Source organism: Galendromus occidentalis, unplaced genomic scaffold (assembly GCF_000255335.2).
Source record: "Galendromus occidentalis unplaced genomic scaffold, Mocc_1.1 scf7180000077233, whole genome shotgun sequence".
In the NCBI taxonomy this organism is placed as follows: Eukaryota; Metazoa; Arthropoda; class Arachnida; order Mesostigmata; family Phytoseiidae; genus Galendromus; species Galendromus occidentalis.
This window is the reverse complement of record NW_003805221.1, coordinates 254,347-324,633: the sequence shown is the minus strand read 5'-3', so window position 1 is coordinate 324,633 and position 70,287 is coordinate 254,347. Positions and strand designations below refer to the sequence as shown.

At 52.1% G+C, this 70,287-nt stretch overlaps 3 protein-coding genes and 1 long non-coding RNA gene across 4 annotated transcripts; 2 read left to right on the top strand and 2 right to left on the bottom strand.

Moving 5' to 3' along the window:
• Positions 1–270: 270 nt before the first annotated feature.
• LOC100900774 (GTP-binding protein Rhes) lies at positions 271–8,896 on the bottom strand. The gene is made up of 7 exons (XM_029111087.1): positions 8,724–8,896; positions 3,324–3,515; positions 2,919–3,086; positions 2,643–2,647; positions 2,078–2,364; positions 842–999; positions 271–393 (listed from the first exon to the last, which is right to left on the bottom strand). The coding sequence occupies exons 2-7, from the start codon at positions 3,504–3,506 to the stop codon at positions 271–273; spliced, it is 924 nt and encodes a 307-aa protein (XP_028966920.1). The 5' UTR covers positions 3,507–3,515; positions 8,724–8,896.
• Positions 8,897–34,916: 26,020 nt separating this feature from the next.
• Positions 34,917–40,604, top strand: LOC100899178 (uncharacterized). The gene is made up of 4 exons (XR_001951168.1): positions 34,917–35,011; positions 39,341–39,464; positions 39,943–40,132; positions 40,312–40,604. It is a non-coding gene; the product is annotated as an uncharacterized LOC100899178 (long non-coding RNA).
• A 4,078-nt stretch (positions 40,605–44,682) lies between these two features.
• On the bottom strand, positions 44,683–47,349 carry LOC100900632 (UBX domain-containing protein 4). The gene is made up of 9 exons (XM_003741976.1): positions 47,073–47,349; positions 46,822–46,905; positions 46,434–46,675; positions 46,127–46,350; positions 45,824–46,009; positions 45,496–45,715; positions 45,200–45,346; positions 44,896–45,098; positions 44,683–44,818 (listed from the first exon to the last, which is right to left on the bottom strand). Exons 2-9 carry the CDS (start codon positions 46,901–46,903, stop codon positions 44,683–44,685), a joined length of 1,440 nt encoding a protein of 479 aa, XP_003742024.1. The 5' UTR covers positions 46,904–46,905; positions 47,073–47,349.
• A 5,519-nt stretch (positions 47,350–52,868) lies between these two features.
• Positions 52,869–54,957, top strand: Polr3F (RNA polymerase III subunit F). Its single transcript, XM_003741965.1, has 7 exons — positions 52,869–53,096; positions 53,397–53,503; positions 53,613–53,773; positions 53,863–54,032; positions 54,167–54,275; positions 54,399–54,585; positions 54,705–54,957. The coding sequence occupies exons 1-7, from the start codon at positions 52,923–52,925 to the stop codon at positions 54,862–54,864; spliced, it is 1,068 nt and encodes a 355-aa protein (XP_003742013.1). The 5' UTR covers positions 52,869–52,922; the 3' UTR covers positions 54,865–54,957.
• Positions 54,958–70,287: the final 15,330 nt, after the last annotated feature.

Genomic DNA, 70,287 nt, shown 5'->3' with positions numbered 1-70,287 from the left:
ATATTCCGAATAGATGCGCAGCTTCAAATGGCTCCGCAGAGCTCGTGAACTTTGAGACGGAGTGCGGGGACGGTGCTTTCGTTTCATTCTCCTCCGAGTTCTTTTTGAGTTCAACTTTTTCTCGGTGTTTGCGCCTCCTTCCTCCAACCCTAGTTTGAGAAGCTCCACGAAAATCCCCGTTGTGTTTTCTGTCGTCTGTTTTTCACCTTTCCGCCTGGTTTTGGCGTAATAACAAGGAGAACTTCACCCGCCATCCTGCGGGAGAGCGGCCTAGGAAACGGTACAATCGTCATTAGTCTTCACTTTGTTCTTTTTACTCGTCCGACGAATCAGCGACCTTGATCTGGGCTTGGACTTAAGCGCCGAACAATTCTGCAGGGCGGACGGTGGTTCCTGCAACGAATAACAAGCTCCGATTCAGTTCGAGAAAGTCTCGGACATGGTCGTTTCAACGAATGCCTTCACCACCGCCGCCGGCGAAACTCGCACTTCGAGGCCGTCCGTAGAGGATTTGAGCCTATGCGCTATATCGGTGGACGGGACAAGCAGCGAATTCTTGCGAGCTCTAAAGATTATTCTGTTCGGGAAGTGTGCATGCAAGCCGCGCTGGAAAAGTCGGGAAGTCGCGGAGCTGTTGGAGTTGTTCCCGTTCGAATGGAGCTCGTTCGCCGGGGAAATGTGGACAGGAGGACTGACGCACCCGCTCGACGACAGCTTTGCATAAGTGAACCCCCAAACTCCGCAGCGAAGTGGCATATCACCGTCGGAAGAGAATGACACGGAATGTTGCTCCTCTGTCAACGTGGCAGCGAGCAGCCCAGCTTCGGGCAAGTTAACTCACCGTGGGAAGCTGCTCTTTGGGGCTGCTGAATCTTTTCGGTAGATGTACCGAGGATCTCCTTCGGAGCTGCGGGGTCGTAGGGACGCTCTCTACCAAGGTCTTGAGCTGAATCCCAGACAGAGGGATAAACGAGCGGAACACCTCCTGCACGTTGTTCCCTGGAATAAGCACACGCGACCTCAGTTGACAGTACATTCAGCTCAATTTCCAATCCTCGATTGCTTACCACGGTCGGAGAACGTTCGGGGGGATCTTCATGATCCGATCCCGAGAGGAGGAAAGGGAGAGAGAGAGCATTAGACTGCTCTCCTCCACTACGCTTGGATACTTCAGGCTCTCGACTCTGCCGGCCGCGCACAACGTGTTCCTTTGCTTGCAAATCGCGGTGATTTTCTCCCCGTCGGAGACAACGGCTCGCGGATTCTTCGGGATCATCGAAGGGTGACACGCCCCGTCGCAGGATAGGGCAGGAAAGGACTTTTGCGGGGACACTGTTATGTTGCTTGTGGCTCTTTCGCCAAGCATCGTCTGATTATTCACTTAGTCAAGGTCGCAAGAATTCCGCAGCAAGAGGACCCGACGGGGGCCGTGCAAACTTCCGCCGGAATCCGGAATTGAACATGTACTTTGTAGCTTCTTGGGAACAACTATTAGCCGTCTAGACGCAAGGTGAATGAATTCGGAGGAGCAACGCGGATAAGGACGACTCCGCAGAAGGCATGGAGCTCCTCCTGTAGGGAGCTCACTTCGTATGACATTTCACGAGGCGTAGTGTCCGACCGCCGACCTTGACCGGCGGCCGGCCTGCGTCGCGGAATCCAAAAACTCTAGACCTCCGCCGCATAGTTCAGAAGGAGGAGAATGCACCAGAACAATTGCGGGTCGAGACCCTCATCCAGAAAGTTCCCCTCGTTACATTTGGGGTCATTTTTAGAGACGTGCGGCGTCCGATTCGCGACGCGGGCCTTCGTAGAATCCCGGGATACTGTCTGGATTCCCGCATACATTTCCTGACTGGAGAATGATCTTCTCTCCCCAGCCGCCGTTCATCGCACTGTTGAGTTCGGACTTCGGCTGGTAGCCAGTCGCCCGAAAATCGCTGACTTATAGCGTCGAGGGGAGAGGAACGTCCGTCGCTAGTCACGTCCGTCTTCCGTGTGTCCGCAACACGGCCTCGTTAAGAGCCTCGATTGGCCGTGAGAGAGGAAAGCGGCGGAAAAACGAGAAACAACTCACCGTCCTTGGCAGAGCACTCCACGAGCTTCGTCTTCAATCGAGGGAGTTCGCAGTACAGCCACTCGCTGACGTCCTGTTTGCTGACTTCGCGACGCAGCTCTGGGGTATCGTTCTTGTTACCACAAACCACAATCGGAAGATCCTGATGGTAGAAGTGAGACGTTTTATTACGCACAATTCGAGCTTTATCCAGTATGTGATTATTATAAGTCTCGGGATTCTCCCGCTTAGCTCCCCGGAGGAAAGATCCGAAAGGGATCCGCGAGCATCGACGTCCGCTCACAGGCCTGCCGGTGGCTTGCGGGCCCCTCCTTCGGCATTCAGATACGCTCTGTTTTCGCACAAAGCCTGTGACTTTATCCTCGGTAACGACTCCCTCCGGGTAAATCCAGAGAGTTCGAGAGGAATTTTGCGAATGAAGCATTTCCATCTCGAGTTGGAGTTTCGCCTCTCCGAATATTTCTCCTCTGGAGGCATGCACCGTACCCATCAATAAGCAACTCGCAGCTTTTTCGCAAGGAGCGTAGCGACGCGCCCTCGCACCTTCCCACAGCTTGCAATGGACGCATTCTAGGCACTCAACGAATTCCGAGAAACGATTCATGAAAAATTAGTGTCCTCGCAACGCGATTCTGCGCCTCTTACTCCTACTTCTTGCCGGACAGGTAATCTTCGCCCTCCGAGGCTTCGGAGTGCGCTGTTCGAAACGCTCTTCGACTAGCGATCGATCAGAGCGAAGTCCATGTCTGTCACGTCATCGCATTATGCATGCCGTAGAGACCAGCCCCGAGACGCGAACTATACGAGACCTGGCAACTTCCCGAGGCTCACGATCCCGTACCTGGTATTCGGGTTTGCCCTCCCGGATTTCTTCGAACGATTGCTTGAGCATATCAAAAGAGTTGGGATCATCGATGGCGTACACCAGCAGGAACGCCTGACCGTTCGCGATCGACAGCCGGCGCATCGCTGGAAACTGATTGTCTCCAGCAGTGTCGAGGAAGTCAACCTGGAACAGGACAGATAGGTATGTAGACGAATCGCTGCATGCCTTGCCCAAAGCTCGGTATCGATCGGATCTATTCTCCATGCTGAATGTTCTCTGATTCGACTCGTGTCGAGACGCATCCCATCACGACGATGCTCGGTACGGGTATCATGCGGGGGAGGGGACGTTTGCCCGCGATTGAACAAACCGAATGTTGGGGGAGGGGGGGAATTATCTTCGCATTTCACGCTTTCTTACCTTCAAAGTGACGCTTTCGAGGTTGAATTCTTTAAAAAACATATCTTCGACCGTCGGTCGATACTTGTCCAGAAATGTGTTGAAGAGGAATTTCCGCAAGAGGCAACTCTTGCCTACCTTCGGCCCACCCAGAATGACCAGCCTCACGCGCTGCTCGTTCTCGTCCAAAGGCATTGCGGGCATCGCCAGGGACTAGAAAAAGACAAATATTTTAAGAGCTTTCCCAGGAGGCGCGGCTCTCACGCTCCCGATCTTGGGGGCTCGGGAAAATGGTTCGAGGATGATCGTTCCTGCTGCTAGAGGGTGTCTCTACCGTGTCTTCGGCCTCATACAGTTTCTGATCAGGCCCTGCAGCCGAAACCACCGAGAAGGAATAGCTCAGGAAGAGGTCGAGTATCCTCCAATCGACATAAGAATGTCAAATATGTGAATTAAGAGAGCGGTGATCCGCATGGGGATCGGGTCTGTGGTCGGAGAATTGGGAGTCTCCGGGACTTCGAGGCGGGAGATTGCTTGGAACTGAAAGATGTGCCAGAATCTGGACTTTTCAGAATGGCGTCAGATGCCATTGCTTCGAGATCGCTGAGGTGCGCCGAAATTGCCGAGCTCGTCAAAAGTCCCTGTCAGTGTCAGGAGTAGAACGCTCATCGGTTTCCGTCGAGGGCTATTCAAGATGAACTACCTTCCATGAAGGTGGTGCATTCGCGAGTCGAGCTCGATAACTAGTTTCAGAGACCATTCTCTGTACCTGAGCCGTAGAAGCACGGGTCGGGTCATCTCTCGGCGTGTTTTCCGCGAACCTCGGTAGCCTTCCCGCAGACTATCATATAGTTAGTATATCGAGCCGATCAGAACGTTCTCAACAAGAATGCGAGATTCCGCTTCTTATATGGTCCCTCTACGCCTACAAGAGCAATAATTGTCTCCGCGATCAACAGCATGGTATTGTTTTCCGACGTTCGTTCTCGCATGAGCGATGAACATCCCTCGATCTCAATCGATGCAGCCGTTGCGACGAATTGAGATAACAGCTCCACATCTTTCGGGGGAGAGAAGGCCGCGTTTCTCTGGGCACCCTGTAAATAATACATGACCGCTCGATTTTCTCATTGATCATCAGCGGATAAAGTTGCTGTCAGATCGGTTAGACCCCGCCGGCTGGAACCGACGAGGGCTATCGGCCCACCCGGAACGCAAGCCTCTCGCCGCGTCCATCTGGGCCGGAGCTCTTCTCGTGAGCAGAGAAATCTCCGCGGATATTGCGATGTCGGCTTCGATACGCTTAACTTTCATTGCTTCCGCGTATAAAACGGGGCGTCCACATTAATGTGGTTGGCGGCTTCGTTCGCCGGATTCCGAAATTCTCGATGCCCTCGTCAAAGTTCGTCTGTGCAGCGACGCATGTCGAGATGAATGCCGACCGTAATGGAGGATCGTTCTGCTTGCTTCCCTCTCGAGTAGCGAAGCTAGGGAAGCGCTCGATGCTTCCCACCTCGGCGAGTCGCTTACGGAATCAAGTCTCGCTTGTTGAATAGCGAGTCTGAGAGATCACCCGGAACCGATCGAGGCCGAAGAGCAACGTAGCGCCGAGTTTTCGGGCTCTCGGAGCTTTCGCTTTCCCTACGCCCATCGTGCAACGTTCCCAGACAGAAATGGTGGCGAGCGGAAGTTTCGAGCGGGCTCGTCAGGCATAGCGATGCCTATTGTAGTTTCGCTTGACGAGGGATTATGCCTCAAGGACCCGCTTCTAATGCGGAAATCGGAATGGGGAGAGCTGAAGAATTCACCTAATGAGGGCGGCGCGAGCTCGTCTGAGCGATCGGGCTTCCAGCCAAGGTTTCGGTCGAACTCCGCCGTAGACGCCATGAGGAGGCATTGGACCCTTCCGAGCCTGCGATGCCCGCGCGCCTGCAACCTAGGTCCACTCCTCGTCAATGTTGCCCGGCGTGGGCCGGAACCAGGCCGGCTTTCCCATGGACATGCACACGGATCAGCTGCTCCAAACCAGATTCGAATATTTGAATATCGAGGTAATCCTCGAACGGGGCTCCAAGAAATATCCCTCAACGGAGGTCCGGAGATTCCATTTTTCTTCCTCCCGCAGTAGGTGTTTGCAGAGGAGAGGAGCATCTCATGGTCCAGACAGGACATAAAGATATCAGACTGCATCAACCATATACGCAGCCGTAAAACGAGGAGAACGTCGAGCTAGCGCGCGTACTCCCCGGTGAGAAAATGCACATCTCCGCAACGTAGCCGTTCAAACGGGAGTTGGCCAGGCGTGGATCGCGATGGCCGACAGACTATGCAGGTACCGAACTCGATTCACCGAGTCTGGAGACCGGGTCCATGCGCGAGAAGCCCCCGCGTCGACATCCGGGACATTGAAGTTTAGCTTTGTGGTTCAGCCCGGAGAGAGTAATATGGAATGGATCCGTATCAGTACGGTTCCGTCCGTGGCAACGCGGAGAGCTTTTGAGGTCGCGGGTCAGACCCCACTAACTTCAGCCACGGAGCCCGCCGCGTGTGAGCAATTGCCGAGGGGGTCCCTTGACCCCATATCCGAAATGCAGAGCCATCGTGAAACTGAGGCAACCGCTACCTCGTGGAACCGAAATCGTACACCTACGAGCAGAGGTCTCTCTCGAGCGAATTCACCACGATCGCGATCCCAGCTGCCAGATGTGCATCGCGCTGCCTCCTTTTTTCTTTGAGAAGATTACCGTTGCGGAAACGCGGTTTGAGCGGAAGCCTCGCAACGACCCTGCGGTACTGCGATCGACTTCCCTGAGGAAAATGATCCGGCGAGACCAAGTCTTCGTTGCGGCGAGATTTGACCCTTCTCCCCCACCCGAGTTTAAATAGCGACTTCGGGAAGCTGGAGGGAAACTCGAGCGGTTCAACAGCAGTCTCCGCGAACTCCTCTCTGACACAATAAGGAATTTTCCACGGCCTCAGCTTCGTATCAGAGTAGCCCAAATTAAAAAGAATTACGCGATCCCCGGCGAAGGAGGCCGGAAGAACTTCGTAGCTACAGGATCCCGCCTTGTCAGTCGACTCCTGTCAGCTCAGTTATACAAAAGGGACACTTTACACTCTCGATTGGATGGATCCGGGGTCCGAAGCTAATCCCGATGATTGATCCTCGGAAGCATCGCAAAAGCGCCTCGAAGACTGTCACAGGTCACAGGGAGCTCAGTCGGAAATCTTCATGGGTTCGTCGTATGATGAGATTTCAGCTCGCACGACGACGATCGCCCCTACGAAAGAGCTCTTACTTAGTCGCAAACCGGTGAGTACCCGAAACTTTTGCCGAAATTACAGAGTTGCTCAGAGAATCTTTGCAGCTTGTTCACAAAGTCCGCACTGCGATTCAAGAAGTCACGCGGCGCCCAGGCTATACATAGTTCTAGCAGTGAGTACGTGCCCCTGTACTTGGTCGCGGAAAGAATCAAATGTCCCACAAAGGGAATTGCTGAGAAACAGCGACATTTCTACCGTGGACTAAGGATGTTCGCGCACTTCAAGACGCAAGTTTTCCACTACGCGATTTCGTTCGCGCTCGAAGTCGGCTGAACAATTTGAAAGTACGACTGACGATACAACACCCCGAGAAACTTCACAATCGACAGCAAGGAACGAAGCCTCCCACAATCACGCCGATTCAATATCCCTTGTGTGCGGTTGACAGATTCTGTTTATGATGCTTTTAGACTGCCGAGGCGGGATGTTTGTTCTAGCTTATAAGTTTTCCTGACCGATTGTCTTCCTCTTCGCCATTAAGATTTTTTTTTCAGATCATGAGGGGCGGGAAACTTCGACTGGCCAGAAGTTATCACCCGCCCTCTCTCAGGGAGACCGTCCCCTTACGTGGGTTGGAACTCGACAAGAGTCTCCCCCGTGGGGAGCCTTTGCCGAGATATCCGCTCAGGATGTTCCATGGCTTTCTGTCAGTTGGGCAAGACTCTCACCGTCCGACCTAGCTGAGCAAAGAGTGATCCGGCTTGCTTTATCGCCGGAAAACCGCGTGAACCGATCCTGTCATCACATAGGTCGGTTGTATGGAGTGCTCGTCGTTCGATGAAAGACCGGCCGCCGCGAATGTGGGATGACACCGGATCTCTCGTTCAAGGACAATCCTCGGTAGTCGCTGAGCGAGCCCGGTATCGGAGGCCCCTGTTGTTTTGTGATCGCGCACCACCTGCGACCGTACTCGCCCGCATCGATCGAGTCGCGTTTGGCGAGGTTTTCGGAAAGTTTCCGTGATTGGACAGACACGCAAGTTTTTCGGAAAATAGAAGACGCATCGCCGACAGCGAGACCCGCAGAGATATCGACGAATAGCCTCGGCTGATCTCGACTTCCTCGATGGAATCATCCGGAGCACATTTCCGGTTCGTAGAAACGAGCCTCATGAGTTGGGCACTACTCGTTTCGATCCGATGCTCGTCCCGAATGAAATAATGGCACAACAGCAGCTCATCGCGGATAACTCTAAGCTTCTTGATTCTATTTCCTCCTGGCATTCGAAGCGGGAAGTAACGGTTCGAGAGCTGCGGGAGGAGCCACCAAACGACCGCGGGGAGTCACGGTCTCTGACTTTGGAAAGCCACTTCCTGATGCTCGGTAATCCCATCCAAGGTCTGACAAACTTCTTGATCCACCGAGTAGCAGCAGAGTATCCTCTCTGGTATTCCGACCGCGCGACAGAAAGAGCAATATTTGTACGCTAATACACATAGGCGAAGAAGCTGCGACGCTCTCTCCGCCATCGGCTTCCGACTCAAAGAAGATGGAAGCTGTGAAGGCATTGTTCCGTCGGAGATTTTTTTCGCCTAAATCAAGCCGCGCGAGAAGCCCCGCTGAATGCATTATTTGTCCCGTTCGCTGGTCCGTTCGCGGGCGGACCGCAGTCCGGCGCTCGTTTGGCTCGCCTTCGATATCATCGAAGGCGTTCCCTCACAGAAATACACGAGATGTCCCCTGCGTATCTGGACTCTAGCGTGACAGGACGGGAAGAATAGCGGCGATCACGATTTCGGGATCTCACCACCGCACCAGGTTTCTTCCGTTAAACCAGAGGGGCATTTGATCTGCCGTGTCCGCTAGACGGAAGAGACGGAACTGCACGTAATTTTTATCCATCATCATATCTCGGTAAATAAAGGAAAAACTAAATTTTCCTCGACGCAGCACCGCGTGCACCACCTAGCCGCAAAGGACAGATCTCACCCCGTTGTCCTGGTAACTGGGCGAAAGTCGCACTGCAGTCGATCTCGATTCTCCCACGACACCCTTCTGCGGGGACCGTATTCCCTTCAAACCCGCCATCCGCGAACCCACCTAATCTCTGAGCGGGAGCTGTCACCGGTCACGCCAGCCGAAAGTGTCTCATCGTACCTTGCACGTTGAAAGAGGATGAGTCGAAACAGTCAGGAAAGGTCGCTTTATATCCTTTGGTTCCAGAAATTCACATTTTGGATGAAGGTAAATTGAGGTGAACGAGGAGTTGGATTAGAGTCCGGAGAGTGACCGGGCACCGACACCATTCGATTACTCGACCGACGGGCTCTGGGTTATTTTTTGGTTTGTGCGAGCTCCTTGAAGCCATCGGCCTCTCCTTCGCCCTCGCCCTCGCCGAAAAGGAGAGTGCACTCCTTCCCCAGTCGTTCCCGCATGAGCCTTTGGAGCCCCGCAGTCTGACGAGCCCGGACACATCCTGAATACCGCAAAGAGCGTTCTGACGAACAATGATTGGATTCTAGTGAAAGTCTTTCCGATTCTGGTGATCCAACGCTTAGCCCCAATCGCACCGTCGGATATCCGGGCCCCCATTGTCGGAAATGATGGCAGGGAGCTAATATCCAGCGGAACTCCGCCGCTGCAAGTCGAAGACTTGTCCAAAATGCTCCTGCACCAGCTCGAGGCAGGGTGCTTCCCTGTCAATTATCCTCCGGGAAAATCGTTCCACCCAAATCGTCCAATGATCCGGCTGAGCAGAATCCCCCGCTCGACTCCATGTATTCTCTCACATACATCCCGCTTTTATTACTCCTTCGAGACTCGCTAACTTTCGTCGAGCACCTTCTTCCTTCGCAGAAAACACTCTCGAGCGGGCTTGGCGGGCTCGTGGATTAAGTCTCCGGCAGTTAAGCGAAACATATTTTCTTGAATCCAGCAAGGAACAATCCCCTAGACCTTGAATTGCGGTGTCTCTAATTCATTAGTCTTCACTCACTTACTTCCACTCGAGAATTCGAGCTCGGAAATCTCAGTTCGAGAAGGAACTCTTTCTTGGTGCAAGTCGAAATAATTCTCCGGCAGGAATATGCCGCGAACCCAGAATTTGCTTCATTGTTCTACCACATTATAAAAGAAACTAATGAAGCGTTCGACATGGAGCGTTTCCAAGGTCGTTCTCGTTCAACAATCGTGCCAGCGAGACGGACATCTTTTTGCTAGAGAGCTCGTTCCGTTCCGCGCTGACGCGTTCGTTTTTCCTTCACTTGCTCCACATCGCTCCGAGCGAAAGACAATCCGGAAACGAGAATCATCAGCGACGCATTCGCTGAGCTCCGGCCGTGAGTGAATTTTTTTTTTCGCACGACGTGATGACACCCTCGTTTGCAACGAAGACCACCCAGAGGAACATCGCCGACAATGCACAACGTTATTCAGGAACGAGGCTAGAGAGGAGTTCACTCTGTTGAGCTAATTCTTGATTGCGTCGCCGGCCACGGGAGCTCTACAAGTTCCACTTGCGCCGGACCCGGAACGAAGGCTCACTCAGAGTGACACTTGGAAATGAATCGATTTTGTGCGAGTGGGCCACAGCAGACTGTTCTCGACAGTTGTTTCTTGCAACGACGACGATCGAATGCTGCTCGCAGCTCTTCGCGAAACGAGGATCTCGCAATCCGAGGGCTCATTCCTTGATTACTGTAGTTCAGCGCGACTAGGCGCCTAGTGGTGTGGGCCTGCTTGGTGATGTTGCTCTCGACACACGGAGTTGTCGGCACAAACGCCATCATCGACGACTATCTATCCATCGATACATTGGACTTTTATGGAGAACGAGCCTGACCGTTCTGCATCGACGAGCCAGTTCCGCACCATTGGAAGTAAAAAACGCAGATTGAGTACGGCGGAGGAAGAAGAACATTCAAAGAATTTCCTTCATCCGAGGAGATACCGTGCCCGCACGGGGCGGATAAGCGCTGTATACTTCGCTGGGTGCTCGAGAGACGATCGTCCACACAGAGCCACTGGCAGCAAGTTTATATCCGTATGCTGTGCGTGTACCGTGAGTCTCAGTCAATCAGAGCTGTCGATTCACTGCATCAGGAGAATTACTGGTCGTGTCCCTTTGGAAATCGGCGGTGTCGCCCCGACTTTCACCGAGTCGCTGAACGTCTCCACTGGGTTGGGTATATACATATGTACGTCGTCGTCGTCGTTGGCCTCGTCGTGCTCGTCTGTTCGTTAGCCCTGGAGCCCCAACTTGTCGACCGACGTTTGCTTCAGCACTTCTGGATTTATTTCCTGCGAGATTGTTGTCGGAGGATGTTGCCGGGCACTCTGGATCCGTGTTGACCCTGGCGTATTCTCATCGCGTAGCTCAAAGCTGCTCGAACGTGGCGCGAACTTGTAATTTCCATGTTGTCCTATTCGCGAGAGTCGCAGTAAACAGCTCGCAGCCGAGGGGGAATCTTCGTTCGAGACGTCAACATTCTCGTCCTCGTCAACATTCGTGTTCAATATCGAATCATATCTCGGTTTCGAATCGAAATTGTGAAGTCTGCGGAGGAATGCCGTAGTGGAAAAGCCGACCCGGCGGTTGCGCGTTTGCCGCAAATCCCAGATCCGGCGCATGCCATTGTTCGATTGAATCGTGATCCGGCAAGATATTCAGGGCGATGAATCGCTGTCATCCGGACACGCTGCTGGGTCAATGGTTCGCTCACTGTTCATAAGCACAGGACTCTATGTACGATCGTCACGTCTCGCGTGCTTCGCAGTTATCACTGTCGTAACGGTTGCGTAGAAGAAGAACTCGGGACGTACATACATAATGCGTGTTCCCGAGCGGGCCCAGAGGGGGATGACTAATCTCCGAACACATCGCTGAGACTTCCCTCGATTTCGTGATTGTGAAGGAATTTTCTCCTTAAACCAGCGCGGTTCGATGTGTTTGTTGTTGCTTCTTTCGACGAAGACCTTTCGCCATTTCTTTTCCGAATAGCACAATGCGAACCAAGAGCTGATGGAAAACAAAATCCTTGTGGGAAGGGATAATGGGACGAAATTGTGCACGAATGGCGAACATGAAGCCACAGCGATGAGAACATCGAGCGCTGCTCAGGCGGGAGTTGAAATCAGGCATTCACTTCCTCCCCCGGACGTCTTGCGCGTCGACCTGAAGATTGTTATGGAAGGAGGAGTCGTCGGCTTCTGAGCTGCAGGCCGGCACGTGTCGCGCTAAACCCCCATCCGATTTCCGAGGTTCGGCTGCAGTCTCTCCGAGCACAGTCGATGTTGACGGGAATCCACTCGCTTCAAGGGTAAGCTCATGACCTTTCCGGAAATTCCATCATTTCCCAGTTTCCCACGGTGAGTTTTCATCTCTTGCCAGGAGACGAGGAGGCAGCCACGGTTGCTGCTGCTGCTGCAGCCGTTAGTCAGCCACCGCTCCATGAAGCAACCAATGCAGCAGACTGCATTACGAAAACCGAGCTAACGACGGCTCCGAGAAATGCCTGTGGTGCGTGGCGGCTTGACGGCGTTTCGAGCAGACCATAAGAGCTTGGCTCTTTGGTTCCTCTGTCGAGTCTCGCTTTTCAAGAATCGGAATATGTGAGTCACAAGCGCGCGCGTTCTCGTTAGCTTCAATTTTGCATCATTTATCACTCAGTCACTCCCTCCGTTTTTATGTATTGGGTCTCCGACTCTCCGCATGGGAACGAAAGGGAAACTGAGAGGAAAACTTTCGATTACATCGGGGATATTGGTTCTTATGGCGGCGAAAACCTCCCGGCGAGGACCTTCGGGCGAACCATTCGAGAGCCTCCATTCTCGCAAGGGAATCCCGCACGAATTTTCCGCGTTCGTCCAGCTTTGAACTCCTGTAGTCGTTTTTACCTTCACTTCGGAGTCTCCCAGCTCATTTCGGAACGAACCACCCACGCTTTAGACATGTACGTAGATAATTTCTCGAACTAGACAGGAGGTCGTTCCACAAACAGGGATCACTGAAGTTCGCTCCCACGAACGCTGTAAGCTGCCGATCGCGTCCCGCCGCTCGAGCTGTTCGGGAAGAGACGTGACCCGGCAAGCTGCGCGACGCGGGATTCCGGCCTTCTGCATCCTGCTGCAACGTTCCGGCAGAACGCGCTCTTGCAGGAACCACTCTCCGACCCAATCGCGAACACGTCATAGAATCTACGCGTGCCATCAACACTCGTTGAACGTCGGGAGCCGCATGCAGAGTAGGTCGCTAGCTGCAAGGACCGACCGGAGGACTGTCTCTGACAAGCGACGAGAGCGCCGGCATCTTTGTCAAGACGAGGATTATTTTTTTCATGGAGAGAAAAAAAAGCAAAACAGAATCAAATTCTCAATCACGAGACAGGAGAGGGCGCGATTCCGCACCGATTCGATTGCTCCAATTTTCCGATCCGCGATCCGAACGAACGCCTGAACGTCAAGACACTCGGTGCATGATTCCCCCATCGCGAGGTCGGCCAGCATCTCCCGGTGCGATCAGAAATGAGAGTGTTCCCATCTGCGATCGCCAAACGCATCGGGTTGGGAAAGGATGCTCGTTCCGCGTCGGAGAATGTTCCTCGCTCCCGGGGACGCTCGCCGAAAGGGAGATTATAATTGAATTTGCATCCACCGCCTCGCGTTCACGCCGAGTCCCGCGTTGTTAGTTTGGCCGAGCTGTCCGGCGGCGGAAGTTAGCCGCTGGAGCGGTCTGCTCTAATCTGACAACGAGATCGTTCGCGGCATGCCATCACCGGCTTGAAGTGTCTCGTCCGCCCCATACTTGCTCATGGACAGAGGGGATCCGTCGAGGGAAATATACGTTCAGTGCACTGGTCTCGACACGAACGAGCACGACCGTGCTGCTGAGCAACGTTTCGCGCCTCCCATTTTCATGCAATGAATATTTCAGCGCTTTGGGAAGCGACAGAGTTGCTCTCCCGGAGCCCCGAGGTGAATATTGGCAGCCACGAACTATGACGAAACATGAGGACATCTAACAAGGCGTCTCGTGGAAACGTGCTGAGGAGGAGTGCATGCGTGCTCCGGAAAGACGATAACGCGGGGAGCTGTGGCTCAACGTCCGACGCATTAGCCGTCAACTAAAATGGTCAGACAACTTTTTTCTTGCTCGCTCGCAGCTTGCCCCGACATCCTGGAACCGCCCACGGTCTCCTTTTACATTCACTTTTAGCGACCGCGAGCTGCTAAGCCGACGGACGGACGGAGAGCAACTCTCACCTTCAGTCTGCCGGCCGCTGGTTGGAAAACCCTATTAATGGAAACGGCTGCCACAACTCAGTCTTCGCTTCATTGCGACGACGTCGACCGATCGTCATAGCATCGACTCGACGTAATCGCAGGCTCCATGCGTAGCCGGGCCCGTATCAGACATCGCGGAGAGAACGCTTGATGACTCGGCGGATCTTAACCGTGAGCGACGAATCCTATCGAACGAAACCCGAGGAAAATCCCTCGGAGACCACGTGCCTCGTAGTGAGCAGCTTCATGTGTTCCAAGTACGTATGCACGCATGAATGCACGTACGAGCGACACAATGGGGAGGCTTTCGGAACTGCCGCCGCAGTCACCGTTATCTAAAAACGGACAGCGACTCGAACAAAAAGCAGAGAACGCCCCCGCTTTATCTCATTGTAAAGAACGAAGAACGCTTCGTTCCGGCGAATTTCCTCACATTGAAATGGACAATATGCGCCCAAGAACCGACACGACTCGCGACAGCGGATTCGTGAGAAATTATAGCCCCGAGCTCGGGCATCCGGTCTTGACCTAGCTAGTCCTGGGATTCTAGTGTCACCATTTTTCCTCATCACTCGTGTCGAATGTTGAAGACACTCACTGAACATCCGTCTCCCACTTTAACACCTGGAATCTCTTCTCGTGAAGCATGCTCGCATCGGGAGCGACAAGCGTGAGCTATGCACTTAGCTGTTATTCGGAAAAAATCCTCACCTGCAGCAAGAGTAGGCTGCAGGAAAAAAAAAATTCTTGAACCTTCTACAAGACACCGTCGGGTGCGGGGCAGAACTGTTCCTTATGGCGGGGCTCCGACTACGGCTGCGTCCACGTTTCGCCGCCTCTATGTTCCTATCCCGTGCTTTTTTTTCAAAATATTCAGCCGGTGGGTCAGCTGCGCAGCGCACCGGACGTAATACAGTTCCTCCATGAAGTCGATGCTGTGCTGAGAATACAGCATTCCCCGAGTGCGAAACTCTGGAACTCTCGTACAGAGCTCATTTCTCATTTCTTTTCTTCTTCTCATTTTCCACTCGCCATCAAATGACGGGGAAATCAGGTAGCAAGGTAGAGCTCCGGATTCGGGAAAGCCCTACTTCACTGACCTCTGCTGGGAACGGCAGGCTTTGAGCATTAGAGCATTCGTCTCGCAGGAAGAATGGATCGACATGTGAGCACGCATCCTCATCGATTGGTGATTCTCGGAGTTGAGCGACGCGAACTACAACACCAGCACGTTGGTTCAATCGAGGGAGTTCGCCCGTTCGAAGGTTTCGCAACCATACGTGACTCTTGGGCTGATTTGGGGGAACATCCGTGCGATTGTGCGAGACGTTGCTGGCGCCGCGAACGCACCATCTGTATGCGAAAAGTGGCAGAAGGACTTTTCCTTGGCAAAACGGGCCTTCGGCAGCTCCAGCCCACGGAATCCATCCTCGAAGTAATTTCAGTCCTTCCGACGAGCGCGAGCGACGGTTCATGGCTGAGAATTTTCGGGGGACTCGCTGCAGAACGAGATAGTGCGGTGGTCGTTCTACATCTGTTATCACGCCGCATGAATTTATGGGCAGCACCGAATGCGAATTCTGCATTTTGTTCTGACGGGCCGGGAAGACAGGGGACGCTCAATTAGGATTACTCTCCGATCGCCTGACGCTTCGCGGCGGTCTCGATTTCTCGCGAGGCTTCCCCATCTAGGAGGTGCTGATACGAGACACGGTAGCGGTACGCCGTCCCCCTCTCCCACCAGCACTATTCGACTCCTGGTCCATACCGTCTCAACAGCGAAGTCCCGACCGAAATGCAGCACCCAATGCATCCATAATACATATGAAGTATTGCCAGTTTGGACTGCAGCTGTGCGGTGCCGACGCATATCGTGTTTGTTCCGCTCAGGAAACCGACTCGCATTCCGTGCATGAGCAATTTCCGTGACGGCTGCGAGTATCGGGTTGCATCGGACATTAGCTCATGAGAGAAGGTGAAGAAAAACCAGCAAGAGCAGCATGCTGATGGCAGATATTCGTAAACCAAACTTATAAATGTCTGTCGGGCATTCCCATGCACGTATAAGCTATCGCGTACTTATTCTAAGGCTCGCAGACTTTCCCCCGCTCTGCTCTTTGGCGCGCTCTATTCTTATCCATGGGATTGGAGGCGCCAATCGAGCGAGATCACTCGATTTCGCAATGGTAGGAATAGCCAAGATGATCGAGATTGCTCTTGGCGCCTTAATGACGCACAACAATTCTAAACTCATCTGACCTCGGCTGGAATCACTGGTGAATCCAAGACTGCGGAACTTGGGTTCCGATACCCAATCGGGAAAATGAGGTTAATAGCCGACAATCTCTTGACTGAACCCCGAGAACGTATGTATGTATATCCGCTCCACCCTCGATTAGCGAATTTCCGTCGCAGATCTGACGGTTCCGATGCGTCAGGGAAGTCAAAGAAAGGATCGAATGCCTGAATAGCATTCGAGCGAAAGCGGAGGAACGATCTGGGCAAGCACGCGATCGATACCTAATGCTCGATGGTGTCTTAAGTGAAGATGTTCATCTGATGTCATCCTTAACTCGGGAAGCCGGAATCGCGTCCTCTGGACCTCCGGAAGAGGCAATTGATCTGCATTGCGTTCGCTTTCTTTCCAGGGATATCGAGTCGAGGAGCCGTGGTTGATGGGAAGGGGAATGCGGGAAACGGTGACGATAATCCCGTCTCCATCACTCCCGTTCATAGACTCGCGATTTATCGGTGAAACTCGGGTGGAGCGGTCTCGGATGTGTGTGAGCTACAGCTTACTTCATCTATGTATGTACTCCGCCCGCAGCCTTCGCACCTGCGCTCTTATGAGACTTGGCATACAGGTTCCGTCCTCTCGTACCTGCTTATTAAGTTGCCGCTCTCCGTTGAAAGACATACCTATTACGCGGTGAAAGCGTTTGACGAGATTCGCTTCGCTTTTTTAGCTTACTCTGGAATATGCACGAATGACGATGAGATAGGAGATATCCGAGGTGGGACGCAAGACCTCGTATCTCGCAAAAGGGAATCAGCCTATTAAGAACAGCTCCCCGATCACGCTGAATCTGAGACTGATGAATTAAGAGGACCGACGGTGCCTCCCTTCCGGTGTGCTCGTGAGAGCAGAAGTCCAGGAGAGGGAACGACGTTATTCGGAGTGAATCTCCAGAGATCGCTAGTCCAGTGGCACGACAAGCGATTAAGTGGAGGAGGTTGCCGTCGGTGAAACGCGCCTTGTCATGGAACGGCCATGACGGGATCTTCCGGCAAGGCCTCATTTAATTAGATGTACTACATAGCTGGTGAGTCTGTGTCCTTCCGGAGCGGATAGCTCGTAAGGAAAGTCACCGCCGAGACTTCTGTCATGAGGACTGCAATCACACATGATAAGAATGTTTCCGCTCTGGTACAAATATAGATGTTCTGAGCAGACAAGCGCCCGTCTTCCCCGGAACGTGTTGCTCGCTCTATTTATAAGCTCCGGAGAGATTCGCGTATGACGAACATTCGATGCAGTACGATAGCGAGCTGAGGGACCAAGACCGCTTGAATATGGAGCTATCTGGATTTTTCCGATCCTTCTCCGATCATTCCAGGGAACTTCTCTCATCGTCAGCGAAGCGATCGGATCCTTCCTTTGGGAGTCTCTCTCCTCACGAGCATCAACCGCGAACAGCTTGGAAGGGAGAGATGGGAGATTGATGAATAGCTTTTAGTGTACTTTGCTCTCCTCGCGATTCTTCGGCTCTCAGCTCACAAGAATTACGTTAGGGGGAGAAGCGCCGTCGATCGAAGCTCCGAGAATCTCTTTTTCATTCTAATTCCCTCGAAGTATCCAAGAGCCGAGCAGTCACAGGCGAATCCCGATCAGGGAACTCCGAAAGAGGAATATAGAAGGCAGCCTCGAGGAACGCAGCGGGAGAATATTCCTCCCTCCTTCGTACTCTAAGACTATCCTCTCTGTTTACACGGCGGCAAGAGAATCAGGATCGTGACTATCCCGGCGATATCGTAAGCAGTCGGGTGATGTCCGGCACAGAAGGAATAGCCGCCGCGCTGATGAGATCTAAAGACGTCGAACAAGCTCAACAGCATTTTCCAAGGCGCCGCGTCCGCGGCTCCTCGATCCCACCGCTGCTGTTGAGCAGTCAGCAGCTCCGTGCTGGGGCTGGTCGCCGACGAGCGCGGACCTCCGGATCGACGTCGTTCCCTTTCTGAGTAGATGCGCAGAGAGTTTCCGATCCCACTGCTCTCGCTGTGGAAGTGCCTCATCGGGTCTACGCTACGCCAGGTTGGGACATGTCCGGAGCATGCATGAGAATCAGGAAGTTTTCACTCCCTCATTGAGGCGTTGGCGAATGTAGTCAAAAAACGGCTCCATCATGGAATCTAGTTCGTCACCACCGCTCGGAAAGCCCCACGAATAACTCGTGCATACGAGGCTCCAGGCAGGAGGCACTTCGGGAATTAGCTCAAAGGCTCATCCCAACATTCTCTCGGAAGATCTTGATCTTGAAGCAGGATCACGCATCGCCGCATGAGCTTGCGACGGAGAGACCGCCGAAGCATTCTCCGAAAACGTCCGACCGACCCAATGCTCGTCCCCACGTCGCCAGAGCCAGGACGCCAGAGGAGGAGGAGAAGAAAATTTCTCCGGATGGAGTTCTGGTTGCTGCGAGGCAGCCCAAATCCTAGGTCCCGAGGTACAGACTTTCGACGGGGACTGCCCGTAGAAGATATATTCGCGAGACTGTGACCGATGAACGATTCTGGAAACTTAAAGGCGGGATCGGGGCCCTGACCCGAACGGACCAGACACGAGTCCTCTGCCACAGAGCAGCATCGATACGTATTCTCGTAGGAAGTCGTAGTTCCGAATTTCTTGAGCTCCACAGAGCAGGATATGAAGCTCCTTGCATCTCTTTGTGTCGAGGGTCACCCTCTAGAATTATCCGAGATGTGTTTTCTATATTTTGTGTTCAGACCCAGCAGGGGCAATCTTCTAACGACATTCCGATTTCTCTGCGCACGGGACCGTCTCTGGAGTACGGAAAGACTCTGGAAACGAACAGCAACACATTCTTTTCAAAGCTCAATGCTACACTCTATCCGCTTCCGGTACCGGCCATGGAGCATCACGAGCGGAGCGATTTTGGAAAGTGAATGGTCGACTAGGAATATCACGACTCATGGTCTGCGTCCCACTCTTATGAGAGGTTCAACCGGAGATGGTCAGCATTCGCATTCATGCATCGGGCATGCATCCCTCTCTGAAAATGTGGAGGATGCTCTCCATTCTGGAACATTAACACCGTCGGCCCGGCCCCCGAGAGACTCACCTCTTGCAAGGGAGCGAGCTCGTCGGGATAAGGATCATTGACTCAACCCTCAACTTAGACAACCTTTCCGTAGTTAATGCACGATTCTATTGATGCTGTCGAGGGAACCGATTTCGCCCTGCATTCCGCAGAACGGCGCTCTTTTGTAAGAATCGTTGAAGGTGGAATCCATTTATCTTTGCCAGCAGAACATTCACCCCCGTAGGTGAAGGTGTTCCTAAGGAGGCATTTCCGCTACCCGTGAGCTATACAACGCGGCTTCCGGCCCCGACCGATCAGTTGGAAAATGTCCAGCGAGTAGAACGCGGGTAGGGCTTCAGTGGCTCGATCGCCCATTCATCTGCTCATTGTTCCCTGACGCGAGCTCCGTTCCCTCCGAGCGGAGGCGAATGACCTCAGTAACGTACAACTGACCATCCGTTCCTCACCTTCCGCGTCCTGTTGCTGCTCCACTCACAAGAGGTAACGGGTGCCACCAAGCAGACGTCACGCACCGCTCACCCGTACAGACCTTAAACGATCTATGTATGTGGGTCGTTCCTCCACGAGACGTTATTCCCGCCGCAGCTCGATACAGATAGTCGCAGAATTTGAAAAGCTCTATGTACACTGGATACGAGCGACTACGGGTCCTTCATGCTGAGTCTACCCGGGAAAACGGTGCTTGCATTGTGACGATAACGGATTCGGCTGCATTGAGAGACTTTTCGGGGGAACTCCGCAGGGTTGAAAGGCTGCAGCGTAGTATCCGGAAAGGAAGGGAGCAGGAAACCATTGTATGTCGGAACGCCCGTTGCAGACTGATTGGTGGCGCACACACATTATTTCGAAAGTATACAGACTCCGGAGCCTCCGACGAAAGACCTTCCGTCGCGTCGTATGCGCGTCCTCCATCACTGGCTCCGCATAGAGAAGGCCATTTCATGCTGAACTAATTCAGACTGGGTGATATTCTCATGATGAGTTTCGAGATGGAAAGGACCCGCGATCGTCCGCGCTCCTTGATTGAATCGTCATCGACCGAATGCCTCCAGCCTTCACCGACACCAGGGATTCGCGAGAGCGCAGCTCACGGACTCCGCGGGTCGCGGTCCTGAATTTCGTTATTATTATGTCTTTCGTTCGGGTCGTTCAGGCGTCTGGGTTCCGATGATGGGTCAGGCCCGAGACGAAACAAAAGCGAAACATTACAGCCTTCCAAATTGTCTGTCCCGCTCATTGTGCATCGGCGAACGTGGAATTTCATGATGTGAAACTTTGCTATGTCTGTTGAGAGTTGGAGGCGAAGCGAGGCAGCCCATTTGAACTCCATACAAGTCGCCGGGGCTGTTCCGGAAACTTCTCCTACGTACGACTCGCATGCTCCGGCGAGCTATTAACATTCGGGACGAGTCTGCTGTTGTTCCAGGCTGAATTGCATTCGAAATGTCGATCTCTCGCTGTCTCGTCTGCCCCAGCGGGGATCCATCGTCTGCATTCCTGTTTCCTCGCGGAATCCTTGGAAGCTACTCCGTACCATTCATCCTCGAAGCTGTGCAGGTAATGACTGACCGCGGTTCGGCTCTGATTCAAAGAATCTTCGTGGCACACTGTAGCACCTTTGGACGTTCAACCTTCTTAGGGAGCTGGACATAGAGAAGCGTCACCATTCTGTGCTTCTCATTCCGATGAATCCTCCTCTGCAATCCGGGAAGTGCAGCCGGGGAAACCACCCTTCCGGATGATTGAGATGTTCGCGGGCGGAATCGAAAACGGCCCCGGTATGAATGATTGGATCGTCTAAATGATTAAACCGCGATACCGAGTGTCAAGAGAACCTTCCGATTGATCCAGGAAGAGGGGTCTAAAATCTTCGGCTGAGACCGGGAGAGCTTCCGCGGTTTCGGCGGGAAAACCCGAACTCCCTGTCGTATCCGGTCCTACTATCCCGTGGAGAATGAATGGAGAGCGACCCTTTCCACGACGAGCTGTCCGACCTTCTTCTTAGTCCGATTCTTCGAACGAGCCGCTTCCATTGGTACGTCAAGGTCGTTCATTCAGCGAGGCGGTTTTGCGAAACATGTTATGGAGGCCGCGCAGGCGATAGTGTCTCGCGGAGAAGCGGAGGGAATGATTGCGCTCATAATTAATACCCGAATCGAGGCGAGAACCCGCGTCTCTGCGGGAAATTGCAATCAGGGACTAGAGTGGGAGCAGTTGAAGGATAATCGTTGGACCCGACATGGCGATCATGTTTTCGGGGTGTCCTCGTCTAGAACCTTCTCGCTAGGTGTCCTAATCGCTAGCCGCAGATTAATCGCTCTCCTGCGAATGATATCCCTCGGCTGCGACACGGAGGCAACAATATTTATCTGCATCGGCCGTTGGCGCTGTCGCACGACTCGGAACAAATTAAAAAGCTTCAGTCCCGGTCGCCTTACAAAATGGATCGAACCAATGAGGCTGGCGAAGGAAGGACAGGCCGACGGACGAGCGAGCGAGCGTTAACTGAAAGGACTCCATTTACCCCGCAGCTGACGACGCAGACGGCTCAACGGTCATATTTCTTCTCCCTTTCTTCTTATTCGTTCTTCCGTTCATCCGTGTCGGCCTATGAGTTGGAATCACGGGAACGGGTGACCGAGCGATCCGAGTCCGGGGAGACATGGACCGATACAAAGAAGGACGAAAGTACGAAGGAACGCGCTGGAGAACGGAGAACGAAGCCGTGTCTGGAACTGACGGGCGAACGGATAGTCCGAATGGGCAGTCGACGGACGGCGAACTCCGGCAAAATTGGACACGATGAGATATGAGTGACATTTGTTCTCTCTCCCGCTGCTCATCCACTTTCATTTGGTTCGTCTGTTTCCAATTCCTCCAATATGCTCCTTCAGAGAATGTCTCGGCGCAGAAGCTCGGAAAACATAGAACTGCCACGCGCCCTACTCGGCCGGCGAGCTCCGGGATCGACTTGGGACTCGTGATCCCTCGGAAACGAACATTATTGTATCGGTAGCGGGAAGAACTCCATGAAAGCGAACTTCCGGAGCTCCCGGAAGCTCTCGAATGTCGTCCGCCTACAGACTCATTTGGATGTGTCGCACTCCCTAATTTCTTCAACGACTCTCTCGAATTCTGTCGTTTTCGCGCCACTCGGGCTTTGTCATCGTGAACATTCGACTCTAATTGGTGCGAGAAAGTTTCTCGCTCGCAAGCAATTATTATTGTCGTTTGTTCACAGTTGTGCTGACTCATTAAAGGAATACGAGGGGAAAGAAGCGTTCGACATCTCCGCTCCGGGTGGGGAAGGGGGAAGAACACTTATCAGCTGTCTTCGTTTCAGTACAAGGACACTCCTGACCGACTTCCATCGCACGCGATCCATTCGGAACTCTGCAGAGAGGGACTTTCGTCTGAACTTGAGAGGATGTCACGCCGCGGAAAGGATCCGAATCTCTTCTCCTGACACGTTTTCCGAAAACGACAAGCTTTTCGTGTATTTCTGCTCTTTGATGAGGAAGATCGCCCCTGCGGAAATCGGCGATGATGAATTAGGTGAATTTGTGACTGGCCAAAGTCTCCGAGCTGCCCGAGGAGTTATGATGCGCGCTGTGGCATAGAGCTCGCTTCGACCACCAGCAGGAAGTCTCGCGTATGTCTCGATGCGCCTCGCGGGTCACGTTCTTCGCAGCTACCGCTACAAACGCATTGGCTCGACACACTAGCGGCGTAATGCGGTCGTAAGCGATCCGTCCCAACACGACGATGCGAAATTGATCTCCGATCACTGCGCGAACTGCCAGAGGTGCTCGTGTACCGACGTTCGATCCATCTATGAACTACGTCGGAACAAGATGGAATGATGCTCCGACTGCGGCTACCGGAGAATATTATGTAGCTGCGTTTGTGGTTGAGCTTATTTCCCTCATTCTTATCATATGACGTGATGTAATACATGGAAGCAGAACTCAAGTTGCTGATGAGAAAAGCACTCCGACTCCACGGCGAACTCGGAGGAGCGGCGTGACTTTTCTACGACCTTTTGGGGCATATTCGATGGCCGCACACCGTATGCAACGATGAGGCAGCTGGATGCGTTCCGACAATCAATCCATCGGAACCACCATAGGGCGGGACCTTCGTTTCATCGCTATTGGAATCTTTCTATCGCCGATTTTCACTTGATTCCAAGGCCCGGAGAGTACGTCACATCGGAGTGATAATTCAATCGTGTTTCAAAACGGATCATCATTCTCGGGCCGGGAAAGAGCGGACGGCGTCGTACCTCCTGCGATTCTTCCCTTGGGACTCTCCGGCTTCGATAAAGCTGAAATTCCGATGGCTCGAGATTGTAGGTAACCGAACTCCCATGGCCGCTACTGACTTTGGGGCATTAACCTGAGCTCTCTTATGAAAATTCAGCTCCACGAAGCAAAAGAAGAAAACATTTTGCCTGAATAAACTCAAAAGAAGAGCTCTTGACCTCTACCGACTAGGCATCGGGAGTCCAATAAGCGAAGCTTCAGGCGCCATGCGATTCCGATTGAGGCACGAGTTTTATCGCACGATCGCTGTGCTTGGATCGAGTACGTTCGATACGATTCGGAATCCCAAACTCGCGGGCAAGGATACAAACGCTTTTTACAGCCGACACGGCTCGTTTTGTCGGTGTAAGCATAACGTGGAGCTGCAAGGTATCCCGATCAGACAGGATTCTCATCGTGACTCTCGGATTAGGGTTGTCCTGGGATATGCCGAGGGCAAGGGAGCATTTTTGAGAATAAAGGAGTGCGTGTATACGGAAGTAGGAGCACCGATGCGGGAAATTCAAGATGGAGCCGTGGAGTGCTCCGATATTGGCTGAAAGTCTGCGAATTGGTCAGGGATGAGATCGGATACTTCTTATCGTCCCAGTCCCTAGTCGCGGAGCCCTCGGTCGGGGAGACAGGTATTAAGCTCAGGAGCCCTTCACCCCAAACTTCCTCCTAGTCCCCATATATCACGGAGGTATGGATCTTGCATCCAGACATGCGGTCAAGCCACTCGAGGGTCAGGGTAACAATTTCCGGCTGAAATCTTCATGCGTGCCTTAGATTCATCTCAATGCACACGACGATTATGAGAGATGCAGTCACATGGGAAAGTGGGAGAATTTTCTCGCGGCCCGATAGGCTGAAAATCAAAAATCAGATATACGGGAAGTACGAAACGTATTCAAAAACGATGATCCTGCGGATTCGTCTGTGTCTCGCGTCCCCGATGCACTCTCAAGCGACGAATCGGGTCTGAAACCTGACGGAATTTGACACTCACAGACGCTCATTTGACGCTCACGATGCTCTTTATCGTCAGGCTGATCGACATCCACTCGAAATCGGGCTCTGTATCTAATCTCAAGAAGTCTCACAACGCCGATACAATCTCCTAAAGTGAATAACTTTCTCCTCGGATATTGATTCAATACGTAAGGTGGATTATCCTACATGCCGTATGGGATGCGGTGATTAACGCAGAAAAGCCTGGGGCGTGTATCGGAATCTCGACAGACAGAGGCCGGCCCAGGTTCTCAGCAGCCGAGTGGGTTGCCGTCACAGAGAGGAGATCCAAGAGCATTCCCGACGGGGAAGCAGAGCGCGACGCAAAGTATCCCCACGATTCTTTTTTATACTTCAGAACTCCTCCGAGTACAAGTCCAGAAACACTCAACTTCGGAACAGAAGGCTTGTCGGCGACGACGAACAACGTCGGAGACCGGAAGAGCAGCGGAGGAAGAGTTGTTTTCGACGAGGGATTACAGGATAACATGGATGGTTGCAGAACGTGACATAGTAGCGCTGGAAAAAACCGCTATGCTTTCGACGAATTCCGCAGACGTCACCGTCGCCGCCTCTTTTTCGATTCTATAAGTTCTGCGCATCCCTTTGGCTCGAGTTCCCTTTCATCACGGGGTTGGTCTTATTGAGCGTCGAGGGGTTCCCCTCGCTCTCCCTTTGCCTGTCGATGCTCGCAACAACAACTCGGATGGCGAGATTCTCGCCGAATCTTCAGCGGAGAACATTCTTGTCGAGACTTGTTTATTCCATTGTCCACGTGAGCGCGAGATGTACTGCCCGGATCCGATGCTGCGTGAGTAGAGAATAGTCGTGTAAGGAGCTCTCCTTGGCTTACACAAGCTTGTTACGCGAATCCGGGAGAAAAACGAAACTCATAAATAAAGAGTCGACATCGACGTCGGGGATCGGCGAATCCACTCTCGGCAACGTCTTGTGGACTCCACAAACTCTGCCGCCGTCCGAACGGTCATCAATCATCGCTTTGTCGTTCGCGACGACTCACCGCGCTCGATCTTTCCGGTCGAAAGATGACTCGGTGACATCTGCGGTCACCCCTAACGCGTTATCCATCAGAATAATATTCAAATCGAGCGACCGACCGTCGTAGAGGAAATGTCCGTGACGAGCTGAGAGAGAGAATATCGCTCACCGAGGTGTGGCTTCACCTGTCACGTTTTCTCGTACCTCGCATAACTCTCGGCGGGAATTCCGATATCACAATGGTCGCGCTAGGTCCGCGGCGATTTTGTTGTGAAAGCTTGTCCTGCGTCGACGAGCAGGATAATTTTCAAACTTGAAGAAAGTGGTTTCGAGCTCCGAATTAGTCCCCGCGATTCACTGCTACTCCGGCTCCCGCCGCTCGAGCGTTCCAGAAGCAGTGGACTGTGAACGAGGAAACTACCGAGTCCCACGGCTCGCCGGACCCGCCCGCTGTTTTTACGCAAGTTTCCTCGGACACGAGAGCGTTGAAAACAAGCGGAACTGTGTCGGCCTCGAAGCTCAGTCGAATCACTTCGCTGACTTCTCGGATATTCGGAAAATTCTGTTCCACGAAACGAAGTTTCCAGCTTCGATCATCGCCGATGGCGTTTCGGCGTCGAGGTTGTACAGGAACTCAAGCCTTCGGAAGATTCAAGAATTTGTTGCGGTGGGCGCATCGGGAGTCTTCTTGCGAACTACAGCCCTCGAGTCAATACTCACTATTCCACAGGGCCTCGCACTGTAAAAATGCTTTCCGGGAACAGTTTCAAAAATCTTTTCGACGCATCCTCCCGCCCGGCTCATGGGGCGCAGTGAAGACTCCGATTTCCGGTCGTGATCCGGCGTGGAGCTATTCAGGACCTCCCGCTGCCGCTCAGCGCGGTGAGGAACTCCCTCCTGAGTTTGTGAAGCTTTTTTTCAAAACGCGAAGGATGATCCTTGACTCCGGTTGACCAGCACAAAGCAGACTGGCAGGTAGACCGATTCCACCGTCGACTCCCTACATCAAACGGAGAAGTCGAAGGAGGGAGAGGCTCCTTCAGGGTTCGCTCGCGAATCTCTCCGTCCGGGTCGACTTGGACTTCGGAAGAGGAGTTGGAACGAAAGCTCTCCAAAGAAAATTTTTACCACTCTGATTTCAAAGTACGTGCCGACGCTCGGTCTATTCCTTGAAAGGAAACCGGAGGAAATCCTGTGTTTATCCGCATGATTGACGGAGGCCCGTCGCCGCAGTGTCAGGAGAGATCCCCGAGATAAACTCGGATATACTACTCGGGAATCTGGAGTCCATCCACCATCTCGTTCTTCCATGGGAAAATCACTTGCGAAGGACCCCACCGTCGGATGCAGCGGCCACACAACATACATTGCCTCAAAGGAATAGCCCCGATCTACTCGGCTCATTCGAGCACAGAATGACAACAGGAGGAGGCGCGGTCAGGCATGTGGTCAATCGCTCTTTCGGGGAAAGCTCCGGAAGCGCTCCACTCGAGGGAATTCGGTGCAGTTCAGCAGCTCCTACAAAGCTGCGAAGGGAACGTTGGTGATGCGTCCTGGGATTCGATCGGAGCAAGATACGAGCTCGCTGTGGAGGAGGAGGAGGGCACTCGTGCTCCAGTTGATTGGTCTGATTACGAATGGAAAAGCAATCTACAGATACAGAACACTCAGTCGCCGCGACGAACTTGAATCGCTACTCAAGGTCGCTCGACAATATCTTCAGGCGGCGAATGCTGGCTTCGCTCCGGACGATCGCCGTCTACGTGCACTCCTTGAGAGCCAGGCTGGAATTTGAGTCCGGGACTCGAAGCTGTTCTGGGTGCCATAGGAGCCTCTGTTGTCCATTAATATCCCGATATTCCGCGATCCGGGTCGACGGGATCCCTTTTCCCCTAGATCCTCTAGTTTATCTCGCGAGAGAATTTAGTCAGGAGATGAATTGGCAGCTGTTTCACCATTGGTACCAGGCGAATTACTCCTGTTCCGACAGACAAGGACGGAACTTGGAGTTTCTTCATATTGGCCACGTTGAAATACAGTCTCGAGTTAAAGCAAGTCAGAGAACAAAGAGCCCGATGCGTTGCGTCTCAAATCGGGGCTGTCGATGGTACCTATGAGATCGATCCTATCGAAGAAGAACTCACGTAGAAAGGGGAAATGCTGAGAACCGGCAGAATATCGACCTACAGGCAGCTCATGACTGACTCATGATTGGGGCTGTGCATTCATCGCGCGCGCAACGCAAGCCACGACATCTCACGGCATCAAGAACACCGTCTCCGTTAGGAGTCTGTGAGGTTAAAGAAGTCGCGCGAGTTCCCGGAAAGAAACGGCGATGAATGCCCAGCCTTACTCTTGGTTCAACTCTTCACTGGGAGAATACGCTGGAAATAGCTTGTCCACTCGTTTTGGAACGAGCAATGATGGAGTTGCCAAACTTCGGAACATATCGGTCGTCCTGATCGACGGCTCCATCAAAAAATTACCGAAATTCCTCGTTTGGCTTCGATCCGAACACGAGAACTCGGACTGCGGAATCTGCTCCGCCAAGCTTTTGGAATTAGTTTCAGAACGCCGAGCTTTTCGACATCTTTGGAAGAACTTTCACACCTAGATCAGCCATGCGGGGCCGCACAATTTCTCGCATCTTCGGAATAGCTGTCTGCAGTGGCCTTCCACTCAGCTGCTCATTCATCCGGTCAATTGACAGAACCTGAACGAACGGAGCGCCTTCCAACGTGCAGGGGATGCTGCGGAAGCCCTCGCAGCCCCATGGAGGACGCGCTACGGCTGGGGTGGCAGTAGGTTGAGGAGATTTATCGCATCGATCACCTACTCGAAAACTCCCAAGAAGAGATCGCAGCTCGTCTCTCGTTGAAGATCGTCACGACGAGAGGGGTTCCCGTGAGTCTTGAGGATGATAGGTCCCAAGAGATACTCCCCAACACCCCGTCTACGGGTTATCTTCGGTATCCCTTACCGAAAGCAAGCAAATACGGCGAAGAGTCTCAAGCCGCCCCCGAGACTGTGGAAATGATCGATGAATATTCGTCGCTCTCGACTCGAGAGAATGAGATGCCCCAGCACTACGAAAACCTCTCGGGCCTCAATAACACATGGACGGGAAAGTCGGTGGATATTGCTGGCCCCCATAAGTTCAGCTCAGGAACCTTCGGGTTCCCTCTTGCCTCAGTCAGCTTGACACCGCCAGTCGGCGATTGCGTGGTTGCGCGGACAAGACCCATATTCCGCCGACGCGTCCCTCTGATTGAGAACAGCTCCCAAAAAGAACCTCGGAGCATTAGATCAGACGAAGTAAGACTTCTTCCTCAGAGACTCTAGTTCCAGAATCAGCTCCCGATTAAATTTAGAGACGGGGTAAATTGACGAATGAATCCGATATCCATGAGACCTGGGAGACTCCGTAAATAAGACAGGGGAAAAAACATATTGTACGGTGAATAAATAATCGGACAAGCAATAGGAACGATTTAGGGTCGGCGCTGGGTCCAAAATCGGATGTCGGAGAGGAATTCATGTAGCTCCCAGTTCCCACCATGACAATGGGCCCTATTGCCGCTGCGACTCTTGGAGACCACCCCCGAGGAGTGAAATTCGACTTGTGAAGCGGCCAAAAAGTCCACGACGATTCTGTCAATCCGCGCCTCAGCACTCCGCGGGACCTAGTTTCCACCGACTCGCTGGATATCCCCGAAACTCGCTCGTCCCGCTCGAGTCCCACCTACGTATATCTTGAAGGAGTGCGAGAGATCAGGGAGCTGGATACTTCCCCCAGGTGTCTAGCATAATTAGGGGGATTCCGACATTCCGCAATCCGAGACGGGAACACACCGATTTCCAATAGCCTACCAGAAATTTTTCCTCTCCTCCTTTTTCCGACTTTACTTCCGGTTGGAATTATATCATTCATACGCAATCCGGTGTTGAGCCCGGATCGCAGCTGGGGATTAGATTTGCCCCTATCAGCAAGTCTGTCAGAATCAATCATTCAGAATGCTCCCCGATCCCGGCGCGGCGGGTCGAGTGCGCTGAATCTCACGCGACAAAGTGATCGTAGTTGTCAGATGCATAGCATACGATCTTCGAGGCATGTCTCAGTCAGAGGGCTCACAAATAAGAATTCCGAGGAGGACCCCCGTTCGTCGGAAACCTCAAGCGGAATTCTTCAGCAGAAACAGGTGGATCAGTGGGAGATTTCTCGGTCGAGATCCAGAGATAAGTGGCGCTCGAGTTCTATGGCGAGACTTTCGGGTTGTCTCACGATCAGATTGATTCCGCATTTTCTGTATCCCATTCTGTCTTGAGTGTACTGTCAGGGAGGCAAGCCAAGAACGGATGGAGGAGCATACACTTCTCAGAGGGACTGCGTGGTGGTGAAAGGACGAGCGAAGATAAAGCCAGAAATGGACGGCATGTCCATAGATCGGAGGAACTTCGGCAATTTCGTCCGAATCACGCCATCTTCCGACCCAGACAGGTCTCCTCGGTCTTGTCATGTTTGCTCCCGGACATATTGCCTTGTTGATACTCGGGTTTCCATCCGAAATCTACCCGGGGAGAGTCACAATATGCCGAACAAGAGGCGAAACAGGGTAAATATTTTCCGGGTGAGTGGGGAGCTGCTCCAGAGAGGAAAAGTCATGACTGATCAGTCTTGAGCCATTCCTACGATTCTACGACAGATCGTAGCCCGGTGACAGGTATCGGGGCTCATCAGCTTATCGAAGGTAGAATTGACAGCTCGATGTTCTCAGAAGTCGCCAATGAGTCCCGACGAAGAGCAGGGATCTTCTAATGGACCCTGAAGATTCCGACGATTTCCACAAGGCATCCGGCATGAAAGGTCAATCCAGGACGAGAACAATGACTCAAAGCTATAGCAGGAATAACTCCGATGAAACTGCTAGGATAAGCTGGTTCGAGAACATTCGAACAGCACATCGATGCATGGGGTGGTCAGTTCCGAAGTTTCAGCCAGGGAAATCGACCAGGCTCATGAGTGTACCGCTTGCGGAACCTAGGGACTTTCGGCGGAGACTGCGATTGCAGCACGAGGCGAGTCATTGATCGTAGGGGCGCTACGTTCTGGTTCAGGTTAGTCCATCGAAAAACCGCAATCAGACCCAGACCCTATTCGATTGATGACTTCATGCATCAATCTCAATTTCACGAGGAATAATGCGCATTAATCGTACATATCTAAATGATATATTTTATTACAGTCGCCGCACACCGATTCATGTTGCGATATTGGGATTCCTGTTCCTCGACGGAGACTCGCCCAACTTACTTGATTAAGGCGATTCTCATGCGCAAAACGATCACTCCTCCGATCGCCTGCATTTACCTCGTCCCTGCCCTCAACCGGATCGTGGTAGCTCCGTGCCGAGCTTCCAGCTCATAGCAGAACCCGCGCCAGAGTTTTGTTGGGCAAGCATTCATTCAATGACGAGAGCGAGGGGAGGAGGGGAGCGAAACCACAGACGGTTCCGCCGTGGACTGTTCCGCTTCCGGTCGTCAAAATCATTCCGCGCAGAGATTTGGCGAGTTGTGATTCATGATCCATGATGCGGGACGAAGATGGGAAGAGAATCTATCCGTTTCTCGTATTCTCTCTGAAGTACGGCACACGATAGAATGTATCGGTCTAGTCATGTCGGGCCCCCGCTGGTCTTTCTCGTGGGAGCTAAGTCAGGGAGTCATCTCGTTCATGTTACTGCTTGAGGATCAGAGGAGGATTCGCGTCTTACATCCCGTGGTGTTCCATCGGAAACTCTCGAAATGGCACACCGGCGATTGATTCCTAAAAGTCACATTATCGCGCCCTTACTGTGCCAGACGGGTCGACCGCGGTCAGAGCGGTCGATCCTTCTGAAGCTTGGGTGTCGACAGAGCGAGGTTGTCATTCGGATAGGATCTTCATTCTGATTGACATTTGTACTCGTCGGCAATGAGGGGGCTGGGTTTGTTTAACGATCTCCCCGCCCGTGGGAAAGCGTGATGCTTCCAGACACGGCCCTTTCCCAAACCCAAGGATTTTTTTCCAAACGCGGATCAGAGTTCTTCCCCACACCTTGGGAGATCATCGAGGAGGGTGGGATTTTATAGAGTTTAGAGTTCCTAAGTAGGGTGTAGAACATTTGCTCTAACCGAAGTCGGTCAGAGGTTTCTGCGACCCTAGCCGCTCACATTTTGATGTTCCAGAGCGACAGCTCTTCGCTGATTTGTTCGCTTGTGATAAATTATTCGAACTAACTGAGCATAGAAACTTAAGCTCGGATTCGAAACTCCCTATATAGGAATCAATATCCTCGCATGCAGCCATGCGATTCCAAATACGGGCTGAGTTTGAGGGATCGAATGTTTCTATCTCCGCCGCTTCCGGTAATACCTAGCTAGATCTTCTCGACGGATACCGACATCCCGATCCTGAACTAAGTCCCCGATGAGCTGGCACGAGCAAACGCACTATTTTATTCACAAAGAATGAATCACCCCTGGAACAGCTTGTCTTGTAGATATTACTGACTTCATCGTAGCGCCCTGGCGATAGTACTGGCGATTGTTTGTAGTGGACAGCTCACGGAATTGAGTGAACATCTGAAGGACGCCACTGTTCTTTCGTGCGTGGGGTCTGGAAGGATCGTGCTGGACGCTGCTGGCTAGAAGAATAGTCATAGCTCCAAGTCCCCGCTTCCATCCTCATCTGAATTCCAATCGCTTCCAATGCTGCTGTCGAGAATGATTCGAAAAAAAAGACTTGAGATCGAGCTCCCGAGAACATAAAGTTCGCTCCATTTCATTTTCCTCCGGGTATTCTCAGCTGAGGGGCATCCCCTGATGGATTCCAATAGGTCAGTTGGCTTCTCCATCACTATCAGTACTCTCTCGAAGCAATGAATGTCTGCGTCCCTCTCATACTCAATTCGGGGAGTGACCTATCCGCGCGGAGCCGGCAAAGCGGCAAAAGAAATTAGCGAATCGCATGCGCCTGCCTCTGAATCCATACCTGATTCCCCCGGGGCGCTCCGTCTTGGTCAGGGGGATAACATCTGGTTGTTGTCCCGATTTGTGTTGTTTCGATAGCGTCAAACGCTCCAATGTAGCGATCAATGACGAGCCTTGTGGCTCCCTATTTGTCAGCCCGATCCGCTCCCGGGTCGCGGAATTCGCTTCCAAACGTCGAAGCAGTGCACCTTGGACGAAAAATCGATTTACATCAGCATCGACAACTGAAGATAATGGGGAGTACAATTCAAATCAGGGAGCTGTGTGTTTTAGGATCAAATATCCACCTCCGATCTCTTGTTTCTTGCGTCGGGCCGACGGGAAGTTAGTTGATGCTCATCCTCAAACAGCAGACTCACCTGTTAGGAACTCCGGCGTCAGCTTCTCCGCTCGAATTTCATGTAATGTGATAGACGAAAAGACGACAAAAAACAGCACGAGCACTGCGGCCATTATCCTCGTTCAACCGAATTCCTGCAGAATCCAGGCCTTGTCTGAGCTCGGATCGAGATCCGCGAACAAAGACACCGTGATACGGGATGATCCCAGATTGGAAGATTGTCTCTGTACATCCCGGTCTCGCGATCTCATCGACAGCGCTACCACCAACAACAACAACTGAAACGACGCCAGCTGAGGGAGCAAGTCGACGGGGTCATTGTCACGCTTTTATCATCGGTGTGAAATAATAGATCATTTCCTCATAAAGAGCAACACGAACACTTTCTCGCCCGCCTGCACTGTTGTCGGCAAAGCCTCATGATCAGTCTCGACATGTGCTCGCCCTCTCGAGAATCGCGCACATCTCTCTTGTCTGAGTCTCACCGCGCAACGGAGATCCATGGAGTTCTTTCGGGAGCTCGTCACAACAACCTCCAATCGGACCAGATTTCCAGCGCCGCGAATTCTTTGCTACCCCTCCCTCGATTGCTCCGTCACAAAGAAGCATGCTTTCCTCGGAACAAACGGGTCTCGTGTTGCCAGGAAAGTCGCTCTTGGTTCCAAACCACAGAGCGCCTCCTTGGGGCGAATGAACACCTTCCCGGCTGACCTTCCAAGGCTAATGAAACCGTTTCGCCTCAAGTCATGTACAGCTGTACGGTTTCACGTCCCTCCAGCAACATTAGTATGAGGGCTCGCCAGCAACAAAACGCCATAGCTCTGCCGGGTCCCGTAAGAGTACACGCCTCCAGTGATGGATCGTGTGTCTGTCATAGAGAAGGGAACACAAAAGATGCACGATTGAAGACATGTCAGAGCCACGACTCCTTGGACGACAAGAAGACTGGTATACGGCTCATTTCAGCCCGAATATCTTGGAACAAGGGAGGTTGGTATTTCCTGCGATCGTTCTTCCTACCCCTGCCCCTCTCCTCATGAAAGCAAGTTCTCCGTCCGATCTTTGTCAGACGCTACGGATCAGCTCGCGACTTTCCCCCCGGATATGGCTTTCAATCTTCTCGCCGGGCAAAATGATTTCGCGGAGATGTCGCCTCATCCAATCACGAGGACTGAGCCCGAACGCATCAAGAGCCGACGTCGTTTCGATCGGCAATCAGATTTCAGAGAGTTCGTCGACGACGCGACGCACGTCGATCTTCTGGAAGGTGCTTGGCGGACATCAGAGAGACATCTCCCCCGGGGGAAGGAGGCAGGGAAACGAGCAGCCTTGAGCATCGCTGAAGTACTTATGCAAAATAAGGAGCGAGCATGCGATCGAGATCGCTGATGATCCTGTCAAGATTGAAGGAGCTGGAACATAATACCCATGCGCGTTCCCGACTTCCGGTGGCGAAAAAATCGAGCAGAATAGATCCTGATCGTGAATGTCTTTTCCGGAATAATGCTGGGCGGTGTTGCTCTGAACGCCGGACTTTTGCGGCCAACGTGATTTTTTCGTCTCGGAACGGGTGATACATCGTCCCCGTTGAGGATGAGATGGATCGGCGTGGATCGTGCACGGGGAAGAACAAGGGGAGGCAATTTCCATCGATAGCCTAGTAAACCAAAGGGAAGAACGGAGAACTCTGTTGGGATTCTAGGGAACTGCTCGTCGGTATTGCAAGGCTCAACTCGACTTTCGCGGAGCACGTCCCCGGCGACGTTTCGCCCGTCAGATATTCATCTGCGGTCGCTCGCAGCAAGCAGGCCTCAGGTGAGCGATGTGGAATTACCGGGATATCTGCCCGTGAATAGAGCGGTCAATCAAAGTGGTCATCGGACTGAATCACGCTTGAAGCCGAAATTAGGCCACCGTATCATCCTGTTGAGCGAATGAGCGCGAAAAGCAAGAGACTGACACGTGCGTGCCTGCGAAGGAACGGTGTGAATTGCACGTTCCATGCAGAGATACGCGGGCCATGACATATGTATAACTGGCGCGGAAACCTGCCGGATCGTGCCCTTTCAAGAATTCGTTGTGGAGCGGCCCTTCCGAGAGAAGAATTTGAGCCCCACGCACCTATGGGGAGTCGAGAGGGTGAGTAAGAATCTTGATCGAGTCGCGGTGCGGGAAAACCGCAATCATCCGGTTCGCGTCGAGTCTACGGAAAGAACTTCACTTCTCCTCCTCCGGATCGGATTCAGAGAAGGGCGCACCGTACACTGATCTGGGACGACCCATCTGCCGCCGGGGATGAGTCGTTGATGCACGTCAAAAGTACCGCGGAGGAACCCGACGCTTGTGCAGCTAGTTAGGCGCGGAGTTTTCCGGGCTAATTAACGGGGATTAGGCTCGGTCCGGTCAAATCGGGCAATTACCTACACGGAGACCCATTCGCGAAGGCGTTTTCGCTCGTTTCGGGATCGTTCGAGCTCCCGTATCAGTCCCTTCCTGAACCGATGATCGCAGAAAAGATTCCCACGTGTCGCGAAGTCGAATGATGGGGAATCGCTGTGAGGATCACGGGGAAAAATTCTGGGAGACTCCGGTTCGGCAAATCGAAGAGGCGTATCCGGCTCCCGGAACGCTATCCGCAGAGCAATGCGAGAGCGCTTGACGAGACTATCGGGTCTCGAATCGATCATGAGAGGCTAGAGGTAGACCGGAACCTGGGGCATGCGTCCGATTTCGTGCCCATGGCACCTACTCTGCTGGACGCGGATCTCGAGATCTGAACCACGCTATCCGGGAAAGCTTCCTTTCGGCTTACGCTGGCGCTAGAGTATTAAAGCCCATGGCAGGCGAAATTCTCCCGATAAGCGGAAGTCAAATCGAGAGGAGTCTCTCAAAATCTAAAAATTGCATCGGATTGTCATCGCTATCCTGCTGATCAATGGGACCGTTCTGATTTTTCGCGTGCGTTCCGAGCTGGGGGCCAGAACGGAATTTCCGAGTCAAAGGTGCCGACGGTCCCTGAGAGGGAAATCTGAGTGTTGTGTTTGTTCTGGCGCCATACGTAACATAACGTCACGGAACGCGATATTGACTCCCAGAAGCCGCGCGCGATCTAGCTTGGCCTCAAAGAATCTACTTTATTCGGCTCAGGAAAAGCGGTTTCCGGAAATCTGCGTATGGACGAGTTTTCCGTCCTCGCGAGATACACCGAGAGGAAATCATGGGATGTCCTCCTCGTGGGCGGCTGGGGGTCCGAACCATTTTGTCAAGGGAACAGTATTGTTCTCATCGTTGTTCTCCCTGCAAGGATTTGTGCAACGAGTCAAAGCTCTTGCGTAGTTCCCATGCTTGGCTGGAGCCCGACAAGCGCCCGAGACGAGACAGGACATCAGTGAGCTCTCACCCCCAGTGGCGATCGTCACGAAGGTTGCAACTTGGCAGAATGCCGTCCTCGGAAGAACTCACTGCACGAATAAGATTCCGAAAGAGCTTCAGGTGGGGACTGGATTAGCGACAGTGAGCCGTAGACTGGAAAAGCGTAATCATGAGAATTTCCAGAAGGACCATCCAGGGACTCGAAAGAAGAGGAAAACAAGGCCCACAACCGGTGAGCGCAAGCTAGAGAAAACGCGGAACAGTCAAGTCTACGGAGGAGAGCTCCTCTTGAGAGTGATTAATGCTCCAGTGTCAGCTCATCGGCAGGCTGCTCTGAAAATAAGGCAGATAGAGGCTTGGATAGTTTACATTCAATCAATCAACGCAGATCGCATGAGACGAGGCCTTGATGACTCCAAGGCGAAACCCAGACCCGGCATCAAACTTTGCGGAGAGATATGCCTCGATCTGTCGCATGAATTATAAGACTCACAGTCTTACAGCCGAAGTGAGGCATCGATATAATTCTCAAGCTCCGGCTCCGGGTGAATTTCGAAAAATGCTACTCCTCATGAGTCCGAGTAATGGACGGCCGTTGAGAGCTCGCTGGAAACCTTGAAGAGAGCCGAAGCCATCGTCATTGACTCGGCAGTGACTTAATGAGCAGATCTGTTCTCTGCGCCATGTCTACAAGTCATCAGCCCATCGAGCGGAAGCTAGAGGACTGGAGGCGAATCCACGCTCATTACTCCTGGATCGGAGGATCGTGTGATCTCAGGACAGCAGATTCCTCACATAGCATGCATCCCTAAGACCCTCACGATGTTCAGGAGGATGCGTGCTTTTGGTGGTAAGCAATCACGGCCTTCCGTTTTCCTATCCCTATCTGAAGGACAATGGGGAGGCTGGCGGATGCAGGGAGGGGCTGGCGATGCTGCCGTCTGCTCTCGTGCCACTTGTATGCTTTCCCCCGCGAGCTCACCCTCAGCGAACGAGGCATTATTCCCGATCACGACGGCGTTCTCCAGCGATGAGCCGCTGAATGCGACGAATCGAGTGTCCTCTGTCTGCAGATCGATAATACCCCGTCGATCGATTATACTTTAAATTTACCTATGTTCATATCTTCTCAGATGATTATGGCGAGGCATACCTCGGGAATAACGGTGGAGCTCGTCAGACGAACGATTCGAGGAATATTCCTTGCGCTTGAGAGCTTGACCGGAAGAATTTTCGTTGTAACGGCGATGAGCCTTCCGCTCTGCCGATCGGGAGAAATCTCCACATGGTGGAGTTCTCCTTAGCAGCGGCAATGCGCGGTCTGTAGCACCGCTTGGAGAAGAAATTCGGGGACGGAGATCAAGACTCCCCTGGGGAATGCCTCGAGTGGTCGCCAGCCCGATTCGATCTTTGTGAGCGGCAAACTTTCGACGCTTTTCGGGATGTCAGAGCCTAGTTCTCGTTTGACTCTTACGACTAGACTTGTCTTCTCGGTCAGCCATAGGGAGGGCGAGCATCCGACTTTCCCCCGACCAGGAAGTCTAAGTAATGATCGACAAGAGGGTTTCTGACTGAAGCGCTCGCTCGCAATCCCCTCAAAAGAGCGGGTCCACTTTTCCGTCTCCCGGAAACCATTACGTGGAGCCGAAAGCTTTCTCATTGAACATCGAATGTTCCCGTGCCGCAAGCGATTGTACGCTTTCACGACACGAGGCACTTGCGGAGCGACCATCGCAAACGTCAACTGCACACATGACGACAGCAGGTCTAAAGGGAAGACGCGAAGCCTCTTCGAGAAATAACGTGATTTTCCGCCTGAATCCTTGAGTGGTCAGCGGAGAGACTTTCGTAAGGGTAAACACCGTCCAAGTGGACTCCCGTTGGAGTCCTGGGAGGCTCTAACTCAGAGGGTCTCTTCTCGAATGCGGAACTTAGTTGGGAGTTTCCGAAGGTTCCTCGTATAGGGGAAAGAGTAGGATCCGATCCGAGGGCGATCGACCCTCACATGCATGTTTACCCGGATCGGTATGGCTCCTGCTCGGCTGCGGTCACCCAATCTGAACCCTAATACGAAATTCCCTCGATCGTCATTTGTAAAGCTGCATCATCAATGTTGGGGCGACCCTCTGAATTCCGGAATGGATGTTAAGAAGGCTCGCTTGCTACATTCGGCAATCCGAGAATATCCTCCGAGGCATTCCGACCCCGGAGGATGATGAAGCCAGGTGGTTTTTCGTTTTCTGTAGCTCGGAACCATCGGGTGAGTCAATTCATCGCGGGAGTGCGATGGGGAGATAGGTATGCGTTGAGATTCCGCGGCGAGCGGAGTTCATGACTGAAGAGGTTGGTGCCCGGGAACAGCTCAGCGCTCCTCTTGCGTGGCGAGGAGCTTATCCCGAGGTCACGACCATCGGGAAATTCGTACGAGAGGCGATTTTCCGTGGGGATAATATTGAGGCGGGAATATCGATCCAGCCGATCGCTCCAGCTGGATGTATACGTAGATTGCGACAGCGAAGAAAATCAGGTGTATCTGGACTTTTCGGAGTCCCTTATAATGAGTATTGGAGTGCTTCGGCAGTGCATGAGCCTGTGCAGAAAAAAAAATTCCTGTCTTTTTCGTCGACATCCGTGGAACTCCGAAGCTATGAGCGTGGCCTGTAGGGTATAGGAATAGTAGACATGTCTCTACCTGGACGCAGCCGCGATTCACCGTCAACCGTGAGAACCCATGACGGCTATTCACGGTAGCGTTCCAACCCTCCGAGAGCGAACGCGATTTCGATAGTTTAGAAGGAACTCTGTCGTCTCGATGAGACAACTAGTGTTGGAACTCCATAAAGAGACGTATTGGAGGACATCGATGGAGCTACAATACGCCGCGGGTTCGGGACTTTGGGCCAGATGTATAGTATATCCACAGGGAAGATGGACTCACTCAGTTCAAAAATGACGCGGCAGGCGCCAGATTCAGATCGCAATCGACTTTCTCACTGTTTGCGAACGTAGACGAAGTTCAATCATGATCGGTTGGGGCCTGCACTGAGCTAAGTATCTGCCCGTCCAATGCTAAGGAAGCTTGTCTGGATCTTACAGAGTATTGTGGATTTCAAAGCTTAAGAAATCATCTCTCTTCCCCACCGAGGGCATCACATTGAAATTATATCCAAGCGTAAATACGGAAAGATCCCACGGATCGGCTATTGAATCGGAGAGAAGGGTGAGCGTCCTGGTAGGGTTGTTAAGTGTATACGGCATCAATCAAGGCGTTATCACCTGCTCGATAGAATCCGAACCCCGTCCCTGTTAATGGCCTCGGGTTCTTACGCTGCTGCACGAGCACGACTCGTCGGAATCCTCGATGGATAAATTCCGAGTGGAAAAATCCGCTATACCGGCGCCAACACAAGGAATCCAGAGCAACATCGAGAAAACCTCTGAGGAACGAGCGCGCTTTCCGAGCCTCGCTTCTCGCCCCTCTCTGTTCGCAATCTATCGCCGAAGAAATCGAACATATCTGGTCCTCTTTCCCACTGGCATCTCACCGCGAGTTCCGAAATAGAAACCCATGGAATTCATGCGCTTATAAGCAGAGTACGAGTCACATTCAAGTCACTGTCTCAATCGGCTCGGTCTCTGTCGTCGCTGGCTCTTTCTTTCGTCAGGATCAGAAGCTCACAATCCTTTCGCTATCGCAGTGAAGAACGGTCGTACTCTCGGTTAAGAAGTCAGCTATCGTTTCTTGAGAACACTTCTGATGGCTCCGAACTCGAATGTCAGCCCTCTGTCAACCCCGAGCCCTCTGCCTACCCCGAGCCCTCTGTCTGCCCTGAGCCCTCTGCCTACCCCGAGCCCTCTGCCTACCCCGAGCCCTCTGCCTACATGGAGGTGAGTCGAATGTTGCGAACGAATATGTGGAAACCCATACCTCGATTCGTATCAAGTCAGAAGGCATTCGCTCCAGACTCCATTGAGTCTTGGGGAAGCTGTAAAGCTCAAGTTCGGAGACATCATCAATCATGGAGTCAGCACCGCGGTCTCTCTAATTTCTCTCCTCCTGATTCCAGGTTCGAAGACCGACGCTTGGAAATACGCAGCCATTATTATGGGCAATGCCCGACCGAACGGCAGAATCAGACCAATCGGCAGAAAAATCGGAAAGGCCAGACTTTGCGCGGTCAAATAGCTCCGGTGGTCGACTTTATGGACCGGGTGCACAATGAACTCGTTAGGCAATTGGGGGATAAATACCTCGATCTTTTGGACGAGTACCGACGAGTCAATCCTGAATTGTGCAATGAATAGCTCCAATGAGAAGGAGCGGTATGATACCGAATATACAAAGAAATAAACGTAACTTCCTATTGTAGACTCTGTCTTGGCGGTCCCTAAAGCAGACTAGTCCACCCTACCGAAAGGTGGAGCTCTCGCTCCATTCTGGCTGGTATCCTCCGAGGCATTCCGACCCCGGAGGATGATGAAGCCAGGTAGTTTTTCGTTTTCTGTAGCTCGGAACTCGGACCCACCGGGCGAGTCGATTCATTGCGGGAGTGGGATGCGGAGATAGGTATGCGTTGAGATTCCGCGGCGAGCGAGGTTTATGACTGAAGAGGATGGTGCCCGGGAACAGCTCAGCGCTCCTCTTGCGTGGCGAGGAGCTTATCCCGAGATCACGACCATCGGGAAATTCGTCTAAGAGGCGATTTCCCCTGGGGATAATATTGAGGCGGGAATATCGATCCAGTCGATCGCCCCAGTTGGATGCATAGATTGCGGCAGCGAAGGAAATAGGTTGTATTTGAACTTTTCGGAGTCCCTTATTAAGAGTATTGGAGTGCTTCGGTGGTGCATGAGCCTGTGCAGAAAAAAAAACTCCTGTCTTTTTCGTCGACATCCGTGGAACTCCGAAGCTATGAGCGTGGCCTGTAGGGTATAGGAATAGTAGACATGTCTCTACCTAGACGCAGCCGCGATCCACCGTCAACCGTGAGAACCCATGACGGCTATTCACGGCAGCGTTCCAACCCTCCGAGAGGGATCACGCCGCCCTGAGCCTCACGCGAGATCCATGTTCCCTCAGCGGATCGGAGTCGAATCCGCGGGGCTCCGCTTCCCCTCTCGAGCCTACATCGAGTCCCACGTTCTGAATGTTCCCTGGACTCCGCTTTCCGTTAGGAATATCTTCTCCACAAGCGGTCTGTAAGGGATTCGCGACGCATCTCAGAAAGAGATTCCCTCAACCGACGGAATCCGGCCCGAGAAAAAAACGCGGTAATGATCCCCTTGCTCCGCGGCGCTCTCACGGATGTATTTTTTCCTCTACTCATCGCTCGCGAACGCGGTTTCGATGGTTCAGGGAGAACTCTGTTGTCTCGATGAAACAACTAGGGTTGGAACTCCATAAAGAGACGTATTGGAGGACCACGATTGAGCTACAATAGGCCGCGGTCTCGGGACTCTGGGTCAGGTATATACATATGTATGCCCAGCGCGGGGAAAATGGACTTTGTTCAAAAATGACGCGGCAGGCTCGAGATTCAGATCGCAATCGACTTTCACACCGTTTGCGAACGTGGACGAAGTTCAATCACGATCGGTTGGGGCCTGCACTGAGCTAAGTATCTGCCCGTCCAATGCTACTGAAGCTTGTCTGGATCTTACAGAATATTGTGTTATTGTAGGCTTAAGAAATCATCTCTCTCCCCAACCGAGGGTATCCTATTGAAATTATATCGAAGCGTGAATACGGAAAGATCCCACGGATCGGCTATTGAATCGGAGCGAACGGTGGGTGTCCTCGTAGGGTTATTGAATCCAGAGCAACATCGAGAACACCCCTGAGGAACGAGCGCACTTTCAGAGCCTCGCCCATCTCTGTTCGCCATCTATCACCAAAGAAGTCGAACATATCTGCCCTCGGAAGACAGCTCATTATTTCGAAATCTAGGCATTCCTTTCGGTTGTGTGATGTCCGGTGCACGGCCAGGTGGCAGATCGCATAATCCCCCCGCCGCTCTTCTTCAATTAACACCCCGATTCTAATCTAGTCCTCTCTCCCACTGGCATCTCACCGCGAATTCCGAAATAGAAACCCATGAAATTCATGCGCTTATAAGCAGAGTTCGAATCACATTCAAGTCACTGTCCCGATCGGCTCGGTCTCTGTCTTCGCTGGGATCCTTCTTTCGTCAGGATCAGAGGCTCACAATCCTTTCGCTATCGCAGTGAAGAACGGTCATACTCTCGTTTAAGAAGTCAGCTATCGTTTCTTGAGAATACTTCTGATGGCTCCGAATCAGAATGTCAGCCCTCTGTCTACCTCGAGCCCGCTGTCTACATGGATGTGAGTCGGAAGTTGCGAACGAGTATGTGGAACTCCACCCCTCGATTCGTATCGAGTCAGAAGGCATTCGCTCCGGACTCCATTGAATCTTGGGGAAGCTGTCAAGATTCGACTCGGATTCAACATCATCAATCATGGAGTCAGCATCCCGGTCTCTCTAATATGTCTTCTTCTGATTCAAGGCTCCAAGACCGACGCTCGGAATTACAACGCCGTTATTCTGGGCAATGCCCGACCGAGCGGCAGAATCAGACCAATCGGCAGAAAAATCGGAAAGGCCAGGCTTTGCGCGGTCAAATAGCTCCGGTGTTCGATTACTTGGACCGGGTGCACAATGAACTCGTTAGGCAATTGGGGGATAAATACCTCGATCTTTTGGACGAGTACCGACGAGTCAATCCTGAATTGTGCGATGAATAGCTCCAATGAAAAGGAGCGGTATGATACTGAATATACAAAGAAATAAACGTAATTTCCTATTGTAAAATCTGTCTTGGCGGTCCGTGAAGCAGACTAGTCCACGCTACCGAAAGGTGGAGCTCTTGCTTCATTCTCCCTAGTCCCCGGGTTCGGATGGGTCAGTTCAATAGGGCGACTCAAATGGAGAGAGATGTACTGAACACACTACTGAATGCCTTTCAATAAAAGCTCCGGATTCTCTTTTCCCGACCTCCTCGTCGGAAGACCTCAATGAGGGAGAGCTCAGTGATGAAAAGGGGCCCCTGTTAGGTAATGCGACACTCGCTTGACGGAAGTTCATATGAGAGAGAAACTTCTATCTATAGTTTCAATAATTCTGCGAACAAATCATCGCAGTCGTTCCCACTCCCACTACGAAGTGTAGAGGACCGGGAAATCGCAATAAGCACAGGATTCCCGCTGCGACAATGAATTTTTCTCTCTCTACGATGAATGGCGACTGAGCTTTGTGTATGCACATCTGGGCAACGCAGGTGTGTCGAGGGCCTCGTGATATAGCGGGGCCTCTAATAGAGTGATGCTCCTAATAGTGAGAGGCTTCTGATATTTCTAAAGAATGTTCCAGCAGGCTTCCATGAGGCGAAGGCTGACGTGTTTCTTGGGGGGCTTGCGATAGAGAGCGGCTTCAGTTAGCGAAGGGCTTGAGCTCGAGAGGGGAATTCATTGGTCAAGTCACGGTGTACAGTGGAACCGCGTTACAACGGACCGCTTGCAACTCGTTTCGCTCATTGCTTTGGAATTCCGCTGTGAGGAAAGATGTTCAGCACTGCCTCTGAGGAGATGCGGCCAATGAGGCTGCTGAGGAACGTTCGTGATACCGAAAATTTCGCCATAACGCATTCTGTTGCAATCAAATGTCACCGTACGAATATTCAAAATAATAAGCGTAGCTCCACGGGACTCGGACCTGGGCCACTCGGCTAGCAGCATACTTCAGGATACCTCTGGGAGATCGAGGCGCGTGCTCCCTTCCCCGGCACACCATGGGAATCCGTTCAGACCAGCCCTGTTCGGTTCAAAAATCCAACGAGTCAGAATACCAGAACTTCAAGCTGTATGTCGGAGAACCTCTTCCTCTAGCTCATCGTATCGAGCGGTGCACGCAGCATCTGAGCCGCGGATAAAGTCATCCTTGCCCCTCCCAGATATAGTCCCTCAGGCGTCCCCGCAGCCGTAGTCCGAGCTTCACCCGATCACGCGGGCTCCGAGGAGAGATGAGACCTATAACTGCTGCTGTCGACCTCGCAGCTCGACCCATTCACAAGGAACTTGATCGACTTCTTCAGGGAATCGGATAGCCGAGAATACTTTGTGTTTACGGGAGGCTCATTCCCGTGAAGAGAATTTCTCCACCGTAAAGCAGTCGACTCGCGAATGGGGAAAGAAGAAACCTCAGGATACCTGTGGGTCTCAGATGCTCGCGCTCCGTATCGAGGCGCGATCTTTCTGCAAGGTGATGCTCACGGAGGATTGGATATTCTTCGATTTCCGGCTCTCCGGGATTTTTTTATTCACCGAAGGATTGTTCCAAAATTGCTTTATGTGACCCCTGCTCCAAGCATATATACCTAGAGTCCCGCCCTAGGTGTAACGCCTCCTGTAGAGCTCGAAAACTTCACATTTGTTGGGTGGAATTCCCATTCCAGGTGTTGGTCTCATTATCGGACTCATCTGAAGTATTCAATCTGGTGATGTTACCATTACGTTGATACGGGGTGCGCTGGCGGACTCCCGATGTCTGACTGCGTTTCCTGCGTCGAAACACAGAGACGGCTTTAGCGTCAGCTCAAACGCCTGTGTATTACGGTCTTTGATGAGATTAGATTACCTCGATGGTCCTGGAGCATCCCGGTTCGCTTCGGTCGTTGACGCTGCAGCCGGAGCCGCAATCGGCGCCGGAGGGAAGATACCTTCCAGAAATGACGTGAAAAAGCTCATGACGAGCTTGAAGGGAACCGCCAACATTTCCCACAAGCCTCGGCTCGACGATTGCACGACACCCGAGCTGAACGCCCCTCCTGACTGCGTTTTCTGCGGGAACAGAATCTATGGTCGGTTTTTTTTCTCAACGCCGAAAAGATCGGCCCCGTATTCGATCACAGACTTCGGATAGACTTGCCCATCCCACTCACAATGATCACAAGAAGTACTGCACTGGGGGCCAGTTGGAGCTCTCGGAGCGTCTGCTGATCGCAGTCGGCCTCGAAGACTCGACGGGGGAAGTTCAGAGCCAGGCTGAAGTTGCTCAAGTTCTTCACTCCAGCGATATAATTCCTCACCTGCGCATAGCCTAGCGTATGTTATATCGGGAGGTACGCGGTGGCGATTCGGGAGGGGGGGAGTCTCTGTAGGAGTCTAGAGTCATCGATGATTAACGGGAGCTCCAGCAAACGATCGCGAATCTTTCTGGCGGTGGATTCAGTATTACCTGAACGAAATCGTCGTCTGCTGGGAACAAGCGAGTAACAGTACTGCCGTCAGGCAGCCTGAACATTATGTTTGCGGAGACGGAATTTTGAGCCTTGCGACGCTCAGCCTCCTCTTGTTGTTCTTGCATTCGCTTTCGTCGGTCATCGTCGTTCTGCTGCTGGCGTTGCTGTCTTTCTAAACGATCTTGTTTGATCTGTTCTTGGACCTGCGCCCGATACCTGGTGTTGCGTTCAAAGAAACGATGAGAATAGTACCGGTCGGAATTCGATATTGACATGGGGCCCCGCATGAGGATGGTTCGTAGAAGATGCCGAACTCGCAGTCACCTCTTCTCTTCATCCCGTTCTTTCTGCTTCTGAACGGCAAGATCTTTCATCTCTTTATCCTCTCGTTCCCGCTTGATCCTTTGAATATTTTTCAGCGCCTCTCTTCGCTCGATTTCCCTCCGTCGGGTCTCTTCAGCTTCCTGCTGAGCTTTCTCCTCGCGGCGAATCTCGATCAAACGAGTGACTCTGAATCCGAAATTTATCGGGATTTCAGATCGAGTTAGCCCTAATGGTGGCATTCATTCGGAACCAGTTCTCACGAGAGTATTAGGGGGCGGGGAGGGGGTCAGCTCTCCGATTTACCTCTGCACTTTATCTTCTAGCGAAATCATGCTAGAATCTCCCCCTGAGACGTCGTCGATCTTGTCCTCAACTGGCGTCGCGGGCCCCGGCTCAGGGGGCGCTGAAGCTTCTCCTTTTGCTGCCTGTTGCTCTGCAGGCGCTCCTTCCTCTGCATGGACAACTGGAGAAGTAGGATCAGCCATCGAGGCTTCCTCGGCCGGCTTCGCTTGCCGTGAATTTAACACCTGAGGAGAATGAGAAGGATTTATGATTCCTTCTTCGAGACCATTCCGATCGGGCTCGCCTGTATACTCGTTGCCTTGGTTACTTCGGTTATTTTATCCAAGATGGTTTCTGTCTGTTGAGGTCCAGCCAGAACTTCGAGAGCCACCCCGGTGTGGGGACAGATCAGATACAGCGACGGAACAATCAGCACGGGGAAGACTTGAGCGAACTGCGTCAATTCTGGCGAAGGCTGCTTCAGCTTCAGGGATATCACACGGGGATTGATGCTCGACAGTAGCACCGAGTTCAAGGCCGAAGCGACCTGCTCCGACTGCGGGTTTTCACCTGAAGGCAATCCAGACTTTGACTCGCCACACCGATAGACTCAGAAACGAGGGTTATTCATGCCCGATCGTGGAAGTCTTTGCCGAAAATTTCAGTTCTAGCCGGTCTTGCGTACGGAGATAGAGTTACCGATCTATGGCACTCACCGTAAACATAAACAGTGATTAACTTGTCCTCATCACGAGCTGCCGATATGGCATCCGTAATTCCACCGTCGTACCACTCCATGTCTGCGGAGGAAAGGCGAGTGTAAGAGCATTCCCGTCGAAGATCGATGGTCAAGATCGCTTGGATTGCATCAGTCTGCATAGCTCATCCGGCCGCGGGTTGAAGGAGCCCGAAAACACTGTCGCTCCGCATTGACGCACTTCGAGTGTGCCGGAGGGATTCATCTTACCTCAAACACAGGCTCGGAGAATTCTTAAGTTCCGAAAAGTAAAATCTTCACCGATACTGAGGGAAGATGCTAAAACCTAAATATTTTGTGGTGGAATGGCCACGGACACGCAACATGAAATTCGGCTCGTACGCTGGTACGCTTCGTACGGCGTACTGTTGTACGCTTGTACGTCAAGCTTGAGATAGCGTACAAATGTACGTATGTCAAGTCTATGGCGAAGACGTAAAAGTAGAACGCGGGGTAAAATTGCACAAAAAGGGAATCTGTCGATGTGGGAGAGTGTAGACAATGCTGTTGATGATCTCTGCAGGGAGTTCCCTAAGAAGCGGGCGGACCTTTCCATCGTCCACATATTTTGATATTCACCCGCGTCGGATCCTTCAGAATTCTATCTGCATTGCAGGAAAGTCGGCTCGAACTATTCGAAGCGGATCCGGAAGACATCAAGCCTCATGAAGGGCACATCTGGACGGGAGCCGAGGAAGATTTAGCTCCTCCGCTCCCCCGAACTAGAGCTCCCTCAGGATGTTCCCCTGATCGCTTGGAGCTCACTTATCTCTCAGTCAATGATGATAGAATAAGCCTCCGGAAAATGACTCAAGGACTTGGAGAAAGAATTATTATTTTTTTCAATGGGGGTCGGAACGACTGTGAGATTCATCAACGAAAAAAAGGCAGCCATGACGGAGATTGCTCTCATGTTTAAATGAGAACTAGAAAGAACTGTTCGGATTTGTTCCTTTTATCCTTGGTGGGCACGAATGAATTCGAAGTCGGGTAAGCCATCGCGCGGGCTTCGTATACCGTACCCTGAATAGAAATTCCCACAGAGCGGCTGTACTCCCTCTGGATAATAACGGTGATCCGAGTTCTTCGAAACTTCAATCAGGTGCCGGTCTCCGAGGTCGGTCTCTATATTCGATTCCGATTGTATATGAAAGGAATCGATTGGAAAGAAAACCTTGATACTGCAGAGAGCTGCAGGAGAACTTGTATGTGCAATAATTCACGGTCGCTTGTCATACCTTCTGTCACTGGAGCGTTCATGATATGGTTCCCCGGATAATCTTTCCGCTCTTCGGGACTCGGCCCGTGAAGGTGTCAGGTTTCCGCTGCGATGGAAAACGTGATCTCCGTTTGTTCTTCGGACAGCAGTACCGGCGATTCTCGATTCATCGATTCGTCACTCTCGAGGACGTCGATCTAAGACAGATCTACGTATTCAAAGCGATGCACGTGGTCCAGTTGCATACGTTTTCCTCATGATATGCATATTTTTTTCCGAGCGTTTGTGAGTTCTGCGTGACGAAACTATCCGTCGAGCGACAGGCTATCCAGCGAAACGTGCGGTTGTCAGTGACATGGTCCACAGCAGCGCCCTCTATAACGTTAAACAGACTGAAAAGCTGCGAGACGCGACGTCCTGGAGAGTCTCAGAAGATGGGATAGCAACGCTGGATACATGGCCACTGTCGTCTCTGCTGGAGTGGTCGAGGGATCTTTCCCCGAATTCAAGTCATCCTCTATGTTTTGGTTTTGGTTCGTCGTCAGTTGATTGGTGAAAAAAGGGGATCCCCCATCGCGCGTCATTCACTGCGAAAGTTTAAGTAGCGTTTGATGCGGGAGCGAAACGTAAAACGACTGAGGTAGTGCAGGGCAACTTACGAAGGAGTCGAGTCGAAAGTTTTATTACTCCATCGTCGATCTCGATTTAGACCGTAGACCTCGATTTTTCCGTATCGGCATCAACAGTGAGGGCACTGTCCGTACTCAACAAGGCTCTCATAAATTACCCCTGTCTGCCTGAAATGATGCACGCACTATTCACCGCGACCCGCATGCGAAGATTGAATTGAACCTCCGAAACATCTCAATAGTATCTCAAACACCAGCTCGAGGCCGGCTCGAGTTCGCTTTCCTCCTGGATTCCTTCTCGCTTCATGAGCAAATACCCTCGCGATCGCTCTCTATCATTTTAATGGGGTCTCCATGGTCAGTGGATTTCGGAACCGCTTCTCGTTAGTAAGCTTGTCATTGTCCTATTCGTGTCACTTCGTCGCTGTGTTTCCCCTCTCGAACTTGATCCTCCCTATAAGTCGTGAGATGATCTACAATAATTCACAGAACGTTCGTTGGATAATCTCGCAACCCACAGCGGTCAGTCTGAGACAACAAGCTCGGCGACCACTAGAGAATCACAGTGGGGGAATCGTGGGAAGATGGCACCGATCTTTCTGATTTTCCACGAGGTACCGTGTTCCCCCGGACACAGAGAAAGCTCTAACATTTACACCTGATGCAATACACAACTCGCACCGAAAAAGGTCGGACATCCTGCAATGCCAAGATACCATCGGGAGCCCGCATTCTACAGAGCGCCTAATTTACTCGATGTGATTCATGTCGACCCATCAATAACGGATCTATTTCGAAGCTCGAGAGTGGCGCACTCCAGTCAGAAGACTCGAGTTGAAGGATAATAAATTCTATCTATGATTCACAACACCAACTTAAAGATCTGCTCTGCTCGCCTTTTCCTCCGATCCTGCCAATCTGAAAACGACTACTCGAGAACATAGATACTTGTGGACTGGGGAAGGCACGGGACTTAGAATCGAGTCGGTTTCTCCCTCCCTCACTTCATGGAAGATTCAACATCTTATTGTTTGGTTCCAACACGACGTGCGACTGACGATGGCGACTCGGCTGCGAGAGTCTGCGCTCTGCCGAGAGACTGAGCAAAGCGTTCGACGTTCGACAAATCTCAGTTTCTGTAGTGGTCAAGGATGCCCTCTCTACTCGCTCTTCACGCGATTCCGCGAGGGTTGTCCTCAATTGCACCAAGGGAGCGCCTCTTATCACAAGAGTGTGTGGTTCCGTCGGGAATGATAGACAACGTACCACGACCCATGACTTAAGATATCTTCAACTGATCGGCTCCGCTCAATCCAGCCGGAGGGAGGCTCGGCTCCCCACGCGATGATGAGTTGCTTCCGTTTTTGGAAACATGTACGGACATACATATGTCTACAGAGTTCTGAAATCACTTACTCAGAACCGCGAAAACGGTGATGACGATGAGAATTCACGCACCGGCGACTCCGCATTCGCAAATCGAGTCCTGTTTGGAGGAAGTTTCTCTAAGCTCGATAAGCTGCGATTCCTAGGTAAGAAGCAGGGAGCCGTTCCTTTCAACATTGAGTATCGATTCGAAAGCCTCACAGTGTCCGGTCTAATTTGCTCTCTTTGTCCCCACGCAAGATGGGCCGTAAAAGTATCCTTAGTGACACCGAAAAAGCTTCCATCGTGGCCTACCGTGATTGTGGTCTTTCGATGAACCAAATTGCGGTCAAACTGAAGCGCTCGAGATGCGTGGTGCAGAATTTCTGCAGAGACCCATCCTCATACGGCAAGAATTTTTCGAAAAAAGGGGATCCCAAGCTGGCCGAACGCGAAAAGAGGAAGCTTCTGCGCGAGGCCTCAAAGTCTGGATCGAACTCGTCGAAGCTCAAAGCTGAACTCTGCCTGCCGGTCTCTAAAAGGCAGATCAGAAGCATTCTCTCGTCCGCTCAGCATCTCAACTGGCAGAAACTTGCACCGACGCCGCGCTTGCAGAAGCACCACTTGGTCAATCGGATAAACTACGCGACCAAGGCCCTCGAGTTGGGGTCGAGGTGGGGCCGATTCCATGCCCACGCGCCTCAGGGATGTCCTTCTGTGCAAAGGAGGGTTTACGAAGTACTAGAAAGGTGCCAAAGGGTTTTTCTGGCAGAAATTGGGCGAATAAAACATGGCGGCCTTATCCAAACTTCCACCCGATAATCCGAATTTTTCGTTCATTTAGGGTAGTTGACGGTGTTAGCTGAAAGTTGCCTGATATGATTCCTTGGATAGAAGCATCGGAACGAGGTGTCAGATGTGAATTACTTCACTCCGTTCGTCCACGGATTCGGTATCATAGGGTGGCCTTATCCGAACTGCCACTACTGTACCACAACGCTGATAACCGCATTCACATACGATCCTGAGTTGTCTAAATCGCTATCCGACGGCAGCAGAGTCCCTTCTGAGATCAAGATAGAATGATTACCACAAAGAGATAGTTGCGGGTCGAGACTGCAGAACATTCTGGAGATAGAGCCGGAGACATCTCGGTGCCGCCTCCCGCGTGAGCGGCGTCGTTGCGGCTATGCACGTTTACGCGAGTACAACACGCGAGTAGACAAACGCGCAAACCACTCGACCACCCGTCAGGTACTCCAAGAACACCTGAGACACATTATCTCTCAGTCAGGACAAAAACCGGTGAAACACCGGTGTTCCCGCGAGACCGGAGGAGCTTGGTCAGGTGCTCGATTGAGAGCGGCTCCGGAGACTTCGTTGACCAGGGGTGCGTAATATATCCTCCCAGCCCATCCGCCGGGGGGGTGAGGATTCACCGTGAGGGACGTTATATTCGATACCATACTCGATCCAAAACAGGCGTCGCGTGCCGCGGAATGCTAACACCCAAGGAGAGAATAGCAATACCCATTCCGATCTGTGTAGAACACTTGGGCATTTGGATCAGCGATTTGGGTCTTGAGCACTGGGCAGCGCTGTCCCTCATCTTGCACCGTGAAATTAAGTCTAGTCCAGGGGTGGCCAAGTGGGGGTCCGCGACGTGGTTCCTGAGTCAGATTCGGAGTCAGATTCCCCAATGGAATATATGGTCATTGATCATGAACTGTCTGGGAATCAAGGCTGCACGTTTCGCAGCGAGAAGATCAAGTCTGCAGACATCGCTGACAAGCACGTCGAATCGAACGTCGAACTTCGCATTCGAAGCTTGTGAAAAAGTGCATTATTAGAAATGAGGGGTGCGCCGACTCCCCGCCGGTCAGGGGGTCCCCCAGCTCACCCAAGTTAGCCTCCCCTGGTCTAGTCGACTCGCGCAGTGGGAAGACTTGACTGTGATTCCACGAGAAGGTCGAATGGCTCACCGAGAGTAGGGAAAAGGAAGGAGGTCGCCGATGAGTTGGCTCCAGAAAGGGGCACATTCGTATTCGTGAATACGAGTACAAATACTTACGATAATTTCATGAATACGAATATATTCGTATTCGTATTCATGAAATTTTTGTGAATGTGCCCTTATTGATACGAATCAGACTACCACTATATAATGAGGCTACGAAGACGAGCTGAGAGGCTAATTGGGGGTGTCTGGGCACGTTGAGGTCGATACCGGGGTCAGGGCTTACCTGAGAATTGAGCTATCGGTTATAGCGTTATCCGTATGAATATTGGCGTACTCACAAATATCCCATGAATACGAATATGCCCCAACAGGGAGGGAGAACCAATTTGGTTCTCCCTTACTAGTTGTTAGACGTGCGGCGAGTTGCTAGCCCGTGGGTCGCTGCCCCGGGCGAGCTTCACCTGAGAAGAGGGAAGGAGGGAGCTAGGGGGTGTAGTTCAATTATCGTTTTATTCAGGCTGGAAGAGACCCCGGCGATTTGAGTTTGGCGTGATATCGTGTTAATGTACGGAAGTTATGTTTTCTCCGCTGCACACCAATTCATCCCATCGGCAGCCTCCTGCTTTCCCATTTTCTGCAAGGGCCGCCTCTTCGGCTACCGGATTACAGTCGCTACCTGCCCTCGGTGAAGGATGGAGCCGACGAAGTGGAAATTGGAAATATGACGTGAGAGAAAGTACGGGATGCCGCGTCTCGGTGCGCTCGTTTATTTACAAACATAGCAGAAGACATTTGGGCACATCGTGCGAGAGAAATGGGAGAGGAAAAGCGCTCATCGAGTGTCTAAGCGCCGGTTTTCTATTCAATCGTTTATTCACCGATGTGCGATGGATTCCGAATCAAACCTCAAACGGATAAAGTTAGAGCCTGGTGGGTCTGATGCTGGACCAGCAGAAGTGAAGGAAGAAACTCTCGACCCGGTCTCCGTCCACGAAATCGAAGACACCATCATGAAACTCTGTGAAAGTCAGAGGGAAGGAATCAATGATAGTGTTATGCAGGTGAGACCTCCATCTTACCTCCTCCTATCAGCTACAGAGGACGTCATGTCAATGCCGAGTCCCGATCTCGACGAGCGAAGTCGAAATGGGATCATCAATTGATGAAAAGCAGTCGTCGTCAAACGACTTCATCGTTATGGTATCAGATTCCGTCAACTGCTTGGATCTCGGTCGCGAGCCACCACCCAGTGAACCTATGCAGCCTGCGCAGCTGTCTGGAGCGAAAAAAAACGAATGGAACTTATGACCCGCGAGAAGCATGAATTATTGAAGTTTTCCAACTTTTCTGTCTGTTCACAGATTGCCATGCCATTCGTGAAGCCTCCACAAAGGGCCATGGCCATAAACAAACTCTTGGCCAAGGGGAAAATTGAGATCCTCAAGCAAGGAGGGAAGCTCTTGTACAGGTAGGGCCCTAGATACGTGGTATATTAACTTTCACACAGCTCAGGCATCGAAGCCAATGGGCGTGCGGAATTCTCCTGAAAGCAATGGATCAATCGCTTACATTTTCAGATTCGTAGATCAGGATAAAACTCGGGGTTGTGAGAGAGATGAGCGGGTCGTTTTTCAAGTCATCGAACGCGCTGGGAACAAGGGCATCTGGATCCGAGACATACGCATCTTTTCCGGCCTGGTGCTTGCTCAACTCAGCAAGGTTCTTAAAAGTCTCGAAGGTCAGTGCTTCAGAAGTACATTCTCAGACCTCCATCGATCAGTCTACCTCACTGCATCGATAAAGTGATTCATTAATGTCGACCTACAGTGAAGAAGCTCATCAAATCCGTCAAGTCGGTATCGGCTGCAAAGAAGAAGGTTTACATGCTGTACGAGCTCGAGCCCGATCGATCGATCACTGGCGGCGCGTGGTATTCCGGCCAAGATTTCGAGTCAGAGTTCGTCGATATCCTCCAGCAACAATGCCTGAGGTTCCTTGTGGGTATTCCCTCGGATATTCGACCGAGTATCGATCTTCGCTTACTGCGGGATCCTCTTACATGTCGCAAGTATTTCGAACCCTCGCCTCCTCGGTTTGAGACATGACTGTTTTTGACATCATCTTCTTCAAGGTTCACAAAGCGAAGACTGCTTCGGAGAAGTTCCAAGACGACTTCATCAACATGAGGAACAATGCAGTGGCCAGCACCGAAGACGTTTGGAATTTCATCAAACAACTGGGTGAGAATCCGCCATCAGGATCATAATCATTGAATTTCTCTCCGGTAGGAAACGCTCAAGCTGAGGACCACTGATTGGATATCCTCTCTCAGTGGGCGATGAGACCTTTCCTTTGTGTTGCAGGGATCTCGAAAGTTCAATTGGACGTCGGCGACATAGAAGTGATCTTGAATACGCTACATTATCAGGGCAAAGTCGTACGATCTATAAGCTCGGAGAAAATCGGTGATTCTAACGATCATCTGTCTCTATGGGCCTCTCTTGATCACAGCACTACTTCGATGGCAATCTGTAATATCCCTTGTGGCAAGTGAGTGCGGAGTCCCTGGCAGCGAACTCCGTCGCATGACGATCCTGTTTTCCTTATTTTTCGGCTCCTCTGAGCGGAACGCGTGTGACTCGTTGGAATATTCCTTCTCTTGCTTCCAGATGCATGGTGCGACATGACTGCAGCGTGAGCGGCGTTCGGAGACCTTCTTCTTGTGCATATGTGAAAGATCTTCTGAAGGATATCGAGGATCTGGAGTTGAACTCTCAAGAAGAATTGAGCTTGTCGGGACCGATATGTGATTCGTTGCTTGACTACTGACCTCGGCTTGCATTAGACTTTCAGAATATCCGCTGTCCGAGCCGAATAGGTCCTCGGAATTCCCATCTGTACAGTCTTACCTCGCTTCTACTATTAAAATGGACTAATAAAGGTTCTCCAGATTTCATCGGATTTATTTAATGGAACGTGCATTCTTATGGATCGGGGATCTCCTGGGATCCCCCGACTCGAAAACTTCGGGAAGACTTCTTTGGCTACCTTGAATCTTTCGGCGGCCTCCCTTTCTGGACAGCTTAGGCCTATTAAATGCGTCAATCAACCTAAAAGGATCGCAGAGCGGTACTCTCGTCTTCGGTGATTTATTCCGGTACTCATAAAAAAGAGAGGATAGGATAAGCGACGGTAGAGTGAATTTGCGAGGATGCATCGCCCTCGCACACAGCGGATCGCGGACATTACCTTCCCGTGGGTGCGGGTAGGTTTCCATGGCTCGGGCTCTTCGCTCCAAGAAAAATACGCCTTGAGTTCGGTGCATCCGAGCAGCCTGCAACATGGATCTATTCAGGAATTCATCGCAATCCCAAATAATCGTGAGGATATGCAGAGATACGGAAATTGATTCAGGGAACGGTCGACGATGGCGAGGAGCGCTAGCCCCCTCTGGAGACCGCCAATGCCACGGTTCCATCTTTATCCACGTCGCCGACGTCAGTGCACGCGGCGGAATGCGTATCGGAACATCGAGTCACATTCGATCTCAAGCTCTGGTGGGCACTAAGAAGCGAGACATTCCGCCGCGACAATCAGAGTCGATTTGACAGGACGTCGTCCTGTCTCATACTTTTGATTAGGCGACGAAAATAGTGAGATTCGAACCCAGTCGACCTGTCAACCGAGGAGCACAGTAGCTCCGATGCGACGGGAAGAACTCACCGAATCGTGGGGAAGTCTTGTCGCGCAATCACCAGGTTTCATGATCATGACTTCGTACATGGAGAGAAACGAGACGATTTCTGCTCGGAATCACCCTCGCAAGACCCTGTCGAAGACCCACCAGATCGGAGTCCTGCGGAGTTCCTCCAGAGCGGCGGGATATTTCCATCACAGCCAGCGTTCCGAGATCGATTCTGAACCGGAGAAGGATTCCATATGAGCACTAAACGATTGGAGAACCCCACGATGAGCTTTCCTAAATCATCGAAAACGTGTGTAGCGATTCGCACAGACTCGCAATCGATACCGCATTGGTTGCGAGTCGAGCTTCGGTGGAAAATACCTAAGGTCACACTGCTTATCTGACGCCGTTTGATTCCCCCCGTTAGCCATCCTAGCAACTTGCCAAAGTTCAGGGGCTCCGCGACGAGCGCGCAGACAGACCTCAGCGCTGAACTTCTTGACAAGGCGCTTGGACAGGATGCGGAGAGAAGTGCTTACGGTGAGAAAATTTCCGGCTCAATAGAGAGAGAATACAATTTCCGGTTGAATTATCCGTATGACTTCACGCTGAGCGGGATCGGAGGAGTCATGGGAGCTCAGGTTTCTCATTCAGGCTCATTTGTTCCCGTATCTTATTGAGCTCGAATCTCGAGTTTCGAAAGATCACAGGCGAGACGAAACACTGGATTAGACGATCGATTCGATTCCTTAGCGAAAATTTGAGGCGATCACGCTCTTCGGAACGAAGTCAACCCACAAGGACACCGCGTATCTCTCTCCGATGATGCTGATCATAAATGCAGGGCGAAGCGGGAGGAATCCCGCCGACCTGCTCGCGGGGCCGCATCGAGCATTTGTCGAATTCCAGGACCTCGCGGGAAATAAGTGGAGACCTACTAAAAATTTTTTGTGGCCGATCGACGTCATTCTTTTCCGAGTATGAAGGCGCCTGCACAATGGAAACTCATCTCGTCGTTGCTCGGAGCAGCGTGAAGTTTTCTCCATTCTGGAGATCGACGATTCCTGAGCTCACGAGAAATTTTCTCGCGCTGGGTGGGAGCATGAACCATGCGATGGATTAGTCGAAGAAGATGAGCTCTCCGTTCGTCTTGCCAATGAGAACTTTTCCTGGTCCTAACTTTATGATAATAATCGACTGTATGAGAATAAAGTTTGCTCTCTGAGCTTCGAGCCCCGAGTCTGATGATCAGGAACTTTGGAGAGCGAAAAGTACTCGGATCAGTGTCATATCTGGCGCATATCCTCCGCTCATCTGACGGCACGCTTTTTCTCCCACGGGCGTGCTCGCGAGTTCTCTGTCTGGATGAGCTCTGCTGCCCGCAATATACCTTAGGCACACCTCCACCTAATCGCCCTCAGGTGCGATTGGAAGCGGGCAGGACTCTCCGCGCTCTCGGGAGCTCACATGGTCACCTCTTGAGCTCAATAATATTTGACGGGGGAGCAGCGCTACATGATAGTTTCTCGATTGCTGCAACGACGATTGAACTCCACATCCACCAAGATCGAATCGCCCGATCTAAGTTAGAGCTTTGCTTCTCTAGGATTGAATGAATAACTCCGGCTCGTAGCCCAGGATGGCTAGAACGAGCCTTGGAAACATCGGCTCCACAATCACGCAAGAAGGGGATGAGGGTCCGCCATGAATGATTCGTCCTACGAGCTTAGACCGTCGTGGATAAGTAGAGGCCATTCTTCTGGAGCGAGTTTAAAAAGCGTTCCAGAGCCTAAATTTCAGAGCCTTACGTTCATGTGTGCTCGGAGCTCCAACAAGCATACGCATATCGGAATTCTCCTCCAGTTCAAGGGGATAGATGTAGGGGGGGGGAGAAGCGATGAAACCCTAATTATTGTGGATAGCACCTCATGGAGCGACGAGTCATGCGGAGCACTCATTGAGGCTTTTTTCGCCACTCATAGAAACGCGTCCCCAAAAGCCAGAAAGCTGTCCCAGTCCATTGAGCGCACTCTCTTCGTGGTTTCTGCTAGGAATCTCTCATTGGTGCTCTTGAAGAGCTCTGTCGAGGCTGGACTTCATTCTAAGTCACCCCGACCCTCAAATATTCGGCTTCGAGCATGGTGCTTGCTCTCTTCGTGTCTGTGCCCAAGCGACGACTGTATCTAATCCTCAAAGTTCATGGAGGCTGTAATCCGACCTGGGAGATTCTGTTTGCTCTAATCGAACCGATTATCACAGCCGTTGGTGCGAACGCTTGCCTCTGGAGGGACCTCCTATCGGACTTTCGGTGGTAAGCAATGCACATACGCTGAAAGCAGCGCGGACCCTCCACGTGGAATGGTCGAACAAGGCTCGGAGAGCTCTCTCCCAACGGGATCGAGGCTCGACTAGAAAGGTATAAAACTTCATTTCTAGGAATAGATCGATTTTTCCATGATCGGGACGTGGAAACCCCAATAATCTGCTCGAATCCTCTCCTGTCAGACGATCATACTCAAACATCGGATGAAAGTCGGAGGGACCGATATTAGAAATCCGTTTTGAAATTTCGACTCCGAGCCTGCTTCTATTATGAAGCCGTATATCGCTGAGCGAAAACTTGAAGGACCTCGCGAACCTTGACGCAGACTTCAATACCGGCACTCGGGAACCGCGACGAGGTGAAAACCGTCACTCACAGCTGTGTCCACTAAAGCCGCCGGAAGACGAATGATTAGACCGGAGTGCTTGTAAAAAAAAGCGGCGCACTCGAGAGTTTTCCCGTGGACATTTTCTCGAAGAGATTTCATCACGAGACCTACGCCAAGTTCCCTGTCCGGAGAGCGTTCCACACGTGAAGCGTGTAAAGACTCGAAATCAGCGGGGAAATAGCGCGAGTGCATCAGAGTTCCGGACCTACCTCGTTCTAACATGAGACGGAACGGAGAGAGTAAAATTCGAGTAGTTCGAAGAAATGTTTGAAAGCTCGGTGGAATCGAAGAGAGGAACTAGATAGGCGTTCAGGGACAGATGCTGGTTCGCAGATCGGTCATGAAAAATTCCAGAGGCGCGCTTGTCACGGCCGATCCGAATATTGGAATCTTCCGCGTCTGGTCCGACACCTATCGCAACGGATGTTCTCGGCACGATCTCGACGACCGACGCCGACGAATGTTCGACAACAGGGATTTTTCTGCGAAGAAGAGGCGTCTACTGCGCTCGCTATGCATGAGCCAAAGACACCGTGTGAGGGAGCAACTAATAAAATGTTCCCATGTTTTTACATAAAATATGTAGGGAGACGCGCCAGCCACCCGGCCGTAACCCTCCGAGCGTAAAGTAGCATTTCAGTCTGGGGACAACATTGCCGCTCTGAGTTTCCAGTTTGTCTTATAGCAGACTTGAGCAATAGCGAGCGTGCAAGTCTCGTTCGGGAAACATAAGAAAGTGTGATGTTTCCGTTTTTTATCCAAACAAGGATGAATCTCTGTCCCACGGAGCGACGTCGAGTGTCATCATTGGAGATCCGAGCTCGCCCGAGGAGACGGGGAGCCGCTCCGGTTTCCTCAGATACATTCCTCGTAGGGGACGAGAGAGTTCTCTCATGTGTTGCTCCATTCCCACCTAGATCGCTCTCTTGAACAAATACTCGCAAAAGTTGTAAAAGCGAAGTTACGAAAAGAAGTCTCGCCTCGTGCGTTTAAACCCAGCCTGGTCTAAGTAGGGAGTCCCTAGGGGTAAAGGGGGGCGTATGCGGCAACATACAGAACTTTTCACAGTACAAGCAAACGTGTTGCGACATAAGGGCCCTAGCATCCCCAGACATGTATGAAAAATCAGCTACGCTCGAAGCGTTTCGGCGTTCGTCATCAGGAGCGAGGAAAACATCGGAGCTCGAGCCCGAATCTACGAAAGCAGAATGGAAGTCCGGAGCGCGAATCGGCATCCACTGCGGCTAAGTCGAGTTCCCTCGGTAAGTTACGCAAGCCATCGGCAGCCCTCCAAAGCGTCCATTCGAGTTTTCCAGGGACTGGAGGCGCCCATGCGTTTTCTTGAGCCTCCCGCGGAAGGATGATCGTGGCTCAGCCTCGCAGGCGCGGAGAAGTATCGGAAAAGATTCACAGCCTTCGAGAAATTCAGCCTACTAAAAAAATGCCGCTCCAATCCGAGGCTGTATCGGCGATATAGAGCTAGTTGTCCGGAACGGAATGCGCTGTCTGTCCTGAAGTCGCGGGGAAATGGCCAAAGGAGTGAGGAGACTCAGATTCTGACGTGAACTCGAGAAGCGCAATCTTTCCCATGATTCCCTCCCGGATGAATTCATGATTTCGCTCAGGCAAATCGCTACAACAAGAATGCTAGCTTTCCGTCGGGCTCATCCCATCAGAAGAGGCACAGCTATGAAGCACCGTCACCTGTCCTAGACCATTTGACGTTCTCATCCGTGGTCGACGCGTTGCCTTGCGGAGAGGCGGGAGGCGAGTTGAGGCTTGTTCGAATCCCCGCCGGGCAGGCGCGACTCGGTAAAAATCGGAAGATTCTTATACATACATATATAGTGGAAAAAGAGACTCGTTGATGATCAGGGGGCACCCATTTCACGGTATCGCATCAATTTCAGTCTTCGGAGCCGCGGGTCGACAGTAGCCGGGTGCATCTGCCAATGAGTTGGGCGAAACTTGAGCCTCCTATATACATAGAAAGCTGCTCTCCAGCGTATCCGGGTTCGGTGTTCGACAAAAGCCTCAGCTCGGAACACATTAGGCCTACATCTTTGCGGAGCATATGATCGCAGATGAAGTGACCCATCACGCAGTCCGAGTGAGTGATTCGATTCCCATATCTGAAAGCTAGAATCGTGAACGGTTTCTCCGTGAGCCTCCTCGCACTTCCTCCGGGGAGAGCTGGGTGGTTGAAGGGTCTGTCACGAATAGGGGCTCGCCGAAGCCTGTCTCCAGGTTTCATATATTCCGTCCGAGTGACCGGAAATGGATACTGCACGATTTATCGCGGCCGATCCGCCGAACTGCACAACCAAGCGCTTTCCATGGCGCACTTGCTCGTGGCATCGCAGGGGTCAAGGTCAGGTTGAGAAGATAAAGACTCCCTCTCGGGAAGGCGACAAGCACGAGTGCGGCGACGCGACGTGAATGCAATGCAAAAAGCCGATCGTCGGATGCCGTAGAGACTTCCCGGAAACTCAGCCGGAGATAATCTAAGCGCATATTCGTCGTCGTCGTCGTTTTCCTGAGGGAAATAGAGCGGAGAATAATGACAGGTACCTCCGGGTCTTGGACGCGTGGTTCGAGTTCGGAACCGGGGCACATATGGCTGAGAAACGGGCGATCTATCATTGACCTGTTGTGGTGCGTTGCTTGCCAGAGGAAAACGGTATCGGCTTTCCGCTGACACCGTACTTGAGTCCTCTCGCTGGAAGGGGAACCTCAAGTGTCCGACCGAGTCTCGATGCGGCCTCAATCCATGCTTGGAAAGGAGCGCTCCGTGACGAGGGCCAAGGGTCTTGTCGTCGAAGTCGAAGAACGAGAGCGGGTCAATGAGAAGATCCATTTTTCAAGAGGACGAAGGCGCTCTCTTATATAGACTAGTTTAGCGAGGACTCCCGTCGAGAGTGTTCTCCGTGGGAGGACAACGGTCGAAAGGAAAGCTTTTTCGGACACAGAGAAATATCTATGTCGCGTCGTTTCGCCGCACGGAGCAGAGCGAGGCTCCCTCGGACTGCTGTCTCCTCCGAGTCACAATGATCATTGAGGGGAGCTCGTGAAGGAAATCCGAGCTCTTGATTCTACTCCCTGAGGATATCTAATCGAGGATATGGGGCCGGTATACCTACATGAATTTGAACCGATTCCCTCCCAGTCGTTTGAGCGTCCAGGAGGGAATTACTGTCGATTACGACTCACTGTCAACGCGTGAAATCGAGCCTACCCAGCGTCAGAAATGAGTTCCGAATATCGGTGAATGGTCGTCGCGAAAATCGCTGAGCTCTGATTATTATCACGACTGGATTAAGATATCTCCCAGCCTTTTTGCTCTGGGATGTTCTTCGCTCCGAATACGCAGCTCCGAGCGGTGAATTCAACTTCTTCCTCCAAAGATCCGAGCCTCGGGCTCCAAGTTCTGGCACGCCTTGACGAAAATTTGTCGAGGGCCCGATATCGGAGGAGGCATTGCGGAGATACCGACGGGTAGTTGGAAAAGAGCGTGGGTCTGACCTCTGACATTTTTTGTGCAAATGTGCCGTTCACTGGAGAGCATGAGTCCGTGGGAAGCAGGAGACAGCGTAAATACGACGACATTCCTCACAAGCCGACCATATCTGCAGGTCTCGACCTCGATGAACCTGCGTACATTCACTTCCGGGATTCGTCTTCGGAAGTAATGCCTAATCCTCGAGACCTGGGAGCACGAACTTTGTCTGCGAGGCTCAGTCCGGAAAATATCAGGCAGCCCACAGCAAGATCTCGAGCTTGGATCGGAAGGAGACCTATTGCTCTCTCTGGAGCAATCACGATGCAATGACCAAAGGAAAAATCCCGACCTTAACCGAAGGAGCGTTTGGAGATGAGGGGCTCCACCCACGCGCTGGAATTCCGTCTCGGAAGAGGCTGATCGAAACTGAATCCATTCCCTACGACTCGAGTACGTCCACGCATTCCCCCGGAGCAACTGTAGCAATCAAGTTTTTCTATCCGGCCAGATAGTACACAAGTTTCCGTCCTAGGAGTGACTTTTAGAGATCCGGGCTCCAAACCGAAAGTCATCGACTACTTTCCCTTCAATATTTGACGGACTCGGTTTCATTGGATTCCCAATTCCTCATGGGTCATGAGGTCATGAGTTCGAATTTCCACGACGGGGCGACTCTCCGCGCACCTTCTCTCGGATCCAAACTTGGGAAGCAGATGTCTTCACGCCGTCATATGATACACGGGCAGGGAAGTCGGGAAAACGAAACTATGCACCGTCACATCGAAATTCTTGTCCATTACATTGAAAGGCAATATCGGGTTTGTGTTTGGAGCAGCGATGCTCCATCGACCGGCTTCCATGAGTGCGGCGAGGTCTACAGAGTCTGCACAGAATGGCCCTGTGTCCACAGAGAGTAGGAAGACTCAATGAATCCGATTGAGTGAGCGCCAGCACCCGTTCCCCCTCGCTATCACGGGTACCTTCTGTCTGAGCTCCTCCCGTGGGAGGTCTCGCTCGCCCTCAATGCTGGGAATCGCTCGGCCATGGCTCGAGGGACAGGTATACTCCGGAAACCTCTTCGGGACCCTCAGACCGGTGAGAAAATGCGGTTGCTGCTTCTCATTCACCGCGGGAAGATGTTGAGAACTCAATGTCCTTCCTCGCGGCGGAGTTCCCGCTAGCGAAATTCTCCCCCCCCCGACACGAATCGCGCCATTCGAGACTACTCGAAAAAAATGCCATTTCATCTCTGTGGGCTTTCCCCGTTTCGCAAATTCCATGCGGCGGAAAAGATGATGTGTACGCAGAAAAGTGCTCCCGTTTATGGCGGAAGAGGCAGGAGAGAAATGTTCTTTGTAGCAATCGCGCGTAGCGACTTCGTCGGGCTGTCTCGCTCACGTCGTCCGCATCTCATCCCCGACCGGAGGGTATAACAGAGCACGCTCTCATCTAGACGCTCCAAGAGAAATTTACGGAGAGTCGCGTATCAGCGCGAGGATTCGAGACGCTCGTCTCGAGAAACGTTCATACGAGTCTGAGGCAGAGGATGAGTCCTGTTTTCTCAGAGGCTACGAGATTTGTGTTTCAGTCGTCGGCCATTCGGTGACTCAGCCGGGGGGCTGCATACCCGTCCTGAGAATTTCGAGGAAAATCCCTCCGCCGGCGTGGGTGAGAAATTCTCAGTCTCGTCTAAATTTGCCTCCATGGCAAGGCGAGGCTGTCGATTCAGATTTTCCTCAACAGAAGCTCCATATACGCTCCGCTTTTTGAAAACATCCGCCTTATTGGCTAGCGGAGGCCTCACGCAGCCTGACAAACGGTATCGTCCCGACCGAGACATCGATTTGACGTCAGATTCTGTCCAGTCAATGTGGTGAGTTTCTATGAGATGAGGTCGAACACAAACATTTCCTCATCGGCGGTGGTCGCTGCTCAATGCCCACCCATGAGGTAAATTGGATGATACCTCGAGCTGATGCTCCCTTCGAGCGAACCGTCGAACAGCAAAGGGCTTCGCGGCCTGCTCGTCCGAAGCAGATGAACGGTGACCACATATGCAGAGATTGTGCTGTTCTGAAGGTCGCTATTCCGCTTCGCTGCATGAGAGATTCGAGATCTGGTGCCCAGGGACGAATTACCAAAACTTTAGGGATTTAAATATGGTCTTCCTGCGCATACTCATGGTTCCCATTCTCTTCGGGCGATCGCCAGACTCGGGTCCGAAGGTCGTATTCGTCGGATTCACGGTAATGTCGCCATTGCAAACAAAAGGAGATCCTTTTAGAGATTCATCCGCGGATGATAGAGACGAGAAGCTCTTGTTGAGGAATCGTGCCAACAATATCTAATGACTTCGGTACGCTAAATTCGAAATGCGTTAGAGGGGAAGAAATAACCGTTGTGGAGAATCTATCATGAATTTATCACATCGCAGTTTATCACAGTTGCATCGGGGCCAGTTTTTCGACGTGAAGACGAGGCGTTCCACATCTACGAGCTCCAAGGCGAGGGAACTAGATGAGGCTCGAAGCGGAAGAGAGTTTCCACTCCTTGTCTCTCGAGATTCGTGGCAAACGCCGGGTGCTCGCAGCGAGCCCCGATCAGTATTCCCCGTATGAATCAGGAGGGTACTACACTCTATCGTTGCCGCTGAGCGGTATGGCGATATCGCTCGAGAACGGCGGCGCGCGAGACTTGCGGCTTCATCGAATTGCGTACCCGTTGAGAACGCTCTTCTGAGGCTTAAAGGTGTCCAACGAGATGGATCAGCGTGACAGGATTTTCGGATCAATTCTCCACGAAACTTGCTCTGACGCTCTCGACTTCGAGCTTTGGGCGAATCGAGCCAAGTCTTCGTCTCAGCACTTTCGTGAGCACCGGACTGTTTTTTGGCAAGACATGCACATCCATGACTTAGCACCGATCCTCTCGGCGTCTAATAAGTTGCAAGCGAGCATCCTGCGGGCCCTTGTTGCTCGGCGCATGAGGAATCCAGGTGACCTCGATCCTGCTCTTGCGACAGAAATAAATCGAGCGGTGTATCACCTGAAAGACCGGAACAGACACGAGTCGAGGCCCTCGTTCGAAGCTATCCATCCATTGACGGACGGTTGCCCTCCTCTGGTATGCTAACGAGTGCAAATAGAGTTCTCCGGCCCGAACAAACAGTTGCTGCAGATGCTGTGTCCTCTCATTTTCTGGGTAAATGAGCCGCACGACTTGCGTGTCTTAAAAATCCCCATTGGTACCCGCTCACTCTTACTTGCAGACGGATTCTTGCCGAGACGTCTATGCTATTCTCGTTTTCAGCTGTTCTTCACCCTTCGATTGGAGTTCTTCTCGGACTAGAGAATAAAGTCTTCGCAGTTGAGGCTTCGAGTTCCTCACATGATTGCTTGAACTAACCACGGACTTCAGCTGGAAGCGGACCGACCGCAATACTCGCCTGAGGGATCATGATTTCATTTCGGGTGGAATTACGGTCAAGTCAGCGAAAAGCATCCGTGCACAAGGCTCGGGCGTACTTTAGCCGGATGGAGGGCGGGGAATTTTATGACCAGTCGATTAGTACGCTCACTTGTTATCCGTGTGGGTGCCCTCACCGACCGTGTACTCATGAGCTGCCATCTCACAGTTGCGGTACAGCCTTGTACTGTTTATCGTCATTAGGCATGGGCCAAGGCTCGTTTGTTCCTTCCTCAGTCTGTTGTTTGGTTTTCTCGCGGTCTGTCCGCTATCCCGCCGGTTCCCCAGCTACTCGCCCACTGGTCTCTCGATCCGGCCTGGTACAGCGGGAGCAAGCCGAATCTAATACAAATTCTTGATGAGGAGACCCACCGACCTGAGTCGGACGGAGAAATGCTTCTCAGACACGTACTCGTATCAATTTGGTTCGCATAGCCCGTATTTGCTCCGGTTCAGTGGGAGTGCGCCGACCTCACGCTACCGAGCCGGCAATCGACCGTAGATTTGCCTCGCCCGAAGGATTCATGGGCTCAACTAGCCGCTGCGAGAGCTCCTGAAAACGAGCTTCATCTACGGTTGACTCCGTTGGCCGACTGAGAAACCTCGACCAGTGCTTATTATCTCTGGCGCTCCGCGCGATCTCTGGCGGCTAGTCCATATGTCCAGGTGAATAGCACAGGCCGAGCCTCCGTAACTTTCTGGCGACTTTCATCGAGCGTTTCTGTTGTTCAATTATTATTTGTTCAAATTTGTTGTTCTCTCGCCGAATCGTCTCCTTCTTTTCTGCGGCGGCGACGACGACCGCCTACGCAATTCGTGGCGTTGAAGAGGCTCGCGTTGATCGTGCGTGCACGACTCCACACACGACTTCAACAACCACGACTCGGATGACGTCGGAATGGCTCAAAACGTCGACGAGGAGGAAGAGGGAGTGCAGTGGTCGCTGCCTGCCGCCGGGGCGGCGATTCGCTACGCTTTAATCAAACGGCCAATCAACGCTTGCTTGCTCGCCTGAGAGGTCCAGAAACAACCGGAAGTCGTTCTGCTCTGCACCGGAAGCGCAAAGTGGCGGATGCAAACGACGCTGACGGCGACAAACGCTGTACTCGTTCCAAAGAGAGGAGAGACCCGGCGAAAAGCTCTACCGCTATCTCGATCAGGTTAGGTCAATAGGCGATGTTCCTTCTCGGTGAAGCGACCGACCGAACGTCCTCTCAATCGTAACAGATGAGAATAATTTCTGTTCTCGAGACGGGCGCCACGACGTCGGCGGTTAGAGGAATCCCGGGCTTGTGTAAATTCATTGGAAGAGGATCCGAAGCTCTCCCAGAGTCCTGCCGCGAATTCCGAACTTGAAGCGGGACGCTGTTGCACAACTCATTGAGCGAGACCAGCACGAGTGGCCTGGAAGGCTTACTGCTCCTCGAACGGGAGCGTGATGGAGTTGAGCGTCGTTAAAGCGAGCGTGCTGATGTGTTTTTGATGGACTAAACTAAGTTTCATCGTTCCGCTATGATGCTCGCAAGCGGGATTCGACTATCGGGATACCGAGTCTTCGGTCATTCTTGGCGCGCGTAGACTAGGCTCTCTTGATGTTCGATGTTGCTCGTCGTTCACGGTCGAGCAAGGTCGGGCGAAGGTTGAATCCGACTTGTTTGCCAGCCACTCTTCATGAGACTCCTCAAATTTGATCACGTTAATCGTGTTTGCGGGACCTTTGTTGGGTTTTCGCATTGGTTGACTTGAACTTCGCTCGCTAGCTGGCTGGCTGGCCGACCAGCGGAGTCGGTTGCGCGGCCCTGCTGTTGGTCTGCTAGACCGACGCCTCCTTCCGGTACTGTCGGCACGATCAGCATTTTCGATCCGCATTGGTGCGACGGCTGCCGTTTTTCGTTCTTTGTTCTTCTTTCTCAAATTATTTCCTACCAAATTCTCACCTCGGAGCGTCTCGCGGGTATTTTCCTTTAAGTCGATCAACGGATCGAAACCCCACAAGAAATTTTCCTCCGTAGAGGAGTTTCCTGTTTCCAATCTCATGTTTGCTTGCCTGTCTCTCCGCCGGACTTCACCGACATTGTAGCGACGGATAAGACTGTGTGTTCGCTTGTGTCCGCCTGAGTTCACCTTAGTGCCCGAGATTCTTGAGGATTCTTGAGGTAAGATGGTTGTTTCCATTTTGATATTTGCTTCCTGAATGCCTGGTCCTCTCGGAATTGTCGATTGTTGAGGGGGAGCCTTGAGACGCGAGGGCTCGTTTCGAGCGACAATACTGTTGACATCTCTGCGGCAGCAGATCGAGAGAAGAGCTTACGGTTATTGACTCCGAGTCTCCCGGAGCGACAGCGAACAAGCAATATGTCATATTTTGCAAAGCTCCCCTTGAGCAAACTGAAGGACGCATTTTGAAAATGTGGGGCCGACCTCAATCCGAACGGATTTCGTAGGAGCTAAGTAGGAGTCACCTCCTAGTCACCTCCCGAACTTCCGGGGAGGTAAAATGGTGAAACCGCTCTTATCCTGAGAAACATGCGATTGGGACCGCGGAACCGTCCTTTTTCAAGTGAGGCTCCGGAAAGGCGTCGGTGCGGTTGACTCTCGGCACCCCGAGAAATCGATCTCCGTATGCTGCTAGAATTCCGCGGGAAAAAATCGCGGTTATCTCAAGTAGTGCCAGGAGCCTCAAGTCGCTAGAGATCTGCGAAGACAACGTCGATGCCGGAGAAGCACGCGGGCCTGAAGCGCACGGATATCGAGTGTATCAGTACTGATAGACTTGAGAGTCGTGAAGGGTTGAGCAGCGAATTTTTCACTCCAGAAAAATAAACCGAAAGTAGGTATCCGTCGGATTTCCGCGCTTTATGCAGAAGGCTGACCAATGGCTCCGCATCAGGCATAGAACCTTTCGGCGCGGCGACCCGAATCTGAAAAGATGCGATCAACTTGACGACGAGCTCTCGTGATGTCAGTTGCCGCCAATTGGAACCGAGATTCGAACAGGACCGAGTGCGCTAGAATCGATCATGGAATCTGCGGTGAATCACCGCGTGGGTGTCGCCAGCCAGACTCCGCTGATGTATTTCCGCTCGGCGCGAATCAAATCAAAGCTGTCCACTGCGGAACAGTCCGTTCCGGCCGTGCGAATCGAATCCTAGATTCGGTCAGGACTTTCCAGTTCGCCTCCCTCCCTTGAGGAGACATCCGCGATGAGTCCCCCAAGGATTCGCCGAACCTCACCTACTCGTATAAGCGCCGAGGATTCCCCGGTCGGCCAACGTCAAGATGAAACACAGTAGAACTGCACTTCGATGCAGGGTCTCGATGGGGGTGAGGAGATAATGTGTGGTAAAAAAGCGTTAGAAAAACGACGGACTGCGAGTTACGAGCTCTGCAGAAAACCTCGTTGGAGAGACTTGATATTAGAAGAGTCCATCAGGTCTAGACGTTGAGACGCCAGCCCTCCGTGATGGAATGTTCCCCCTTGCTGGAACGAGCTGTAGGAGATTTTTCAAGTGGACTCGGCAACTTCGCAGAACGTCGATGGACCCGTTTTCGCGATGTTCGACGGACTCGAGCCGCTCGTGACCGATTGGGTTCCGGAACATTGGTCTACGACTTACGTCTCATGAATGTTTATTGCACTGTTTTCCGTCCCAGAGTTTGGATAGAGGGCAGTGCTCACTCGGTAACGGTGGTGGAGAGAGCCGATTCCGAAATTATTGAAAACACCCGACGCTCAGCGGGCGCACTCTGCTGGAATAGTTTCGTGTCAGGCAGCTGGTAGAAACTCATCAGGAGGGGGCTTGGATGCTTCATGGCTCTAACTGTTGGAACAAGTGCCGTTCCATGCGGCGAGAATCGCTCGGAAACGGTGTTCGAACGTTTGAGGAATCTTGGAGAACGAGTTTTATGGAATGCTGCGAAGGGATAGCACTCTGCGTTGGGACTAATTACGCAAGAACTCGTGGTTTGAAGATTTGAAGATCTCTGTTTATCGTCCGTCTCTGGGGTGATCGAACTGCGACCGGGCTCACCCGTGCAGCCCGACAGGCGCTTCCTGACCCGACATTGATTGCGAGCCACGAGCGACTTCCCAGGTCTATGTCCGTGTCTTCCCAAGAGTATATGAAGTCTATGCCCGCCCGATTTTCGAACTTTCATCCTTCCCATTAGCAGAGGAAATCGACAGAGAGAATGAGCTGATATTTTTTTTGGAAATTAACTTGGAATTTGCTCGTAGATGCCTTTTGAAGAGGGTCAGCAGGCCAATGACACGTGACCACAGTCGAGATGCAATGCAGTGAAATGGGTGTGGGGAGCGCCCAAGGAACACGAATTCGTGGAATACGAATCAGAATGTACCGGTGTAGCGGAACAGTCATTGGGTATCATTAGATTCCGAGTTCTGGTCTGCGGCTCGATGGAGCCCATGCGGGGCGTCGGAGATTTTTGCTGAAAATCCTGGTCTATCTGCCCTTGCTGGCGGTCCCGGCGTCTGTCTACTCTCATTCGACTAGATCCGATTCAGACTCCGAAACTGTCCCCAAGGATCGGGGAGCGAAGCCGCGAAAATTGAGCGACGCGCTCCGTCAAAGGCCACAAGGCTCCGGCAAGAGCAAACTCTTTGAGAAAATATGGAAACGGCCAGAAACTGAGCGGCTTGACTCCTCCGCCGACTCCGAATTCGGAACACAAGTTGAGTTTCCGAAATTCGGGAGCGCAAGCGACGGATCGGCACGTATGTACGCTGCACAGCATTGATGTTTATATTGGCTTTGGGGTTCCGCTCCTTGAAAAATACGGAAAGTCCACGAATGGCGTTCGGTTGGCGTGACGATACGCAGTGGAGGAACTTTCAAAGCATTCATATGAGGAACTTGATCGTCAGCTAATAC

What these genes read in the sequence shown, in the direction of transcription:
- LOC100900774 (XM_029111087.1), bottom strand. Translation starts at nt 3,506, where the DNA reads ATGCCCGCAATGCCTTTGGACGAGAACGAGCAGCGCGTGAGGCTGGTC. An exon ending in TCGAAAGCGTCACTTTGAAG is followed by an intron (nt 3,087 to 3,323) that starts GTAAGAAAGCGT and finishes GTCCTGTTCCAG; the next exon opens with GTTGACTTCCTCGACACTGC. An exon ending in CCAAAGAGCAGCTTCCCACG is followed by an intron (nt 394 to 841) that starts GTGAGTTAACTT and finishes TATTCGTTGCAG; the next exon opens with GAACCACCGTCCGCCCTGCA.
- LOC100900632 (XM_003741976.1), bottom strand. Translation starts at nt 46,903, where the DNA reads ATGGAGTGGTACGACGGTGGAATTACGGATGCCATATCGGCAGCTCGT. An exon ending in AATCACTGTTTATGTTTACG is followed by an intron (nt 46,676 to 46,821) that starts GTGAGTGCCATA and finishes GATTGCCTTCAG; the next exon opens with GTGAAAACCCGCAGTCGGAG. An exon ending in CAGACGACGATTTCGTTCAG is followed by an intron (nt 45,347 to 45,495) that starts GTAATACTGAAT and finishes GGCTATGCGCAG; the next exon opens with GTGAGGAATTATATCGCTGG.
- Polr3F (XM_003741965.1), top strand. Translation starts at nt 52,923, where the DNA reads ATGGATTCCGAATCAAACCTCAAACGGATAAAGTTAGAGCCTGGTGGG. An exon ending in GGAGGGAAGCTCTTGTACAG is followed by an intron (nt 53,504 to 53,612) that starts GTAGGGCCCTAG and finishes TTACATTTTCAG; the next exon opens with ATTCGTAGATCAGGATAAAA. An exon ending in GGTTCTTAAAAGTCTCGAAG is followed by an intron (nt 53,774 to 53,862) that starts GTCAGTGCTTCA and finishes GTCGACCTACAG; the next exon opens with TGAAGAAGCTCATCAAATCC.